This window comes from Pelodiscus sinensis, chromosome 5 (assembly GCF_049634645.1).
Source record: "Pelodiscus sinensis isolate JC-2024 chromosome 5, ASM4963464v1, whole genome shotgun sequence".
NCBI classification, from domain to species: domain Eukaryota; kingdom Metazoa; phylum Chordata; order Testudines; family Trionychidae; genus Pelodiscus; species Pelodiscus sinensis.
In genome coordinates, this window is record NC_134715.1 from 20,938,393 (window position 1) to 21,010,481 (window position 72,089).

The 72,089-nt window shown below is 40.6% G+C and overlaps 1 long non-coding RNA gene across 1 annotated transcript; it reads left to right on the forward strand.

The window, feature by feature from the left end:
• Positions 1–430: 430 nt before the first annotated feature.
• Positions 431–32,598, forward strand: LOC142829539 (uncharacterized). Its single transcript, XR_012904034.1, has 3 exons — positions 431–503; positions 6,618–6,764; positions 29,171–32,598. It is a non-coding gene; the product is annotated as an uncharacterized LOC142829539 (long non-coding RNA).
• Positions 32,599–72,089: the final 39,491 nt, after the last annotated feature.

Consider the following 72,089-nt stretch of genomic DNA (forward strand, 5'->3'; position numbering starts at 1 on the left):
AAAAACTCTATTGTCCACACCAGTGTTCCCAGACAGAAATTGCCTGGCTACTGGAACCCCCCTAGCCATGCCTGTTTCCTCTGATGACACACACTGCACTAGCTTTACATATATGAAGGACCCTCCTTGCCTTCTTCCTGTGTCTGGCTGCACAGTGTATAGGGATGCTTTGTTGTAGTGGTAGGTCACAAACTGTATCCCATGTGGCAGGATCAGGCTGGAGGGCTAACTTACAGAGGGAGAAAGGCAATTCTAAAAAGCAGCAACAGCCCTGGATAATCAGGAGCAGGGGAGTCAGGGCTGCTATAAATCAATCAAGGCCAGCTGATCTCATTTGAGCTGCCACTGAGCCTTTTAAAAAGAAGTCTTCCCCGGAGGGAGGAGGTGAATAGGAGGGGGCTAGAAGAGATAAGGGAAAAAAACAAAACAAAACAAAACAAAAAAACAAAACAAAAAACAAAACCACAGAGAAAAGTAAGGGCAGCGTTGCCAGAGACAGCAAGGTGGGGTGAAGAGCTCCAACGAGGGGTTTTGGGCTCCCTTTTCCCCAGTAGTCTGAGAATCTAGCTGATAGCTGGAGAGGATTGTTTACCTGCCCAGGCTGATTGGGGGGAACTTACCCTGATGCCCTTTGTAGCTGAAGACCAAAAGCTCAAACCCTGCCAAGGGCAAGCAGGGCCTATGGTGCAGTACTGAGGCTGCCAGATTAAGGACTGAGCAGAGGTCTGGGATGGGTTACCCAGACTGGAGCAAGGGTAATTCTGTATCCAATTTCTAATCAGTAGCCTCTCTAACTTGACCAGCAGAGAAAATTGAACAGCAGGTACATGTTCTGTTAATATCCATTATTTCAGCTCTTCTAATGTCAACTTGGAAATACTGTATAAATAATTATTATTAATTGGAGAGGGGGGGAAATAGGAAACTCAATTGGCCATGATAGATTTTGAAGTGTTACTAAAGGGAAGGATTGATGCCATTTATTTCACCTGAGTTTTGAGTAAAAGCCATATTGTTTTAATCATTATTTATGCTCTGACTCAGGATGATACTTAAGTATATACATAACTGAATGGCTGCATCTACACTGGCCCCTTTTCCGGAAGGGACATGTAAATTTCACTAGTCGTCGTAGGGAAATCCGCGGGGGATTTAAATATCCCCCGCGGCATTTAAATAAAAATGTCCGCCGCTTTTTTCCGGCTTTTAAAAAAGCCGGAAAAGAGCGTCTAGACTGGCCCCGATCCTCCGGAAAAAGTGCCCTTTTCCGGAGGCTCTTATTCCTACTTTGAAGTAGGAATAAGAGCCTCCGGAAAAGGGCACTTTTTCCGGAGGATCGGGGCCAGTCTAGACGCTCTTTTCCGGCTTTTTTAAAAGCCGGAAAAAAGCGGCGGACATTTTTATTTAAATGCCGCGGGGGATATTTAAATCCCCCGCGGATTTCCCTACGACGACTAGTGAAATTTACATGCCCCTTCCGGAAAAGGGGCCAGTGTAGACATAGCCTAAGTGTGCTAACAGTCCCATTGATAGCAATGAATAATCCCAATGAGACTACTTAAATGCTTAATATTACACACACTTAAATACTTTTTAAGGCCCTGATTCAGGAAGGTATGTAAAACTGTAATGTAAATAGATCTTGCCATCATATGCTTTTCATTCCCTTAAAAGATGCAGATGATACTACTCTCATAAAGATAATATGCTACTCTGCATTGATTAGGCCTCCCATTTCAATAAAGATGTGGAGGAATTGGAGAAGGTCCAGAGAAAAGCAACAAAAATGAGTAAAGGTCTAGAAAACATGAGCTATGAGAGAAGGCTGAAGGAATTGGGATTGTTTAGTTTAGAATGGAGAAGAGTGAGAGGGGACATGAGTGGTTTTCAGGTATCTAAAACGATGTCACGGGGGGGGGGGGGAATGGTTCTCTTTGGCCCTTGATGAAAGGATAAGAAGCAATGGGCTAAACTGCAGTAAGGGAGGTTTAGATGGGACACTAAGAAAAACTTCCTAACTGCCAGGATGGTTAGACAATTTATTCCACAGTTTAGGAAAGTTGTGGAATCTCCATCACTGGATATATTTAAGAGCAGGTTAGACAGATATCTGTCAGGGATGATTTAGATGGTGCTTGCTCCTGCCATGAAGGCAGGGGACAGGACTTGATGATCTCTCGAGGTTCCTTCCAGTTCTCATATTCTAATAATCTTTGATTCTATAATCCATGTTTAACAACCACCAGGCAGAACCTGGGACCTCTTAAGCAGAGTATAGGAGCCTCTACCCTCTGAGCTAAAAGCTAGCTGACTCCCAGCCCATGCTGAAGAGGTCTCTTGGTCTTAACTATTGCTGTGGTCTAGGTACCACATGCATTGCTAAGTAACCACACTAGGGGTGTGTCTAAACTACATGGCTCCATCAATGTAGATTAGTCAGGATGGCAAAGGGAAATGAATCCGCGATTTAAATAATCGCGGCTTCATTTAAATCAAAATGGCTGCCGCGCAGTGCCGATCAGCTGATTGTTGGCTCAGCGCGGTAGTCTAGATGAGGATCTGCTGATCCCAGAACCTTTCATTGGCATATCCTTTATGCCTAGTGAAACGAGGCTTACAGGATCTGCCGCCGAAGGGTTCTGGGGTTGACAGATCTCCATCTAGACTACCGTGCTGTGCCAACAATCAGCTGATCAGCACAGCGTGGTGGCCATTTTGATTTAAATGAAGCCTTGATTATTTAAATCGCGGCTTCATTTCCCTTTTTCGTGTAAACTCATCTACATGGCTCCATCGACAGAGCCATGTAGTTTAGACGTACCCTAGGTGTGTGGGTTACACATGCTCACTATATCTAATCTGCTACTTAAATATTTTCTATTACAGTTGGCTAATGTTGACTCTGCTCACTGTATCTAATTATATTTGGGCCCAAACAAAAACTCAATATCTGAATTTCATATAAAATTTGGAGCTGGATCTAGTTATAGATCTGAACTTTGGATCTATAAGTACATGATTAATGCCTATGCACTCCTAAAAATGAGGGGGGTAGCTGTGTTAGTTGGGCAAAAACTGTAATTACACAGTGTTATTGTTATAGGTTCAGGGTCAGCTCTAGTATAACTTAACTGACTGCTGCTCTAAGCTGTATGAGAATTCTAGCCCAATACAAAATGCACCCTAGGAGCATTCCCATGAATGTTGGAGAATTGTTTGTGTAAATGGCTAAGCTTGGAGAAGGAGTGTAATGTATCTTTTTGTTAAAGAAATGTGTTCCAGACATAGAGAGCATGGCACACAGAAAATTGTGTGGATATGGGAAATAATATTATTAACATGCAAGGTATCATGCAGGAGGAGGGAGCAACTGATAGGTCTTTGTTAATCACAGAGTAGTCTACCACGTTGTTTCTGTATCAAATGCTCCAGTAAACTCATTTGTGTAATGTTTTTGGTACACTTTTTACAACAACTTTATCTTATTAAAGTGTGTAATGTAATGATAGTCTCACGTGACTTTACTTTTTATTTTTTGTAAGCAAAGCTACAGACTTTACTTATGTGGCAATGTGATATCAGCAGGCAAAGGATGATATGGAAGCTTGCTGATATTAAAGATCCTTTAGCGTTAGAACTTGTAGAATGCAATTCATAGTGAGCGGCAGGATGACCATTGTAAATATAACATTCTGTATGCATCAAAGCTTTTTACCTGTACAGTATATGGATGATTTCTACCTTATGCATCATTTTGTATCTTTTCATGCTATATCTAAGATCAAAACCAAGTCTCTAAAGTATGTGCTGCTCAACTGTCCTTGAAAATTGTCAAAGACTAGTTATTCTGCTAATGTTTTGTGATGATCTCAAAGGCTATATTACTATGAAATTTTCCTCACAAAGAAAATGCATCATTTTCTTGTTAAGTATGGATCCTACATTTTTAAAATAATCCAAGGCATTCTAAGGTGGAAATTCCTGTTTACTCCATAAACGTACTGCTTCCTTCTTTTTCTGTCACGTTTGATTCATGAAAGCAAACTTCTTGCTGGCAAATAATTGCTCTAAAGCAAAGAAAATTAGAACAGTCCCTAAACGTAGGCATTTGTTTAGCTCTGATCAGTGGCAAAGAGTTACAACAGTCTAAAATTATTATTAAAGTTGTAGGTATTAAGGATTCCATCCCATAATACACTAAATTTATGTCCTGACATTTAGCTATCTTCATCTAATTGCATCAAAAGAAGATGGCTTTTCCTTCACTGTGGGTTTTTTTTTTATAATGAGTACTTTTCTCGGAGAATATAATAGTATCTCTCTATGGATGCATAAAATGGTACAGAAAAAAAGATGCCTCTTTGCAGAGAAATTTATTTATCTTCATTAGGAATTTAGAGCTAGAGCTTCAGCTGATATAAACATGGAAGTCAGTAGAGCTATGCTGAATTCCATCCACTGGGGACCTGGTCCTTTCAATGAAAGGGCCTGGCTCTATGGGGTTCTGAGCTCTTTCTGGGTGGTGCTGAGAATTCTCAGCTTTTGTGTTTTAGAATGGGAACTTGGAACGCTGGGGGCTAAGCAAGATCAATGCCTAAACTAGGAATGTTCACACTCTTAGCTGATGGATGCACCATCTGCCATTGGCTTTCATTGGACATTGGCTAATACTGGAGACAAGCAAATTCATAGTGTAAAAAAATTTTTTTGTTTAGTGCTCACGGCTCTACTTTCCATATGGGATTTTCAAATGAGCCTCCCCAATGAAATTCAACAGAATTTGGGCACCAGATTCTATAGGCCCCTTTGAAAGTCCTAGCCTTATATCCAATCACTCTTAGTTCATAGAATTATAGGAGTGAAAGGGATCTAGTCCAGTTCCCTGCCCTCATGGTGGAAATGAGTTTTATCTCAACCAGCAATTCTCAAACTGGGATCCACAAGGGGACTCATGGGTGGGTCCAAGAGTCATGACCTGGGCTGCTGGTCCCACTGATCAATTGCACACGGTGGAGCAGCTGTGGAGTGGAGCAGGGCAGGTCCTGTGGCTAAATGTGGAGTCAACACTAAGCCCCAGGCCCTTTTCCCCCACTTCACAGTTGTTCCATGGCATGCATTTGCGCAGTTGGACTAGAGGCCACGGATAGGACCACCTGGAGATGTGAAAATCAGCACAAGAGGAAAGCACGCGATGATTCAGAGTGAAGCAGAGCCTGCAAATGAGTCTATATGTCCAAAAGCACAATGTGAATTCTGCATGCACCCCCTCTTGGCTCAGGTGGGCCAATCCTGCTCCTCTTGCAGCAGTGCAGATGCTAGCTCCAAGAGAGGCACAAAGTGCAAATCAATGTGCCACAGGCAGTCAGTGCAGGGGTCCAGGCACAAAGCAGGCATGGGTCAGCTGGATGCTTGAAATTAAAAGCTGGTGTCTTTGCCTTGGAACTGGTGTTCTTAAAGCTTCTGGTATTACATTGTGGAATGTTGGTTTAAATGTAAACATGATTATGTTGACCCAAGTGAAGGTGCAATGTAGTGTTAGTAGTAAGAACAGAACTTTTTATGAACACCAGGTGCTTTTGTAATGAGCTACTACTATAATTCCTTCTCACTTCTATAAATATTTTGAAAACTTTTTCATAAGTACAGAATAGAAAGAATCTTTTCATGTGTCAGAAGGGTGGTCTCCTTTCCTGAAAGTGTCATTGATTTGCTTGCAATAATGTAAGTTCCCTTGATTGAGAGTTTGACAAGTTCCCATTGAAGCTGCATAATAAATCAATCCCTTACTGGAAATGCCTGAGGGGGGTGTAAGTGAGGATGCTGTACATTAATACCTAGGGGATAGTCACTAACCTCTGTTCAGTGGTGATCAATCACCCTAGATAGACTATGCCGACAGTGTTTGGAGGTCATCTGGTTAATGAGACAGCACTGGGAAAATCCTTTCTAGCATTTTGTTGTACCTTCTAATCATTAGCATCCATATCAGATTCCCAAATCTTCCCTTTAGGAACATGTCCTAAGAGAGTTCTGCCGAGAACAATATGAGAGTGAAAAATTATAAATGGATGACTTGGAAGATTATGAGGAAAGGAAATGATGGATCACTTTATTGCTCACCACACCTGGTCCTAAGTGAAGCACCAATCTGTGGGGGGTTAACAGATGGCTGGCAAAAGCGCTAACTTCTTTGATTGTAATAGACTATTTTTGAGGAGTTGGGTGGGGTTGAAGGAGACCATGTGTGAAGGAGGATACTTGAGAGATGATTGCATTACACTGGGCATTGGCATATAAAACTGTGGATTTATGGACCTTCAGATAAGAGGCGATATTAAACACCTCACATTCTCAAGATGAGATAAATGCTGCAATTTTTGTGTTATCTGCTTCAGTTAAGTGGTTTTCTGAGAAATGTTATATAAATTGTCACAGGCATCTCTCCTGGATACCTTAAGACTGCCCATTTATTATCATTCAACCATAGAATGCACTCTGCAGATCTAGGGGACATATGAAGCTGTGCACCAGCAGTACATGTTTTTGGGACAAGGTTTTCATTAAGTACCGCAGTCTATGTTTGATATGTGTTCTTTATTGATTTTTTTTCTTTTTAGGGCAGATGACTGGAAAGGATAATCCCTTCCTTAACACACACTCAGTGAATTAAGGCAGCATTGTACATTGGATAGAGCTCTGGACTAGAACTCAGGAAAGCAGAGTTCTATAACCTACACTGCCACTGGCCTGTTGCACGACCTTGGGTAAGTCATTTTACTGCTCTATATCTCCGAGCAGTAAATCAGCATAACAATGCTTACCTTCTTTCTGAAGTGCTTTGAGATCTACTTATGAAAATTGCTATGTAAATCTACACATTAATTAAAGACAAGGTTATAATAAACAATAGGGAGAAAATTAAGGAAAGCAACATGAAATCCTTGCACAGGAGATATAACTCCAAATTACTATGTAGCAATCTCTTCTGTAATGTACATATTCAGTGGTTTTAGCTCCAGGAGAAGACCATTGGTAAATCATGGTGATCCAATGAACAAGAAACAGCCATGTTAGAGACAGAGGGTAGGAAGTAGAAAAAATTCTCTCTATTGGGTAGGTATAGCTCAGTAAATTATTTGGCTGGAGTACTGCAGTCTTAGAGGAAGACATTTCTCATGTTTCATCTTTGTGTTTTTTCTGGTGAATGGTTCCCATTAACTGTTCTTCTGGATCCCTCCAGAATAAAAATAAAAATCCAACCAGCTATCCCCAAAAGAGATTAGATATGTCAGTGTCCACATTTAGTAGTCTAAAATTAGACTTTTAAATATATTTAGTATACACATGGGACATTTAATAGATTCTTAATGCTATTGAAAATACAATATTTTATTGTTGCTTTATTATTTAGTTTACATGGACTGACTACATTTCTTTGAATATTTCTACTTGGAAATGGAAGTTGTGTCTTAATACTATATTTAACTCCTAGACTTTTATATCATACTAAAAAATTTACCTGGCATTGTCCATGTCCTTAACTCAAACAAGTTTTGTTTTTCTTCATTTAAATCATTGTTCTTGGATGGGTCTGGGGATGAGGGGTGCATATGCTGGCTGAAGAAGTCAGAGAGAGGTCAACCCCAGACCTCTCTCACCACAGCACATTGGGGACCAATGAGAAGTGCCTGTCCATGGCCGCTACAGTGGGCACAGCTGGGGGAGGGATGCATGACTCTCAGCTGGGTGGCAGACAGACAAACAGACACACAGGCAAACAGACTAACTTTCTGAAATATAGAGCTGTTCCTTTATACACCCTGCCCTCTGTTGGTCCAATGGAGTTAAAGCTGTCCCAGTCTCCATCTCAGGCCCTTTGCTGTCCTAGGGGTCATTCTACAGAATAACTGTCCCTCCTACCACACCCTTCCCTTTCCGTTTTATGAGAAACAATCAAATTCAAGGCATATCCCATTGTCCTGGCACAACCACACATTTACCTTGCTTTAAGTTATGATAAGAGGAATCCAAATAACCAATTTGATATTCCTTACTCTTACCATTTAGGAGGAGTTCTTGAACAAAAGGACTCACAGCTGGACAGACAGACAGATGCAGACACACATTTCTAAACTATATAGTAATACTATCTTTTTTTTAATTCACCAAAGCCTACTAATAATATCTGATGTGCACATAGACATAAACATGAGCATAAATGACTTGCAAACAATTTGGAGGGGAGAGGGTTGAGATTTCCAAATGGTGATTAAATTCTATTTGAATGCACACAATACCAAGAAGAGCTTTCTTTTCTAAAAAAGAAAGGGAAGGCCACAGGCTGTAACCGGATGAGTCGAGTTCTCTAGTCATCTTTTCTTCCAAAAGCTCTTCCTTTTCCTGATGAATTTGAAGCTGTGTAGAATGTGCAGAGCAGACAGATGATGAAGGATAGTAAAGTAGGCATGCTGCTGGAATAGCAGAGAAGCAAGTAGTTGAGGTTGCACAAAGTAAATTTGTTCAAAGTTTCTTGATGGTCAGCTAACCAATACAGCAGAACATTTCTGTGAAACTTATTCCTAGAAGTAATGGCATGGGAAAGAAAGGATGCTTGATGCTCAGATCCAAACGGGGCTTTGGAGGACTGGAAGTTAATAAAGTTACTTCTAAATTGAGGATTTCTTCTTGATATTGGGAGTCTGTAATTGGTCTGAATACTGATACTTGTCAAGTGCCTGTGTTTCCACTCTTATGTGTAAACTTCATTCCATACTTTGTTTTCATCAGACATTATACTTGCCTTCTAGTTTTCACTTTGTGCAAGGCAAAGTAGTACAGCAGGATGGGCCCACAGGCACAGAATGGGCACTAGCTAGAATCAAAGTAGATGTTAACATTGACTTTAATCTTACATAATTATGGAGAACCCTTTAAACACACAAACTCTGGAAATGTTCTTATTTTTCCCCCCTCTGCGTAACTGATATATCATATAACATATCACGTTGATTTCAATTCTCTGTTGCAAGACTCCCAACTTCTGTTTTTTACTGAAGCAATCTAATGTAAAAGTGTTAATCAAAACAAAAAATGTGCCTTTTTTCTTGTGCTACAAATGTAGATTGTTCAGAAGTTATTCCAACAGAATATATCAATGTATAAAACAAAGGAATAGATTTAAAGGAATTTTGTGAAAAATAACATGGTCACATTATGAAAGAAAAACTAGGGGCTGATCCTGCTTTCCTTGAAATCATTTGGCATTCTGTGATTGACTCAGCAGGAGTATGACTAAGTCCTTTGTGAGAATGTCTTAGAGCCACTTTTGATGGTACAATATTAGTAACTGCTATTAACATCTTGATTTTTACAAGGCACACAGGATCTATAAAAGCAGTTGATTGTTTCTAGGCTATATGTTTCTTTTTAATTTGGCAAGGCATCACATTTCAGTTACTTGTGATAATGTATATTTTGTTTCCCCGCTAATGGACTCTAATATATTTCCAACACAGTATAGCCATATAATACCTCCCAATGGCTGGAGATCATAGACATGTCAAGAGAAGCAGGAACAACTGTGCATTAAGAATTAGAATGACATACATTACCATGACAAATCCAGCGAGAGTTTGTTTTTCTAAAGATACATGAGAGCTTGGAGAAATAAAGGCTTGTCTCGTCTTTCATCCATTAGGCTCTTGTCGCTCTCTCTTCTCATTTATATTGAGTTGAGAGAAGGGATGATTGGAAAAACATGCATTAAAACTGTTTTTCAATGGAAAGCTGGGGGTTTTCACAACCTTTTAAAATAAGAATTGTCTACTTTCCATGAAAAGTTTTTTGATTTTTGGAAAAAACATCAGAGAGCAAGGGGTTTTTTTTTGGGGGGGGGGGGGGGAAGTTGCCTGAAATTTTGATACCGAAATGCTGCTATGTCTCATGCCCCCACTCATCTTTATAGGCTCAGTTCTCTAGCTGGGCCATGTATTTCATGATCCACTGCAAACAGAGAATCCTAGGCATTGTAGAGGCTCAGCAAGGGGGAAAATATGGTGCATCATAGGAAATCTAGTCTAGCCATGGAGCAGAGGCTATAGAGGAGGATAATGGGTATAGATCATCCAAACTACAACTCTCATGAGGTATTTCAACAGCATTTCCAGCTACTACATTTGGTGTTCAGCCAAAACCTTTTTCCCCCGGAAAAGTTAACACTTTTTCATAGGGTTTTTTTATTTCTGACTAGGAGAAGTTTAGAGATTGTCTGTTGGAGCTAGCTGAAGAGACTGCTGTCATCCTTATTATCTAGTTGGTACATTGCCACTCAAGCATCTCAGTGGAATCTATAAACTGCAATGACCAAATACCCCAAACTAACTGCAGTTAATCTTTTGGATTAGAGCATATGCAGACTAGGAGAATCAAGGAGGAAGCCTAGGTGAAGAATAAACCTGAGTCTAGAAGGCTGACAAGTATTCAAGATTGAGATACAGCAGTCACTGAGGGGGAGCCCAGTGGTGGAGCCCTCTTAGAAGAGGACATGTGGGACTTCCAGGGTTAGTAGGAAAAACCAGAGGAAAAGTTAAAGGACAAGTCCAAGTATAGAGGAAGTGGGGTTTTATTTTTTGGTTTGGGAGATTAAGGGATTCCAGTGGAATGTCCTCTGATTTCTGGCCCTAGGAGAGTGATGAACATGAGACTGTAGGGAGAAAGACTGGTAAAAGAGGGAGTTAAGGGAGGCTGGAGAGTTGGCCTGTTTCTTATAATGCTGGAAGCCAGAGGGATGGGAGAGCTTGGATTGTCCTATCTGCCACAGGAGAAGGTGATATGAAGTGGTGCTCTGATATAAGGAGGTAAGGAAAGTGGAAAGTGCTAAGCCAAGAGGATGTGAGTACCCAGGGCAGAGTTCAGTTACTCTCAGAAAGTTAGGCAAAGTCTCTTTCTTACCCAGCTGAATAGCTTTTGGAACAAAATTTCAGAAAGAAGCCTAATATCCAAGTGAAAAAATGAAAATGGATTTGCTGTCTCTATTTGCATGTCCCCATGTTAGGGTGTGTCTAGACTACAGAGTTTTGTTGACAAAAGTCCACTTTTGTCAACAAAACTATACCTGCGTCTACACTACCGCTGAGTTCTGTTGACATAACGTCGACAGAACTCAGCAGTTTTGTCGACGCTGGTAAACCTCATTTTACGAGGCATAACACCTTTTGTCAACAGAGTTCTGTTGACAGAAGGTGTTATTGCATCTAGGGTTGTGTCTAGACTACAGGGTTCTGTCGACAAAGCTTCTGTTGACAAAAGCCTGTAGTCTAGACATACCCTTAGTCTCTATCTGCAAAAACAATGAGGAGTCCTGTGGCACCTTAAAAATTAACGGATTTATTTGGGCATACGTTTTCATGGGTAAACACGGCTTCATCAGATGCATCCCTTTGCATGTGCTATTACTCTTTTTTGTTTTGTTGTTTTGGCAACAGCTATTTTAACCTTTGCAAAGATCATTCTTGCTTTCTAGAATATCCCATAGTTTTCTTCTCTTTGTATCTAAACCAAAAGAAATTTTAGGGTATGTCTACACATCAAAGTTAATTTGAAATAACAGCCGTTATCTGGAATTAACTTTAATAGCGTCTCTACAGGCAAAGGGTTTATTTTGAATTTGGTAAACCTCATTCTACAAGGAATAACACCAAATTCGAAATAGCTAATTCAAAATAAGCGCTGCATAGACACTTATTTCGAAATAGGGGGCCTCCAGCCTTCCCAGGGTGCCCTGGTGGCCACTCTGGGCATAACCAGGAAAACTTCCTCTCCCCCAGCCCTGGCGCCCTTAAAGGGGTAGACTCTGGCCACAGTGCCTGTGCCAGCTCAAAGCCTGCCAGTGCAGAGCCAGCAGTTACTGCCCCTGACCCAGTGGCCCTAAAAGATGAGCCAGCAAGCCACTGCCTGCCAGCCAGCCCTCCACCACTCCCCAGGAGAAGTCTGCCTGCTCCCAGGAGCCTGCCAGGAGAAGGCAGGTACCTTCCTGGTCCAGGGCGGAGAGCATGGACCTTATTCAAATTTGGGGGGGTTGCCCCCAATGTACATGATCTCAGCACTAGATGGAGGAACACGGCCGTCTATGGCAGAATAGCTGCCTGCTTGGCCACCAAAGGCCACATGCAAACCCAGGAGCAGGTTTTCATGACAATCAAGTTGGTCCAGCGAGATCCCCAACCCTGAGCTCTGAACTTCCCTTCCCCCTCCCTTTTTCCCCTTGCTTCCCCCTTCCATTTCCCTCCTCCCAAGTTTCCCCCTCCCCTCTCCCACCATCTCTTCTCCCCTCTCCTGCCTCCTATCCCCAGTCTTAACAGAGTTTCATTCTCCCCCTCCCCCCAGTTTTGTTAAATAAAGAGAATTTGTGTTCATGAAAATTTGATATCAGGTATGGGGGCTAGGGAGTAAATGGATGGATGTGAGGGAGGAATGAGGCACAAGCCCCCAGTGGGGCAGACCAGGGAGGCTCTTAGTGCTCCTCAGGGTGGAAGCTCTCTTGCAGGACCTCCTGGATACTGACAGTCCCCCGATGGACCTCCCAAATGGCAGCCTGCAGAAAGTGCAGCCAGGCTCGCAGCAACACATCCAAGAGAAGCACCAGAGTGCCTGGGGAAGCTCCGGCTCCATGTTGCAGAGTACTGTGGTGTTCCGAGTGAGGGCAACCAGAGCACACAGAGTCAAAATGCTTTGCTGTCCCTCATTGAGGTAGACAAGCAAGCAGGGAAACCTGACAACTGGCTGTCGGGGGAGGGGAGGGTTCCCTTTAAGCACAAGCCTCAGGCAGCAGTCACACAAAGACACTCCTGACCTGAAGCCCTGCCTGAGCTGGTTCCAACCAGCCTTCATTTCAATTCAGAGTCCACTCAGTGTGGACGCGCTATTTCGAAATAGAAAAGTGCTATTTCGAATTGCATTTTATGTGTAGACACGTAATTTTGAAATAGCGTATTCCGAAATAGTTAATTAGAAATAAGCTATTTCAAAATAATGCTGTAGTATAGACATACCCTTAGCTTCTGTTTAACTTGCAAACAAAGATCTGTTTTGCTTTGGAAAGACCAAAAAGATTTACCTAGCATAAGATTCAAGACTTTTCAAATGACAGACTTTTTGGGTTGGCTCACACCTACAAGGAAGGGACAGATCTGTAGAAACTCCGTGGCCCACTGAATCTGAGCCATCAGATTATTTAAAGTTGTTCAGACGTGCTGTACTTCTGTATGCCAGATTACTACAGAATATCTGGATGCCTCAGAAACCTTTGATGTAGCCTTTGAGAACAGACCATTTTAAGCAATGCTCTACTCTTGAGAATGGACAATGTTTTACATGTCTCTTGTCAAGAATAACATGAAGTAAAACTTAATTTATTAAGTATTCGGCTTTCTTCTAGTGCTTTGAATTTTCCCGTACATTTGTCCTTAAGATTCAGACTAGAAATGTTTATTATAATTGCAAAAACATATGTACTTTTCATCTGAGAGCTCAAAAGTAGGAGTAGGTGCTTACATTCCTTTGAGGACCTGGATGTTAGTGAGTTGTTCAAGTCATTTAGTCTGTGGCAGAATTGGGAATAGAATTGTTAAAATAAAATTGTCTGGAAGCAATGCTGTTCTTGATGCTGTACAGGGCATTGGTAAGGACTGTCCTAATTCCAAGGAGCATTTTATATAGATTTGAGAATGAAACACCTTTTACAGTAAGTGAAACTTACAAGTGTTTTCACTGTGACTTTGGTTTGCATTTGTTATGTTATTCTGCATATAGATCTGCTCGTTTTTAATGAAGTACATCAAGTTATTTGGATGGAGAAAAAGTTTTAAATTCTAATTTGGCATAGCTAGAAATACATTTATTTCTCTGGCAGTTAAAGTTTAGAGGTTTTTTGTCTGCAGAGACACAGTATAATGATGTCAAAGTCTTAAAAAAAGAGTGTGGCATTAACAAGATGGAAGGCTAACTTAATGGAAGTTCCATTGATAAAATGCCATCCTCACATAGCAAGTAATTGTTCCCTGGCTATTATATTCATACCAAAGAAGTAATATATCAGGTACTAGCTCATCTAGGCATAACTCTAAGAGATTCTCAAAAGCTGCAAGTTGTATATCACTAAACTATGGAACATTTAAAGCAACTAAATTAATTAATTATTGTAGTTCACTGACTATGGTCAGGAATTATGACAGGCACTTTAATCTGAAAATATTTTCAATATAGATCAACTGAATGTATTGTAGAGTTGTAAAACAAACTGTTTTCTAGAAAGAGTACCACTAAGATAATGCTTGTTTTGATAAACCTAATACACAGGACTGCAAACTAATGAACTTTTGTAAAGTTTTGTGTTTTGCCACATTTATACAAATTCCAAGCTTCACAAAGGGCTCTGAAATAGAGAAAGTTGCTGCCTCAGTGGATGAAGGCTGGCCTTTAGAAATCCAAATACTTTGAGGAGTGTGAGAAATAATGTGGTCTGAGCTGGGATTCTAAAGTACAAAGAATCCAAATACAGCTAGTGATAGAAGAAATTCAGAAAGTTTAGGAGTTGAGGTTTGATTTGAATAAATGTGCAAAAATGGGTGCTTATTTGCTCTGCCTGAACTACTGCTGCCTGAAAAATTGCAACGGTCTTCTTGAATCAAGGAGGCATTCTTTTGAAATTTCCAATGTTCTTGCTCCTAGATTGAAATTTTACAAAAATAGCTTTATGGATTTTTTTCAGTCCTATTTCTAGTTTTAAATATGCTAGTGAGAGCCATTAATGGTGTTCCTGAAGCCTTAATGGCTGAGTGATCAACATAAATTGTAAACAGCCTTGTTTATCTTAAAAGTCCAAAGATGATTAGTCTGCTAAGACATTTGACAATACCACTTGGTTCTGGGGATTCCATTTTGATCCAGATAGTTTTCCATGGAAGGGGGAAAATATAGGGGAGAAAAGTTTCTCCCCAAGGCAGGAAGAATATTTAATCAATGAAGTTGTCATCTCTTAGTCTTCAGCTGACGTGACACTCAAAAGATGACTAGGGACCCGGGTCAAGATAAAAGAGGATGCCTCTGATGTGAAGATTATGCCTACAACAAGAACAGCTCTTTAGAGGAAGAAGCTGCTTGCATTAACTTTTTAGTGAATTAGAACTAGCTATGTGTTTTCTTTTCATTTTAACTTAGAAACTTACTTTGATCTGTCTGTTTTCACTTGCAACCACTTAAATCCTACTGTTTGTACTTAGCAAACAAAACTGTTTTTTTATTATCAAGCCACTGTGCGTATCTTTTTCATTGATAAAGAGAGCAAACATCCTCATGAGCTTTCTTTGTGTAAAACTCTTACTCACAGAAAGATGGATTTATTTGGGGTTTTGATCCTTAGAACTGTATTTTCCCAGAGCTGAAGTGGTTCAGTGTCTGCATTGCTCCTCAAGGGGCTGGGAAATCTGTGCCTAGTCGGTGGGGGGTGGGGAGGCTGGGGAGGGACAGAGAACCTGCCCCAGCAGAACAGGCGGTAGTGACACCCAAAGAGCAAGAAGGTGGGTGTATGTGTCATGATCAGCACACCGGGGAACAATCCCAAGGGGACTTCTGTGACTACACCGCATCACAACAGTATTAAAAAAAATTATCCAAAACTGAAAACTAGAGGATTCAAACTTTATTTGAATGTGTTTACTAGTTAAAACATTGCCCCAACTAGTCCATGATCCAGAAACACCCTTAAATACATGCTGAAATTTAACCATGTGGCTAGTCTCACTGACATCAACGGAATTAAACTGAAGCTTTTAGTTAAACATGTGCTTAACTGCTTTACTGAAACAGGAATTACCATACTAGATCACGCGTGAGGCTCACTCTGACAGGAGCCAGAAGCTGTTTCTTTAGAGGATGGTTTAAGAACCCTATGGTAGGTGGAGGTGTGATAGTCCGTTCCCTATATTCGGTCTCAGCCCGGTTTCTAGAGGTTTTGTTGACATAACAAGCTAGTGATTCTCAAACTTTTGTATTGGTAACCCTTTTCACATAGCAAGTATCTGAGTGCAACCCTCCCTTATAGATTTAAAACATACATATTTTATTTAACACTATTATAAATGCTGGAGGCAAAGATACGTTTGTGGCTGGAGAGTGGCAGCTCACAACCCCCATATAATTTTGCTGCTCCCTGACGGGTCACAACTTCCAGGTTGAGAACCCCTTGTCTACCCCCTTTTTTAATCTTTTTCAAAAACTCTAACCTGAATGATTCTTGTGGCAATGGATTCACAATATAGTTAGAAATTGTGTGAACAAAGTTTTCTTTTTTATCCGTTTTTGATGTTCTTCTATTTTTATTTAATCAGATGTTGTCTTGCACTTGTGTTGATATACAGAGAACAGAAATTCTTGACCTAATTTCTTTAGAGAATTCAATATTTTACTTTCATCCCCCCCCCCCAGTTTTTTAAGTTAAACAATCTCAGTTTTTTCAATCTCTTTGCAGATGATTTTTTTCAAGGCTCTTTGTTATTTATAACTTTTCTTCAAGTTCTGCAGTATCCTTTTGATAGGGAAGACCAACTCTGCAAACCAGATGTAGCTGCTCCAACTGGTATTTATAAAGTTTATTATAATGTTTGTTTTATTCATCATCCTGTTCCTTATGTGTACTAGCATCTTGTTGACTTTTTTTGACCACATCTTCACAATAGGCAGAGGTTAGTCTGCAATATTAAGCAGTCTACAATGATGCCCAGGACATTTTCTTGAATCAACAGGTTATTTAAAACATTGGAATGTGTATCAATAGCTTACATTTCCCCCTCAACGTGAAATACTTTGTATTTGATTTTACCATTGTGATGACTTTGTTAGGGCACTTTGAAGTTCACTTTAGTTATTTCTAATCCCAACTACTTTAAAACAAAAAAAAATTGTTCCATCTACAAATTTTGCTCCATTTTTTCTCTCAACCATTTCAAGATCATTAATAAATCCACTAACAATACAATACACAGTACAAAATTTTGAATAGTCTCCAGTGGATTAGGGTCATGGAGAACAGGGAACAGTTTGGTGCGGTTATAAATTATTTTTGGCATAAATTAATTACCCACATTTGGCAAAGTCATGACTAAGTTATGTAGGTCATCTCAACTGACTAACAGAATCTTTGTACTGCAACAAACTATATTTATTATGTAGCACATATTTTAAAAATACTAAACATATTTAATACATTTATAAAATATTATTTTTCATGTCCTTTCACCTATAATTCCCACAAGAGCTCATACTTCAAATCCAACTCCACAGTTTTCATAGGCAGACACGAATTATAAATTATAAAATTCATCTAATAACATTATTATTAATAGAAAAGTTATGGAGAGTGGGGTAAAGGGTTAAGACCAGTTATCTTAGACCTTTCCAGAGCAAGTAGCAAGTATCCTACTGAGAAGCTGAGGGTATCCCCTTTCTTATAATACAATTTAACTGGCCTAAATGTTCAGAAGTCACCAATAAAACTATCAGAGAGGTAGCCGAGTTAGTATTTTTCAGACCTAACAAATCCCTGCTTTAGCTGCAAAACTCAACTCAGTCTTAACTATGGAGTCATTACCACCTTAATATATTTTACATTCAGATATGAAAGTCTGTTTTCTGAAAAAGTAACATTTTCCCCAGTGAAAAATGACATTTATGTTGTGATACAATCACACATTTTCTAAGATTGCTATACACTGTGCAAAATATACATATTCTCTTTTTATTTCCCTGTAAATTAACATGGATGTGGATAAAAGCTGTTTTCTAGCCCTATATGCAATGTCCATATGGCTAAAAAGCTGTTAAATATCTGGAAAATTATCCAGAGCAGCAGTGTATTTAAACTTTATGCTCACTGAATTGTCATTTTTTCAGAGTAGTGAAATCAAAGTATAATAAGTGGAAACAGATCAAAGTGTTGGAATAATAACCCCTTAATTAGTCAGCTTGATATTAATTTTGATCTCTGTAATTAGCCAATAAACCATCTTTAAATTTATGTTATTGTGCAAGTACATCATGGGGAAATCTGTTGTTTGTAAGGGTTTAAATAAATCCTCAGCCATTTTTGGAAATGTACCCTAAGCCAAGTGGCTAAGTATCCATCTGCCAGGTAGATGATGCTGATTTTGTGCAAAGACAGCAGGTCTCTATTGCAAGACTTTATTTATTTATAAGGCTGTATATGTTGGCTTCCATTCTGATTATATTCAGCAAAACTAAAGCAATGAAGCAGGCACTCAAAATGCTCAGTAATATGCACCCATGCCAAGTCAGCTTGAAGCTTGGTATAATGAGATGGTCTTCACAGAAATATTCATGTAGGGATTGAAAAGGGTTATTTTTGCTTTTCAGTTTTGTAAGGGGTTAAGAGATGCTTATGATGGCATTGGAAGGGTATAGATCAGAGTCTTCCACTGAATGTAGGGCTCACATTTAATGATTAAACTAACTAGAAAGGAGGTATGCTTTCCAGGAGATATTAATTCTTTGGAGAGCAGTCCCTTTCTCCAATAATATATCTCAGATTAATTGCTACTAAGAGAAAAGTTTAGTCATTACAAGAAAATGTTGAATGCCCAGCACCTGCCAAGCTTAATACACTACCAGCGTGAGATACAGCCCTCTGGAAAACACCATTATAGCACATCCTTGCAATGAGTTGTTGTGGTAAGGTTGATAATATACTCAAATTGCAATGCTTGTTCTGTCTCAATGCCAATAAGCTCACCCTTCGTGCTTTTGCTTACGTTGCCTTGGTGTTAGAAGTCTTAATTTTAAAAAATCATGATAAATTAACCATTAATTACAGTAATTATGCAATTTCAAGACCTCAAAAAGATTAATTGTTGTCGAGACAGACAGTGAAATACAATGTGTAAGTAAATATATAACAAATGATTACAAGTATTTGTCCCAAATAGTCTTGCTGTTTTAATTTTTAAAAGTGGCTAAGTGAGAATTGTGCATATTTCCCACTGTGAAAGTCAAAGAGAACAGAGTGCCTACTTCTTAGGCATTCTTGAAAACTCACCCCAAAGGTGGTGATTTTAATACTAATTTTAATTTGACAGTAAGCCTTTAAGTTTAAAATAAAATAAAACATTCACATGAAAATCTTTGCAAACCTAAAAATGTATTGTAGGTAATAACTAAAATGAGACCTCCAACCTAAGTAATGCCATTTGAATTGCTGGTGTTAGGTTTTCAGCAGTAGCCCTAATTTGCACTGAAATAGATTTAAAACCAGTATTTTAGAACTATATTACTCAGTGCATACGAACCTTAGCAAAAGGGTTATGAGGCTTAACATTTCAGTGTATCCCCCACTTGGGGTGTGCCAGCTCTGAATTTTGGACTGAGCCTCTGGGAGGCCCTATCCTATGGATTACAACAACAATGGTTACCAGAGGCCTGACACCATGTCCCAGCATGCTTGGAGTCAGAGCTGGGTAATAGAATGCACTAGAAACTCCAGCTGAGGCCAATAGGAAGTTTCTGCATGGGGTGAAAAAGCAAGTTTCTGGGTCCCTGATGCGCCACACCTACACAGCCTCCTCCGTGGTCCAGGACCAGGACAACCTGACTAACACAGACTAGATTTAGTTTCAGTTTTGAGCATGTGAGTTTGGGAGCTGACAGAGAAGCAAAACAACTCAGAGAGCCTCTGATTAACTCCTACTCCCCACAGAAGGGGGTCTTTGAACTGCTTTGGAATCTAGCATATGTCAAACAATTCCAGTACTGCAGAGACCAGCATCCAGAGTAGTAAATCTGATCCAGTGCTGTCCACCAAAAGCCATCTGAGACCTCCGCAGCAGGCAGCCAGGAGAGGACCCTGTCCCATTCACACTAAATATGCAACACTTGTTTCTAGACTGATCCCCAGCATACCATCTGCCTGTGCAAGTGGCAAGGGATGGAGCTGAGAGTTGGGAAGAGTTGGGAGTGTTGAGTAATCATGTATCCATGATCATTAAACCCTATCTCTCCCAAATCCCAGGATATTCCCTCTCTTTGGTTTTATTGGTGGTGGTTTCATTTCTTTGGTGAGGTTTGTGTTGATGTAATTTGCTATGTCTTGTTTGTTGGCTTTTATACTCCTTGCAGCACTAGAAGGATTACTTATTTTCTCAAGGGACAGTACCCCTTTTGTTCCAGGCATAGTGAGGAGACAGCTAAGGTAAAAGCACCAGATGTCTCAAAAAAAAAAAAAAAAAAAAAAAAAAAAGAAGCAGCCCCAACCTATGCAGGGAGAAGCCACTCACAAGAGGAAGTACAAGGGAGAAGGCTTGGGCCACACCTATGTCTGCTAAAGCTGAAACTGTAACTCCACAAAGCTGTGATACATGATGATGGAGCTTCAGTCTTAAACAAGTAAAAAAAATTAGATTGGTTTAGAATTGCTGCCAAAAATAAATTACAAGGCCTCATGGGGAACACTAAAGTGCAAAGAGGAGAAAAAGAAGTGAGTCTCTCTGCTCAAAGAAGGATCATCTTATTAATTTTTAAGATCATTATGTTAATCTGAATAAAGAATTCCTAGAATTTTCCCTCTTTCTTTGGAAATCTCTTGTTTGTGATAATCATCCCAATCTATTTATCCTTGTTAATTATGCATCTACTTATGTCAGTGTTTGACGGTTTCTTTTCTGAAAGATATGGCATGTTGGAGAACAATAAAAAGGAATTAAACACATGAAGGAAGTTCATAATGTGAAAGATCTAGTGAGGTATGAAAACAACGTGTACTGAGCACTGCATAGCTTTCTCTAAACACATCAACTGTTCATACACAATCACTTTATTTTATAGGGCTATTAGTTTAACAAGTAGCCAGAGTATTGAGGAAGTAAAAGCAGTCTCTTAGGTTTCAGTAGCTTCTCAGAAAAAAATATTTTTCCCTTGAGATTTTTTTTTTACATTACTTAGTTTAATTGTTACCATAAGAAATCAGCAGGCATTTTCAATTTATATGGAGTATCTCCTCTTTCTTCATTCATCTCCTTTGTTTCACATGAGCATCTTTACTTTCTGGAGCAAGTATATCTCCAGTTGTGATAAAAATTCTACTGCAGATTGAAATGAAGCAATTGGATGTTACAGCTGTTATTTAACTGGCTTTCAGGGAAAGAGTGAGAAAATTAATAGATTAAGTTTTGGGGGCTGCTTCAGAGAACACAGAAGGGGAAATATTCTGATTTTTGATACAATCAAGTTATACTTTCTTGGTTGAATAGTAGATTTTAAATGAACAAATGCCAATAAACACTCTTTCTCTTTCTCTGGAAAATTTGACCTTTAATGATTACTAGTCTAAGGGTATGTATACACAGCAAAGTTATTTCAAAATAACACCTGTTATTTCAAAATAACTTTACTAGCGTCTACACAGCCAAACCATTATTTCGAAATTGTTTCAAAATAGCAGAGCGCTTATTTCGAATTTGTTAAATCTTATTCCATGAGGAATCATGCCAAATTCAAAATAGTTATTTCAAAATAAGTGCTGTGTAGATACTTATATTGAAATAGGGGGCCTCCAGCCTTCCCAGGGTGCCCTGGCAACAACTCCAGCCTCAACCAAGAACACTCCTCTCCCTCCACCTCTCTGGAGCCCTTAAAGGGGGGTTGACTCTGGTTACAGTGCCTGTGCCAGCTACAAGCCTGCCAGCCCAGAGCCAGCAGTCATTGCCCCAAGCCAGTGGCCCCAAACCATGAGCCAGCAAGCCACTGCCAGCCAGCCCCACCACTCCCCAGGAGCAGTCTGCCAGCTCCCAGGAGCCTGCCAGGCCCAGAGAAGGTGGGCACCTTCCTGGTCCAGAGTGGAGATCACGGACCTTATTCAGGTTTGGGGGGATGCCCCCAACATCCATGATCTCCGCACTAGACTGAGGAACGCGGCCATCTATGGCAGGATAGCTGCCAGCCTGGCCACCAAAGGCCACATGCGAACCCAGAAGCAGGTTTTCATGACAATCAAGTTGGTCCAGCGAGATCCCCAACCCTGAGCTCTGAACTTCCCCTCCCCATTCTTCCCCTTGCTTCCTCCTTCCAGCTCCCTCCTCCCAGTTTTCCCCCTCCCCTCTCCCATCCTCTCTTCTCCCCTCTCCTGCCTCCTATCCCCAGTCTTAACAGAGTTTCATTCCCTCCCCCAGTTTTGTTAAATAAAGATAATTTGTGTTCATGAAAATATGTGTATTTTATTTGATATCAGATATGGGGGCTAGGGAGTAAGTGAAAGGATGTGAGGGAGGAATGAGGCACAAGCCCCCAGTGGGGCAGACCAGGGAGGCTCTTAGTGCTCTTCAGGGTGGAAGCTCTTCTGCAGGACCTCCTGGATACTGACAGCCCCCTGATGGACCTCCGAGATGGTAGCCTGCAGAAAGTGCAGCCAGGCTCGCAGCAAAGCATCCACGAGAAGCACCAGAGTGCCTGGGGCAGCTCTGGCTCCATGTTGCACAGTGCTGTGGTGTCCCGAGTCAGGGCAACCAGAGCACGCAGAGACAGAATGCTTCGCTATCCCTCATTGAGGTAGGCAAGCAAGCAGGGAAAGCTGAGAAGCAGCTGTCCAGGGCGGGCATCCCTTTAAGCACAGGCCTCAGATAGCCTCAGGCAGCAGCTACATAAAGTAACTCCTGACCTGATGCCCTGCCAGACGAGGTTTACCGGAGCGGTCGACAAAGACTTCCCTTGTCAGCTGTGCCGTGTCTAGACAACCATGCTGTATTGGATCAGCTAATCGTCAGTGCAGTGCGGTGGCCATTTTTATTTTAATGAAGCAGGGATTATTTAAATCCCCGTTTCTTTGACTATGCCGAGTAAACTACCTTACATGGCTCTGTTGACAGAGCCATGTAGTCTAGATGCATCCTTAGATGGCAAACTTTCAAGAATTAAGACATAAGATTCCATCTATTACAATAGGATTAAGGCTACATTGGAGAGATACAAATCAACGGGAGGGGAAATTTAGTATATAAGTGCTGAATATTGTACTTACAGCTCTGAGTAATGCATAAAGTATTTTAGGACTATCATTTAATGAAAATACATTTGAATTCCAAAATATTTGTATATATTTCAATTCTCTTGTTCAATTGTCCTCAACTGGATGTTATTGAGATGTTACTTTTAGACTGATTCTACTAAAGATGTACTTTTTATAAGATTGTGGGAGATTGTCTTACAAGGTAAGAGGTGAGAAGTAATTTTTTCACTAAAAATGAAGTTTCAGGGTGACAAAGTATTTGGAACTTCAAGGTGAATTTGACAATTTTAGCTGAATAAGAATGAGATTATTTTTGCAAAAGTCAAAATGATTCCTTCAGCATTTTCTAAATGAAATGGTTTTACCTCATTTCAAAACATTATATTTTGAAAATGTATCTGCATTTACCATGTGCGTGTATTTTTCACTTTCTAAGGGTACGTCTACACTACAGCGCTAGTTCGAACTAACTTAGTTCGAATTAGTTAATTCGAACTAAGCTAGTTCGAACTAACGCATCTAGAACTAAAAACTAGTTCGAACTAGCGTTTTGCTAGTTCGAACTAGTAAGTCCACATTGAGTGGACTCTGAACAGGGCTTAATGATGGCCGGAAGCAGTGCCGGCAGGGCATAAAAGGAGGACTTAGAGCATGGAGATGCTGTCTCAGGCTAGCCGAGGGCTGCGCTTAAAGGGTCCCGACCCCCACCCCGGACACACAGTTCTAAGGGGTGCCCCGCTTGCAAAGAAGTTCTGGCTTGGAGTGCCCTGAGTGCCCACACTGGGCACATCACACCACTCGGCCATCAGCCCGGCTGCACTTGCCGCAGGCTGCCATCTGGGGAGAGGGAGTAATTGGGGGGCTGCAGGAGAGCTTCCACCCCCAGAAGCCCGCAGAGCCAGCCCAGTCCTCCCCATCGGGGGCTCGTACCCCATTCCTCCCTCACCTCCTTCCACTTGCCCTTCCCTAGCCCCCCTTCTTATTGATGTACAAAATAAAGATAACGTTTCTTCCAACATTGACTCTGTCTTTATTGAACAAAACTGGGGGAGACTGGGAAAAGGAGGTGGGAGAGGGGAAGAGAAAGGCTGGGAGAGGGGAGGGCAACTAACATGATCAGGGGTTGGGAACAGGTCCCAGATGAAGAGAGGCTACAGAGAAAAGAGGAGATGGAGCGGGGACAGGATAGAGGTCTCTAAAAGCAGGATTTGGGTGGAGAGGGTGCATTCAGAAAAGTTCTTCCTGAGTTCCCATAAAGAAGGACTAGAGGACACCAAAGGAAAGGAATGGGTAGCAGGCTTGAAACTAGTAAGAGAAAGTTGTTGTTGTTGACAAAGCAAATAGTTAACCTGTGGAACTCCTTGCTGCAGGAGGCTGTGAAGGCTAGAACTAGAACAGAGTTGAAAGGGAAGTGAGATAAAGTGATGGAGGTTGGGTCCATGGAGTCCTATTAGCCAGAGGGTAGGAGTGGTATCCCTGCCCAAAGTTTGTGGAAGGCTGGAGAGGGATGGCACGAGACAAATGGCTTGGTCATTGTCTTCGGTCCATCCCCTCCAGGGTCCCTAGGGTTGGCCGCTGTTGGCAGACAGGCTACTGGGCTAGATGGACCTTTGGTCTGACCCAGTACGGCCATTGTAAGCTCAGGGCTCAGTGTCGGGGGTCTCAGTGGACCCCCTTGATTTTCATGCACACCTGGTCCTGGGTGGCCAGGCTGGCAGCTCTCCTGCCCTAGACGGCCACTTTCCTGTGCCTAGTGCGGAGATCGTGGACGAGGTCCACGATGTCCGCACTAGCCCAGGAAGGTGCCCGCCTCTTGCGGTCCAGGGCAAGCTCCTGGGAGCCGCCAGCCTGGTCCCGGCAAGAGGGGGTGGGCTGGGGGGCATCGGGTGGGTGGCTCTGTGCCGTGCCAGGTGCAGGGTCTGCTAGCTGGGTGCTGGCAGGCTTGCACCTGGCACGGGCACCGTAGCCAGCCCGTGCCCCTTTAAGGGGTCCGGGGCCGGGAGGGGGGCATAGAGTTTCCCTGGTGTTGGCCAGAGTGGCCACCAGGGAAACCTGGGGAGGGCTAGCCTCCCACTAGTTCGAACTAAAGGGCTACACAGCCCTTAGTTCGAACTAGCTAGTTCGAACTAGGCGTTAGTCCTCGTAAAATGAGGTTTACCTAGTTCGAACTAAGCGCTCCGCTAGTTCGATTCAAATTCGAACTAGCGGAGCGCTAGTGTAGCGCATAGGAAAGTTAGTTCGAACTAACGTCCGTTAGTTCGAACTAACTTTCTAGTGTAGACATACCCTAACCTACTTTATAAAGTACAAGGGAATCTATATGTCTCATTTTATATGTTGTTTCTTGTTGTCCATGATTTTACCTTATGTAGATTATATGCTTAGATAATATTGAACACATAGTTGCTGCTCAATAAATACTAATACATATTTTATAACTGCTAATAAAGTACAAATTCAATTTGTATGAGGCATCTTAAAAATAAACTGGCTTTGTCTATCAAATCCACATCCTTTTTGAGTATCCTATCCTTCCTTCTTTTTATGAATCTTATTGTAAGCCAAATGCATGAAACCTGATTCTTCCATCTAAACTATCAGTGGAATGCAGGCCCAGCTGCCTGAAATGGTGAATACAACTAGAGGAAAACACATATTTGCAAAAGCTGCAAGTCTTTATCTTTACCTTGGTCCCACAAGATTCACTAACAGAAGCTTCAATTTAATGGTACCAGTAATTTTTCTACTGCACTCTCCACAGTGAGGTAATTAAGTCACGAAATCAGCAATTTCTTTTGCACAATAGACCAAGCTTTTCTCCTCTATGTAATTATTTTATATTGCCTCTTAAAAATTGTCTATTAAATAAAAGCTGCTGGCATGGTCAGCTAAAAGTGATAGCTCAGAAGTATTAAGACCAATTATGATTACTTTATGTCTTTTTTTAAGGGTTTTTACATCTTGGCAAAGCACTGATCTCTGCAGATGTCTGTGAAAGGTGAAGTTCAAATAAAGATGTGCTGGTTGGACAGAAGTTCCACTGCACAGAGTAATATTGCTGCCCAATGTATAGATCACTCTAAGAAATTGGTTCCAACAGAGTGATTTTAAGAAGAAAGTTTTTATTAAAGTATCTTCTTTATGAATAGTTACATCCAATATGTCCTTTGTGGGATGATGAAATAAGAGTGACAAACTCCAACTTACAAAGCTCATGTAAAAACTATACCAAAATATTTTTAGTTGACTAATATAAAATGGATTTCTCATTGACAGCTGCTCACTGGTTACAAAAGAAGTGAACCACTAAATTGTATAGATTTAGAACTTGGGTAAAAATTTCATACACACCTCAGTGACACAGGCTTGGGTTTCTAAATGTAGTTGGACAACTAAATATGCAGTTTGGTATTTGGTGAGATTTTAAGGTAATTTTAATAGAAATTAGTTATATAACCTGCCTACCTGCTTTTCAAAATCTCACTGTGTGTCCATCTGCATTTTTTACACTCCTAAAAATCTGTCCATTAGCAGCCAAATCATGTTTTTAAGAGACATAGGGAAAATTTTCAAAATCACAAATACCATTTAGGCAGCTGACTCACATTAATTTTCAATAGAAGTCAAGCATATAATTGCCATTTGTGCTTTTGAAAATCTCCCCCTTAAGTTTTATCATCCTTCAGTAAGCCAGAGGGATGGGGAGGGAGGTTCCTCTCAGGGCACATTTACACTGACCGTGCTGGAAAACAACAATCTGGTGTTCAATTTAGCAGATTCAATTTAGACCCATAAATTGAATGCTGAGAACTGTTCCAGCCAGCGCCTATACTTCTTGCAGTTGTGAGCAGTAAGGGAAGCCGAAGGAAGCGTTTGCTCCTGTCAGCCTTCTGCTGTGTGGACGCTGTCAAACTTGGCTTAAGGTAAGTCAACTCCAGCTACATGTAGAATATGTAGCTGGAGTTGCATACCTTAAGTCGACGTTCCAGGTCTAGTGTAGACCTGGCCTCTGGTTATCACAGAATGTGATTGCAGCTTGAGTAAATATTCTCAGGCTAGCTTGACAAGAAACCAGGATTGCTATTGGTGAAACTAAAGCTTGTGCTGCCACAGCTTAACTGTGTTGGTATCGGAACAATCAAGATTAAAGCTAGTTCAGAGATGTTTACTCAAGTGCAGTGAGTCCCCATGATTGCATTATAAGCAACCCCCTGACCAAAGCACGTAAGTGCCTAAGTCACTTCTAAAAATGTTTCTATGGCTACTAAGTAATTTAAGTGCTTTTGAAAACTTTGTCCCTTAGTAAACCTTGAAGGGGTATATTAATTGCTAGTCATCTTTGGATCATGATGCTGCTAAATTCTTGTGTTCAAAGGAGTTTTATGTACACACATGTGCCTATTCACACACACCTTTTAGGGGGCAGAAATTGGCCAGTATTTTCTACAAAATTGTCTCTAAGTTTGTTGTAACAGACATCTTTTTCTTGTAGAATTTTATTTACATGGGTTTGCCCTCGCTTCTTCCTCTGAATGATCTCAGTGACATCACAGAAAAATGGAATCTTTGAAGCATATTTCCATTGTGTTGTATTTCAGGTTTTATTTTCTGTTTTCTATCTGTAATATCCTGTGCTGGTCATGGCTATCATAGACTGATTATTACAGTACAGTTTTTTTTATTTATAAGATGCTGTGTAGTGTTCACTCATCATTCTCATATCTCATCATCTCACAACCATTCATGATCTTTGCTTCTCTAGACTGCTGTTGGATAGGAAGCATTATTATCCCTGTTTTAAAGAGGTAGACATTGAGGCATAGAAACTTTAAGTGAGTTGCCCAATTTTCAGAGAAAATTAGTGGCAGAGCTAACCACAGGACCATTCATGGGAAATGTCATTTGTTTGGGTTTTTTTAATTCTTGGTATCCTCTAGTATTTGACAACACGTAAGTCATCCCGAATATCAAAGTTTTACATATCTTCTCTGGAAGGCCTAATATCCCCTATTTTGAAAAAGAACTCCCATTCCCCCTCCCCCCACACACAAACTAGTTTTGGTTTCTATCTTCTTGTATAGCTTCCATTACCATAGTTACTGACCATCTCACAATCATATATGCCCACAATAATGTTTGGTATGGACAAAGTACAATTATCCACAATACACTGTTGGAGAGAATAACTGATTTCTTCAAGGTCATAGAGAAAGTCTAAGAATTAATTCTTAGGGGAATTAACCTAAGGAATTAACCTCAATCTCAGGCTAGCCCCCTATCCAACTGAACCATCTTGCCTCCCTTTATTATCATCATCAGGGAAAATAATTTATTTCATTCCATTCCCTGTATCATTTGGATCATATGGGATTACCTTTATTTTCTTCCTCACCTACATCTACAGATGTTTCTACTGTTTCTTCCTTTAAAGCTTAATTTATGCACCTTGACATTCCTGTTTTTGAATGGCTTTCTGATGGCTAACCAAAGATTCAGTCAGAGCCTTCTGTGATGCAGTGCTGCTTGAAGTGTCCAGTCTTTCCTCTGTGTCCCAGAGCACAAGTGCAAATGTTATTTTGGCAAAAGGAATGTTTAGAAAGATCAAGAAACAGAACAGCCTTTTGGATCACATTCTACTTTCTTTTTCTTTATGTTTTTGTTTATTCTCAATCCATTGGAAACAAGAACAAAGTGTCAGATGAAAGATTTACTAACTTGCTCACTTGCATTTCTTTTCAGAAATTTTGTTAATATAATAATACTTTATACTCTCCTAGCACTATACAAACATTCTCATACAAAGAACAGCTGTATCTATGGATTAGGAAATGAGGATGATGGTACAAAACAGCAAATGAAAAAAAATGAGCAGGATTAAGAAGTACAGAGGTGAGGAAGTTGGTTTGGAAAAAGGAAGATTTGATGTGGTAGTATCTGACCCCATTAGCACAATGTGCGAGTTACCCATGTGACAAAGGATGGGACTTTGAATTAAGTAATGTTTGTAAGGCAATTTGTATACAAAATAAAGTACTGTAGAACATAGAGTGATTATAATTTTTGATTACTAATAAAAATAATTAACTGTTTTTGTTTTTATCTTCATAGATAATTCAGTGTTGAGAAAACACACACACAAAAACCATTATATTCAACTACTAGGCTCTTAGAAATCTGAGAAAGATATGCCCTCCTGCTGCTGTTTCTTCTGCAAAATTTCATTAGGTTGTTTCTTCTAGCTGGAAAAGTTTCTTCCTGGCTGATCATTAAGTGTACCTCAGTCACAAAGCTAATAATAGAAAACTCCATTATGGTTTGTGCTAATTCAGCCTACATTTTGGAACCAGCCCTAAAACCACCTGTAGGCATAATACACACTGTATCCTTTGTATACTCATGTAATCCTGAATTCTAACATTTTTTGCTGGTTATATTTATATTTGTAAAATTATGTAAAATTCAGTGTTGTTTAACTATCTACCAAATGGTTTCATTTTGATTCAGACAGGGAAATCATGTAATCTCTATAGATAAGAATTTTTTTTAATTGTGCCCCTTAAGATTTTCCCCCTGTAATTTATTTGAGAGAGGACTGGGTTAAAGTGTAATAACAAGATAAGGAAGTAGTTTTCCCTTCCCCATTCATCTAATCTGTGCCTACAGTGCAAAATGCCAGCTGTTTTAACCCTTCTGTAATAAGACACTTTAGATAACCGTGGTAAATATGCGGCAAATGTTTTCTTTGAATGGGTATACTTGAAAAGCAATGCTGTCTGCACATTTTGAAAATAAATTAACACTCCTTAAGATTTATGTTTGCCATCCCAGTTGGCAAGTCTTAATTGGAAACTCCCGAGTCCTGATTCATTGGAGTCAGTCTAGTGTATGTTATCTGATTTATTTTTAATTGAATGATCCAACTTAATTTCTTTAAACAGATAACATTGCTTATGTTTTATGTTAGTTTTCTTTCCTTTGAAGAAAGATATTTTTAGCTTTTTTCATTAATGGTTACATTTATAAAGGACCATAGAGTATCTGGATTAGAAAGAAAAAAATGTTATCTGCAGGCCAGTCCAGGCAGTTATACTCTGAGACTGTGTCTACTGCCTTGCCAATCACTTCCAACTTGACCTAGAGAAGGAATCACTTTCAGTCCCCCTTGACTCTGTCTCTAGCATTATTGATGTGTTGAAAAAGATGTCTTACTGTGACCTTGAGGAAAATCCTCGTGGACTAACAGTGGTTAGGCATAACTTTTACTGATTATTGATTAGTTTTGGAGTAACAATAGAAGATCTGTAACTCCCATAAACATAGCAGAGACTAAGCAAGAGAGAGAGTGTCTATTCTGAACTGGATATGAAAGAGGGGAAGAAAGGGGAAGAACAAAATTAAATAGGCAGAGCCTTAAGAAAACTTTCACTGAATAAAACCATTGAAATGAGCTCATTTTCCTGAATCTAAAGACTTCAAGTCCTAGGTAAAGAATTAACATAAACATTATAGGAAACTCAGTTGATTCTACAGTAAAGTACTTTCACCTAAAAAATTTTTATACAAGAACAAACAGATCCTTGTTTTCTTCACTCTGATAATTGCTTTGCTTGGACTCTGAAGTTCATTTACAGCATCATTTCCCATACCCACACAAGAATGATTCATTTTCATGAATAGATCTCTACAGACCATGTAATATACTGTTAGCTGAAGGTGCGTTTTTCAGACAATATGAATATGCCACAATAATATTCAGTCAAGCACAAAGATCTGATTCTCTGTATATGAAGTAAGCAAATTGATACGTCTGCTTTCTTTGTATAATTGAAAACCTTCAGGTTGTCATTACCTATATTATCTCTCAGCTTACAAGCTGGCGTTAGCCTAATTATTTTGCATCTGGCATGTGATTATAGAACCCTGACTTGCAGTACAGAATGAAAAGCAAGTGATATCTATTCCCTTTGTTGTTATCGCTTTGCCCCATTGAATTGTTTTAGAGTAATTAGACTCTTAGAAAGTATAAAAGAAGTGAAAATGGACTGTGTGTGAAACAATGTGTCACAATTTTTATTTGTATTTACTTATGTATAGGTTTTTGTATTGATTTAGTTATTTTAAGCATATTGATCAGTAGGAATTGGATAGGTTATAGGGAATGTGTAATTGCATATGAAAGGTTTCATATGCAAGTCACCAGTTTGAATCTAGCCTAGCCTGACAGTGATTGAAAACTTCTTTGGTGGCTGGTCTGTAAGAAATAATTTAGTGTTTTCAGTTCAGTTCCTGTTGAGTCACCAACTAACCAAAAGCTACCATCACAACAAGTACCATTCTTGGCTGGAAACTCCTACAGGACCAGTGAAAAAGCTTATGAAGAATGGGGACTATCTTCTTACCTCTTGATGTAGTCTCTCTGGGCCAAAATGGAGACCTGTTCCTGAGTCAATGTGGGGGAGACTTGTACTGCTGCTTTCTAGGTTTTCTCTGTTCTATGGATAACAGAGGACATATCTCCAGGATATGTCAACCACTCAAGCCACTTGAAATTAAGAAGAAAAAAACCACAAAATTATAACCCAGGTTCCTTCCTGAGAGCAAACATGTTATATTCATTAAGATCACATTGCCTAAGCAGGAACATTTTAACTTTCCTGTATTATTCTGTGGTATATTCCCCAAGCCTGAGAAGTGAAATGAGAAACTCATTTCCTCAGTAATCAAAGCCACAGAAGGTATCTAAAAAGTCGTCCTCACAAAATCAGAGCTAATTGCACTTAAATTGCAACAATTTATTTGGGGTGAGAGTGCACAGTGGAGAAGTACACTTCTTCTGCCATGGGAGTGTACCTGCTCTAACGGCCGGTGCAGAATGTGGATAATCCCTTAGCCTCACATCCTTCAAGTCCTCTTAGGGACAGATAGTATACTCAGAGGAAGAAGCGTGATTGTGCCTGCCAACTGCACAGGAAGTGTAGTAGAGTGGCTGCTTGCCCTGTACCCACCTTGCATGATCATGCAATACGTGGACACAATCTGGCCCTTACTGTGGGATTTATAGGCCCTTAACTCTTTAAAGGCAGGCGTAGCTGCCAACTCCTTGCACATCACTTCTGAATGTGCCAAATACTGAATCTAATAGTCTCTAAACTGGAGTTCTGGAATTCATATGCTGAGAGACTAGAGAGGAATGTTGTAAATTAAAGTTGGCCAGTCTTTTACACCTGATCCTGCTGCACTGCAGGGAATGGGTCCCATTCCTGGTGACTTGTAAGGTAGTATGTTTTACACACTGAGAAATGGATGAGTCTGACATTGTAACTAAGACTAAATTGGTGTGACTTATACCTTCTTCTAGACCCCGGGGGATAAGTAACACCTATTCTGACTTATTAACTCACCTCTGATTTTGCCCTGTTGCCTTGGATCATTGAATTAAAGAATTAGTGTCTGAATTTCAGAGGTGACATGTACCTCCATGTGATCTGCACATGTGAAAATCAAACCTAGAATTTATTCTAGAACTACAGGCAGTCCCCGACTTACGCGGATCCGACTTACGTCGGATCCGCACTTACGAACGGAGCTTTCTCGCCCCGGAAGTCGGGGCGAGAAAGCCCCGTTCGTAAGCTGCTCTGGTGCCCCTGGTCTGCTGGAGACCGTCTCCAGCAGACCAGGGGCACCGGGCGGGTTCCCGCGCTTCTGAGGCTTTGCCAGGGCAAAGCCTCAGAAGCGCGGGAACCGCTGCTGCTGCCACTTGGGTGCCGGTGCCTGTGGTCTGCTGGCATCCAGACTACAGGCATCCAGACTGGAGCCGCAGCCGCGGGGGGTCCCGCGCCTCAGAGGCTTTGCCAGAGCAAAGCCTCAGAGGCGCGGCACCCCGCTGCCGCTGCGGCTCTGCTCCCCGTGTCCCTGGTCTGCTGGGGGGAGGGGGCACAGCTAGTGTGCTCCCCCTCCCCCAGCAGACCAGGCTTTTGTTTTGGACTCTGGGGCAGAGCAGCTGGGGCGCTGCCGATTGGTCCTGCAGCGCCCGTGGGCACTACTGGACCAACCCGGCAGCACCCCAGCTGCTCTGCCCCAGGTCCTGATTCAGCCGCTGCTGGTCAGTTTCAGCAGCGGCTGAATCAGGACGTCTGGGGCAGAGCAGATGGGGTGCTGCTGGGTTGGTCCAGTAGCACCCCAGCTGCTCTGCCCCAGGCGTCCCCAAGTCAGCTTCTGCTGAAACTGACCAGCGCTGACTACAGGAAGCCCCAGGCAGAGTTGCTCTGCCCCGGGCTTCCTGGAATCAGCTGCTGATCAGTTTCAGCAGCAGCTGACTTGGGGACGCCTGGGGTTCTTAAGTTGATTCTGTATGTAAGTCAGAACTGGCCAGTTCCAACTTACATACAGATTCAACTTAAGAACAAACCTACAGTCCCTATCTTGTACGTAACCCGGGGACTGCCTGTATAACAAATAACTGTACAACATGCCTCCATGAATAGAATAGAAAATGTTCTTTTGGAAAATCTTTCAATGTTATTTTTACTTAATTTCACTGGATATTTTGAAATTAGTTCTAGATTCATGTTGTACTTTGTCAATAAAGTTAAATACATTAGCATCTGGGAACATGGGCAGACAGGATAATCTGTGCCAGAGTTAAAACCCTTATTCAAGATTTTGCCTAACAGCTGGCATTTTTCATTTGCTATGTGTAGAGGGATGTACCTTGCATAAGAAACAGGGAACTTGTGTGCATCAGTATTATCCATTAAAGCCTGGAGGTTGAATCTGAAGACCCCATTATCAGTGACTTCAATGAGGTCAGGATTTCACTCCTGCTCTTGCAAGTGCTTGGTAAAATGCAATGTAGATGTGCTCCAGGGTAAATGAAGATGGAAACAAATCTACACCAATTAAATTAAATGGAGGGAGTCTGATTTTACAATCTTTACTCATCTTGGCGAGCACTTATCTAAGTACAGCATGTCTGATGAAGTCAATGGTACAATGCACATAAATAAATGTTCCCCAACTCGATGCAGGGTTTGCATAACTCATGAAGGGGTAGTATCATAGGCTATGTCTACACAGCAGTGTTATTTCAGAATAATTGACATTAGTTACTCTGACTCCTGTACCCTTCATTAAATGCGGAGTAAGGGAAGTCGGAAGAAGAGTGCTCTTTTTAGGACTTCCTGCAGTGTAGACAGCACCAAAACCTGAAATAAGCTATTTTGACTTAATCTATGCAATTGATGTAACTCAAGTTCGGAGTTATTTCAGCATTAACCCCTGCTGCGTAGATGTACCCTTAGTGAGCAGAAATAAGGGTATGTCTACACTACCCCGCTAGTTCGAACTAGCGGTGTAATGTAGGCATACCGCACTTGCAAATGAAGCCCGGGATTTGAATTTCCCGGGCTTCATTTGCATAAGCCGGCCGGTGCCATTTTTAAATGCTGGCTTGTTCGAACCCCGTGCCGCGCGGCTACACGCGGCACGGGCTAGATAGTTCGAACTACCAACCATTCTGAACTATCTGTACGCCTCATTCCACGAGGCGTACAGATAGTTCGGAATGGCTTGCTAGTTCGAACTATCTAGCCCGTGCCGCGCGGCTACACGCGGCACGGGCTAGATAGTTCGAACTACCAACCATTCCGAACTATCTGTACACCTCATTCCACAAGGCGTACAGATAGTTCGGAATGGCTTGCTAGTTCGAACTATCTAGCCCGTGCCATGTGTAGCCGCGCGGCACGGGGTTCAAACAAGCCGGCATTTAAAAATGGCGCCGGCCGGCTTATGCAAATGAAGCCCGGGAAATTCAAATCCCGGGCTTCATTTGCCAGTGCGGTATGCCTACATTACCACCCTAGTTCGAACTAGGGTGGTAGTGTAGACATACCCTTAGTGTCAAGCCTCCTGCATGCCTGTACTCTGTTACAGGAAAGGGCAATGAATGGGCATGTAAATAAACAAAGGGGAAGATGTGGGTTTAATAGTAATCCACAGCATGCAAATGAGAGATTTGCCTTATTCCTGCAATGTTATCAGTCCTGCTGCTTATCTCCTCCACTTTTTTTTTTGCCTTGTGTGCCTATGCACAACACTCTGAACCCACACAGTGTAGTACTGAATTCTAAATAGGTAAGTAGTAATAGAAATGTAGCTGTGTTAGTCTGGTGTAGCTGAAGCAAAATGCAGGACTATGTAGCACTTTAAAGACTAACTAGATAGTTAAATAGGTAAGGTGAGAATCTCCATTTCTTACAATCCAGTTGTACCTTATTTGCCAAACAGTTCCACTGATTTCAGTGTGATTATTCTCTGAGTAAAGAGTTTCCCAGTGTGACTAAAGGTGTCAGGGGTTGGCCCCAAGTGGCATCTTATATTTGTCATTGTCCTTGCTTCTGTTTTAATTTTCATTCATAAAAAGTTAGCATATAATGTTTGGAACAACCCTGAAAAGATAGACCTGGAAAGTATTTTTCCTTCTAACACAGAACACACACATCCAATTGTACAAAAGCATTTAGCCCCAGGGGGCTGGAAAACAACATATTTCTTTTTCATATTCTCAGTGAACTTTAGGGATAGTTTAGCATTGGCATAAGTTGTTGGCATTCAATGGAATAGTTGTCTGTATATTTTCTGAATCCTTGGGGTTTTATCATTCTGTTCATAGTGATATATATCATGTTCAGTTTTTTGATATGGTGAAGGGTTACAGTTACAAAAAGCAAAGGGCATAATATTGGCTAAATGCAGTGAGTCATATGGTTTTCAGGGTTGTTGCTTCTTGGATGTTGTGTTATTTTTTTCAAAGATTAGCTCACCTCAAAGAAACAATTTAAATTTGATTAATGAAAATCATAATTCTATAATCTCCTGATATCCAATTTAAGATAACATTCAGCAGTAGGTGCACAATGGATGCCAAGAGTCAGATGTGGTAGTGGCTATGACTGAAACCAATAAAAAGAGGATGAAAGATTTATTTGCAGATAAGTTACTTGCCTTCAAAATAAAATTATCCAAACCCCTTTATCTGGTCAACAAGGAATGGATTTCACAGATGAGAGATTAAAAAGTGATTTGTCATTCCATTAACAGTTTTGTGTCTCAGTAGTTTCATTGTTAGCTTGTTCAAATCTGTTTGCAGGAGATCACTGCTAAAAATTGAGTATTTGGGAGGAAATTACTATTGTGTTATATATAGTGGGATGCAAAATTAAAGAGGCAGGTGACATAATTTATCAAACATTGTCTTCTATTTCATCCCTTTTTTGATCATTCTTCTCTATGCACAGTCTGCATAAGGCCTATCCATCATTAGTTACGGTCCCACTTATGCCTGTGGGGCCATATTTTAAAAAGAGCTCCCTTCTCACTGAGATACCAAAATAAGTGGCTAGATTATCTATTGCATGTGAATTAATTGAAATACTTGGAAGCATTTTAGAAACTGTGTTTGTTACCTGAAGAAGTCCCCCTCACATAATGAATGACTGAAACCACCAGCCATCTCACATACCTGAGAGGGAAGAAATAAATAAAAAAGCAGTGTGTGGGCAAACATATCTTGGCTTTTCTGAGCAGCGGTAAAATAGGGCATAATAATGACATGACTCACAACTCTTCAGGAATGAGAACATCCTTCATGAGTTGTGTGTGTCTGTACCACACTGAGGTGAAGTAGAGCAGTGATCCTGATATATATTTCTACATTCGGGTTCCAACATACCCTAGAGAGCTTGGGCAGTGGTTTTTGAAACAACTATGCTTAGTTGTTTTTGCCACTATTCTTTACCATCCATACTGTATAGGCACCATGGAATGATAAAATACAGCATTACCTAATACTGCTATTGATTTTCTCTGTGTAATAGACTACCTCTCCCAACCTCAATTTGCCTAAACTTCAATTTATAAGAAATGCTTCCATTGCAATGTGCTATTGCTTATTCTGGAATGTTACAGAGTTATATCACAAGCCTGTGTCACAGCTGCACCAGGAGTGGTATCACAGAAGCACCAGAGCTCCAAGGGGAGCATACCTACTGCTATACCACTTCATGGAGTGTAGTGAGAAGGCAAGGAAGTCATAGTACTGCCCTCTCTCACACCTCTGGGGTGCTGAGCTCCCTTGGCAGAGTTATGATGGATAATCCCCTCCGCAACTGGCCATTAAATGGGTCATAAAAAAGGGAAGGTTCCTTGTCCCCTCCCACTTCACCGGGAAGCTATATAAGGGCTTGTAGCAACTAAGTTTTAGAAGAGGAGTGGAAAGCCTGAGTTCAGCACTGAGCTATATATGAGGGATTGATGTTAATAATAGAATATCAATGTCCAAGCATATGTTGGGCTTCCTCCAACTTCTCCCCAAAACCGAGTATTGTTAGTTAGTTGACAAATACCTTGTGGTGTGAAGCTCATTGAAAGTTGTGTATGAGAGTGTGGGGAAAATCTGGACCTAATTTAAGAAACGGGCATGTAGGACTTACTGCAAGTCAGCACAGATCGTCGCATATGCTTTCAGGTATGCAATCAGGTATGTAGAGGCATACATGAAAAATCTGATTCTTCAGCTGAAACCACCTGTTTAGTTCACAAAGCGTGAAGCTGAGTTCAGGTTAAGGTGAACATGCAGAACTTTATTAAGCCTGTAGACAGTTTTGTCCGTGTGGCTGAGTGACTTCCTGCCCTAACATGCTGCTTCAGTTTGAGGTTGCTAGCACATACAAGGGGGAGCCTTATCATTACCACAGACTCAGATGGTTATATGTGCTGCCACGTAGTTTGGTCTCCTCAGTCAGCACCACACCAGAAGTGATCTATTTCTATCTCCATGTCACCTGTCTCTGAATCTAGTAAACGATCTCTCTGTGGAGTCTTTGCCTTATGCTGCTCTAACTCTGTATTCTGCAGTATTCTCTGTAGATTCTCTCTTGCTGTTGTCTGCTGGTTCATTAGTGCATTTTGTTCCTTTAGCTCGGTGAATCTCAAAGTGGGCCCACTCTGAAAAAGCTGCTAATGGGCTGTTCCAATTTGTTTGTTTACCAGCTCCGCAGCCATGGAGACTTATGACTCCCATTGGCTCTGGTTTGCCATTTACATCCAAGGGGAGCTTATGGTCCCCTCTATGCAACACCTCTGCATCTGAGTGAGTGGCATTGAGATCTGGTGCACAGGGTGACAGCAAGTAGTTGGGCCTCAGCTCTGAAGTCTGCTTTTCACAGCTGATCCCACCTTACCATTACTTTGGGAGAATGCAGGGGAGGAGCTGTGGTAGTCAAACTTACATTTGTGTGTACATGCCTTGAATTCTTTGGAAGTAAATTGGGTCCATTGTCAGTGTATATAGTGCCCGAAAGGCTTTCAATTTTCCACTCACCGACTTACTTCTTGTATATGCAGGGCATCCACTAACCTTCCACAAATTTGAGTTGTACTGAACTGTCATCAAATATTGCTCTTTGTTTAATGTAAGTAAGTTCATTCACTCCTTTTCTCATGGGCAAGTGGGTACCCCATGTGGTTTAAAAAATAAAGACCTGCAGCAGCAAGTCTCAGAGCTCAGCTGACTTGGATTCATGCTCCAATGGTAAAAATATCAGTGTGGACATTCAAGCTTGGGCCCAGATTTTGAGACCTGCCCATTCTCACTGCAATTCAGAGCCCAGGCTACAGCCCAAGCCTGAACACTATGCTGCTATTTTTAGCCCTATGGCTAACCCTGGGTTATGAAGACTTGTTATTGAGGATTTTTTTCTGCAGCATGGATATTCCCAGAATCCTTTTCAGTTGGTGGCTATCACACAACAGGCAGGTGTCTCTCACTTCAATCAAGGCACAGAGGTGTGTATTCATTCCCAGCCAGTAAAAACACACTTGAACCCCTCTCTCTGCCCATGGTTTAGGCATGTATTTCTTGCATGACGTCCTTCTGAAATGAGACCATGACAACAGTTCTCTGTCCTCACAATATGGTTCCATTCTGCACATTAAGCTTATCTTCCATTTGAAAATATGGTTCTGCTCTTCCTGGCACTATAGTTTTATCTTCTGGCCACACAGCTAATATCTCTCTCTTGAAGGCCTGTAGTTCAGGATTCTTTCATGTTGTCTCCTTGATTTCCCACAACTTCCCTGTTGAAACTGGGAAATAGTGCAGCACATTAATGGATGAGAACAGATGAGAGCTGGGCACGGTCCCTCATGCTCTCTCACCAATGTTTCTCAACATCTGCAGAGATGAGAGGGCTAATTTAATTTTCATGAAGACTTTGGCTTCTCTGCTGAGACTGCCAGTATGCTCTCTTCTCAGTGCCAATCACATTGCAGCATCAGTTTTCCCTCTAAGCTGTGGGGCAGCACAGCTTCACAGGTGATTAATCATCTCCACCCAGTCAGAGGCTTAGGGCTCCATGCATGGAGCTGACTGACTAGGTGGGGCTAATTAATCACCTGTGAAGCTGTGCTACCTCACAGTTTAGAGGGAACACTGTGCAGCGTTGTTGACTTTTTTGTCATGTGGACGTTATCACATTTTGCCATTCTTCATGTTTTCCTGAGAAGGTGGCAGTGTTACCTATCTCAAATTGAGAGAGATGAATGAAACTGCCCATTGCCATAATGCAATGAAGTCAAAAGGAGAGTATAAAAATAAATGCAAAGGGGAGATTTTACTTTAAATTAACTTCATCGTGGCCAGTTGGAGTAAATGATCTGGCTACTGCTTGATGCATACCATACGTGATGCTGAGGAGTTAAAATAAATATTCTTTCTGTCCTTGGATGATTCTGCTGAGCACAGCACAGTATTCTAGAGTCTTCTAGTTTCTCATTTCCTTAATTATATTATTTATCTTATGGCTTTCATGGATCGTTATGATTTTCACCATTTACACAGCTAATGTCAAGTATGCTCATAAGTACACGAAACATGAATTGCCTTTTAAATTCATTTTGGCAATATTCCTTATTTTCACAAGTTCTTATGCAGATAAGGTGTCACATACTAGCCTATTTATTGTATGCTGGCATTATGTGTAAGTATAGAACACAGTGCATGACAATTTCAGATGTTAATGGTCAGAGGTGTCTATAAATAAAAAGCCCTTGCAAGTAATATTAATGATCATTGCTTATCCTGCAAAATAAAAGGCCACAAAGTGAGGAACACTGTTTGCTGGGGCATAAGAGCTAGAGGTAGGTCTTTATTAAACTCTCAGCTAAAGTCTTTCTAGGCTTTTAGAAAGCCTTTTGATCTTTCTGCTAAATTTTAATGGAAGCTACAATAGGCTTAATATGAAGGGGATTTTTGACCTTTTCAAGTATTAAATAGTAACCACTAAAGGCTTTATCATTGTTAACTTGGGCTGTTAATGCATGTCTTTTTTTCAAACACTGGAGCTACATGTTAACACTTTTACAGACAGCTTTTTCCCTTGTGACTCAATTATATTAAAACAGTACTTTATTTTCAAAAACAAAACTCAGTTTATCAAGGGTCCTTTATGACAAACATGAAAGAAGCAGGTTTTGAGAAGTACTATTTTATGGACAGTATTTATTAGGCCACTAAGTGAGATTCTGTGTTATGTAGAGGTCTAAAACATCTCTGAACATCACTGCAAAGTATTCCCCTGAAGATTCCTCACTAACTGAGGATAAAAAGTCTGGAGCCCATGTGTCATGGTGAATCTGCACCAGTATTACTTCTACCTCTTGCAGTTAATAATTATTGGTATTGAGACCAAGTGGAAGTCCACTAATTTACTCATTTTTATGAGTCCAGCTGAATGTAAAAACAAAAACATCTATTTAACTACATGTGTAATCACTGACATATTGCTGTTTAACGTAGCTCCAAAATATTCCTTCTAACAAGCATCCTTGGAAGAATTTTACTGAACCAATGCATCAGTGTGCCCGACAGATTAATATATTTTGTGCATAAGCCATTTTTTTAAAGTTGTCATTCTAGGAATGAATGCTGGAACATGGTGCTACCCAAGAAAGTAGATCCCTGTACAACGAATATAATACTAACTCTTGGGATTATGAGTACCAAGTAAAGAGAAAAAATAGCTCAGTTGACAAACTGTTTTTAATCAGCTTTCTATAATTGTTGTAAACAATATATCATTGCACAATTTCTTCATGAATGTTTGTTTAATATTCAAATAGAGTTAGAACAGGCCAAAAAAAACCTTTTTAATGGAAATTACTACCAGGTTTGATGTGGTCTCCTCCACTCTGTCTCATCCTTTTGAAGATCCCCAATGGTTTGTGGTGGGAAAAGAAGAGTGTAGCATCCTTCAAACCAGATGCTAGCCCAGCACAGAATTAAATTTTTGCAGGCATTATAAATCCTGTTGTAACCATGTAGAAGACTATTGAGCTCAAATTAGATTAACCTAGCTCTTGTAAAGGAAGTATTTAATTATACATTCTGATTGCACATGTATTATACCTCTTTGCTTTGACTTAGTGGAGAAGGAAAAGGAGCAGGTGGACGTCAGGTTGGTGAGTTACCCTGAAAATTGGTCATATTCAGGAAGTGTTGTGCTGGACAGCAACAGCAGAGGCAGAAGGAACAATAGCTTACCTTGGATTAGTTTTGATGGGTGTTTTACAGAAAATATAGGTTCTGTGATAGAAGGGTTAATATTAATGGCTCTAGCTGGTAACTATTTTATAGTATGTTATGGTTTGTGTTGTTTACAAGAATTTGCTTCCAGACTAGTCTTTATATATATGGTTGGAAATGAGAAATCAGTAACACATAGGACAGGTCACAGATACGCACTGTGTGACAGCAACAATTGCCAACAGAAAAAGCACTATAATGTGTGTAAACTCTTGGATTTAGCCTGAAAAGGGTTATAGTCACAAAAACATGATAAGAATCACTAATAATTAATGTAAACATTAATGTGGACAAAATAAGAATACATAGCTCAAAGTACTATTCCTGCGTCACATGTAACTATTCATATGAAAAATTCCTATCATGGGAATACATGCAGTGCTATATACCAGGGTCCCATCCTCCTGTCCTGATGCAAGCAAAATATCATTGATAGATACTAAAAGCTAACAAGTATTAATAAATGTAAACCTAGAAAAGAGCTCTCTGGATAATCAGTCAAATTTCTGGACACTTCTCCAAAATATCAGATGTAAACGTATAGACAGGGAAGTAGGCAAGAAGTTATATGGGGATCCCCAGCTGTTTTTCAATCCTCTCCTTCACAGGGAGGAGTCACAGAAGTGGTAATAAGGGAAGACATCCATGGGAACCCTACGTTCAATAACATGAATCAGATTCCATATGCATGGATCCCTCAGCAGTTGTAGGTACAAATCAGGATGTTATTTAGGTACCCTTGCTTCACTGGCCAAATGAGTTTTTTCTGCTACATTCTGCTTGTTTGCTTCTTTGTGTGGCATAGGAGGAACAGTATGATAGGGTTCACTCTGCAAAATTCTTGAATCTGTAATGGGGTAAAAATCTAGTGAACTGGCTTTCTTATAAGAACTCTAGTATTTCCTGCTTCCATTTGGGCCAGAATTACTGACCGAATAGCTTATTTCATGGCATCTCATGTCCATCTTGGGCTGGATAAAGCAAATTGGCAGATAATAATACATGGAAAATAAGTTTACAAAGTGGTAGCTGGGTCTTTCTCTCATAGAAAAACAGATACACGTTTGGTTTGAGCTTTGATAAAGAAGGCTCCCATTTTGTGTAAATTGACTAGCCCATTTTCCACTTTTATAGCAGTTTTACAATGGTGTAATTCTGCTAAATGTAGAACTGGTGCAGTGGAGTGGAGAATCAGATCCAGTGTGTAAATTATTACATACTTGCTCTAATTTTTTTTTTTACCTCTGAAGATGGAATCATTCATATTTTAATATAATTACAAGGCTCATGTGTCAAATCCTCAGTTGGTGGAAAGGTTCTGCTCAAATATATAGTCTCAGGAAGATAAGGCAGGATTCTTTACTGCCTTGCATCCTGTGTAGCCATGCATGCCACTGAGTGGTGATATAAAACCCCATATCCACTTTTCATGGGAGGACATTGCGGGACAATGTACAAGTAGAGCACCAGGCCCATAAACTATAGACAATAATGGATCTGGGCAAGTTGGTCTGATAGGGATTTTTTTCCAACTTTTACTATTCTATAGTTAAAGGACTTTGTAAATGAAATATCTCAACATGTGAGCTTGAAACAGTCTTAAAATAAACTCTTTTGAAAGTTGGCCAAAGCTTTACACCAGTGGTCCCCAACCTGTAGGGGCTGCCGGGTGCCCGGGGGCGGTACCGCACATGCGCCACACACCCAGGGCACAGGAATGGCTCGGGCTGGCCCTGGTCACTAGGCGAGCACACATAAACGCCCCAGCGGGAACCATGGCGCCCGCGGGCATCGCGTTGGGGATCACTGCTTTACACTAACATTTTTGTAAGGACTTTGCTGTCACTTTAAACATTCTGAATTAAAGTTCCACATTTTAGGCAGCTTAGAGAGTAATTCAATTTTACTATGGCATGGTGAGTTCCAAACGTTCTTTCTGTGAGAGTCCCTTTTGTTATGTGTCAAAACATAATCCATTAATCTTTCCAGTGCAAATGCATTCCTTAATAGGGAGGAAAAAATGCATAAGGTATCTAAGGAGCACGGCTACTCTTTCAGCTTAAGTTTGTAGGTGGCATTCATTAATTTTAAAATAGCTGAATTGACTTGTCATTTTCACCACTCTCTCTTGATAAATTATATTGACCATCATTTTTGAACAGGAAGTAAGGGAACATAGGTGTCATTCTTCTTATCCTTTCTCTGTTGTCAGTCATTACATAACAAATAGAGTTACGCTGTCATAATGAAGAATCCATTGGTAGCATACCAAGTGATAAATCTTTGAGAAAAGCAGAATGACGAATTTACCTTATGTGAGTATTTAGGAAAAAGCCAAGGGTAAATCAATGTTAATATAAATACTGACACTGAGTGGTGGCTACCATGACACTCTTCCTACAAATACTTCTTCCTGCAAAACTCATCAAACTGCATCATTCCATCTGGATTAAATGTTCAGCTAAATCTATATGCCTGTATTGCCTCATCTTTATGTCTATTCACATATTCTATTAGGAAAAATGTTGGTTCCATAAGACTTCTGCTTGGTTAGCAACGGTAAACTGGCATAGCTCTATTGTCTTCAACAAAGACAAAGGTTTAACACCAGCTGAGGATTTGGCCTTCAATCACCTGAGAACTCATGCATAGAAAAAGCTGATTGGCATAATTTAAATAAGTATTGTTCCAATAGCATTTATTATATTAATACAGGTTGAACCTTTCCAGACTGGCACTCTCTGATCTGGCAACATACATGGTCCGGCATGATTTTAGTTAGCCAGATGTCCACTTATCATGGGTGTGGCCGAGTTTCCTGAGGTCCCATAAAGATTCTTTACAGCCACCAGTCCTGGCTCTCAGTGTTCTGTGCTGTTATTTAGCTCTAATTTATCCCTAAATGTCTTCTACAAGCTCAAAAAGCAGTGGAAGTGTTGGTAATGCTGCTAGACAATATTGATCTCCTGTGATTCGACAAATCCTCTGGTTCAGCTCTGGTCAGGTCCCAAGGATGCCAGATTAAAGAGCTTCAACCTGTAGTTAACCTAGCTTCAGTATAGTAATAATTCTCAGTAGATCTCACTTTACAAAAGAGGTTGGTATTATGACTCATTATTATTTTAGTTATTAACTTTTTAATCACGAATTTAATTGCTATTTTGCTATTACTTAAGTATTTGATGCCCAAGAGAAATGGTCCCATGGAATCCTGCTAGCATATACGCTTTGGAGTTGCCAGTAAGGATTACATGTGTTAGCCAACTGTGCAAGGAATGCTGCTACAGAGGCATCGATCTGAAAAAAGGAATCTCTGTCAGAAAAACTAGTTTAAAAACATCCTTATAACACTTTAAAAAAAACACCCAACAATAAAAGCAGGTCATCCATGACATGTTTGGTACACCTCTTCACTACATTTCTTGAAATATCATTGATGTTCACAGATACAATATGACATATCAAAGGGCTCTGTAAAGTTTGCGTCATGTCAAGTGTTTCCTCTAGTAGACTGGTTTTGAAATATTACAGCAGATGTTTATGTAGCAGAGTTCTCCAAAAGAAAAGAAATACAGACTGAGAATGGGAACAGATTTTATTTTCAAAAGATTGAAAAACTTCTAAATCAAAATCTGTCTGGTCTGCAAAAGTTACCCGGTGTGGTGGAGTAAAGGGGAGGGGAAGATGCGGCTTCCTGAAAGGAAAAGTATCATCCGGAGTATACACAGACAAATAACACAAAAGGAGCATTAATAAATGTCAGTGGTGAGAAAATAGCCTTAATCTTCCTGATGACCGAAGGTGGGTTAGGGTTATGATCAGTTAACACTCTTGTCACATGATTTGGTAAACATTCATTGACTCCAATGACTGCAACACGGACACAAACACAGCTGGAGGAGATTCATTTAAACATTCAAATGAATATTGACAGAAGAGGTTTGCATTAACCACTTAGGGTATGTCGTGGAATGAGGAGTACAGCTAGTTCGGATTAGGAAGCCTAATCCGAACTAGCTACTCCGTGCCACGTGTAGGCGCGCGGCACGGGGTTCGAACTAGCTGGGATTTAAAAATGGCGGCGCCCGGTTTATGCAAATGAAGCCCGGGACATTCAAATCCCGGGCTTCATTTGCAAGTGCGGTATTTCTACATTACCCCGCTAGTTCGAATTAGCGGGGTAGTGTAGACATACCCTTAGTTCTACTTATTATCCAGTTCCACACAAGAAACAGAACCTTGAATGTTGTTCTTGGCAGGTGTGTAAATTTCTTGGTCTGTCTGCATTTCTTATGCACCCATTACCATAATATCTAGGAGTTAGGGTATGTCTACACTACCCTCCTAGTTTGAACTAGGAGGGTAATGTAGGCATACCACACTTGCAAATGAAGCCCGGGATTTGAATTTCCCGGGCTTCGTTTGCATAAACCGCGCGACTACACGCGGCACGGGGTTCGAACGAGACGGGATTTAAAAATGGCGGCACCCGGTTTATGCAAATGAAGCCCGGGAAATTCAAATCCCGGGCTTCATTTGCAAGAGCGGTATGCCTACATTACCCTCCTAGTTCGAACTAGGAGGGTAGTGTAGACATACCCTTAGTGAATAAGTTAGTAGTTAGGGCTCAAATGTGCCATTTATGTACAGCCAATGTTTGGGGTACAATAGAGCTACCCTGCCAAGGAAACTCAGGGAGCACTCTGTCTTTAGGAGGCAGAATTCCTCTCTCAGCTCCCTGGTATGTAGAGCAAATGCATCTCCTGCTTTACCCCTTAATGAGATGTAACTTCTTCCCCATAACTTCACTCTCTTAGCGCAATAAGAAGAAACAAGTATTTGATCGCAGGAGTTCACCAACTACAGTTATGGTTTTTATAAGCCATATGAAGTTTTGGCTGGCTGGTGTTTTCCCAGCATTATATACTTATTTATATCTAGGCCTTTAATCATTTTTAATCAGCTTGTTTGAAAATATAAATATATTAGTACTATGTTAGAAGAATGGTCCTGTCCACGAAGGGAAAGCAGCTGGAAAACTACTAGATCTGGCCTTGTTTGGATTGCCACAGTGTTTGGGGATCACTGGGTGTTATAGATCTGCCATAGTGGCTATATGGCAACTCATATTGCTGAAACAGGTCTTTGAGTCTGCAGGGCATAATTAGAACATGCCTGAGACTTTGACCCAACTTTCCTGTATCTCTTTCTTTGCCTTCATTGAGCATATCTCAACAACAGGTAAGGATCTTGTCCATAATGTATATTTTACTGATTTGGAATCTATAGACTTGATCCTAAGCCAACTGAAGTCAATGGGAGTTTTGCCATTGACCTCAATCATAGAAAGAGTAGGGCCTTTAAGAGCTATTCTGGTTTCTTAAAGCTGTGCAATTCACTTTTCATATAGCTTACCAGTGGTGCTTTATTTGCTTGTTTGACCAACATTATTGCATTAAATTACATCTTAAATGTGACTACATATAGAAACAAATCGATAGGTATAAATACAACTTAAAAACAAACACAAAATTACTGTTGTGATACATGGAACAGTGAAATAACTTTGGGTGCATCTTACAAAGCACCCTAAACTCGAAATAAGATACATAATTTGCACTATGCATATTGCGTATCTTATCTTGAATCTATTTCAAAATAGATTATTTTGAAATTTGGCGCATCTACATAGTGCCAAATTTCAAAATAGCACACTATTTCAAGCCATTGCTTATCCCTTGTGCAAAGAGGTTTTCCAGGATGTCAATAGAGCCCGTTATTTCAAAAAATGTTTTGAATTAATAGGTGGCTTGTGTAGACACAGGCTAGCTATTTCGGGATACCTCTCATGCAGTGCAGCCATACCCTTTATTCTTTGCCATGCTGAATTTGTGTTTTAATTGAGGATGATTGTAACAAAATATATTCCACTGTGGGTGTGATCTGTGACTCTCAAGACAATTTTTTAAAAATGGTGTGATTAAAAGCCATTTTACACCTTTCTGGTTTTGGGAAAGAGAATATAAATACCTGTCCATCTAAATATGAATGTTTTTTCTCCGTTAGTATAGTCTCTGCAGAATCCTAAGTCTAGCACATATTCTTATACAATGAGCCAAATTCTGGTACCAGTAAAATTATTCTAGGCTATTTGAGAATCAAATTTTTGTAAGACTCCCAAAAGTTTTGGGATCCTTAGTATTTCATAGGTACTATAAATATCATTTTGTCCCTCTCTGAATTTTTGCTTTGCTACATTGACTAGGCCTACAGTATATATTTTGTACAATATTTAGTCATTGGAATGCAGCAGCAATAACAATTATCTTAACTTTATAGCAGAAGTTCTACAATTTGAATAGAATCAGCAATAACCCCCTCCCCCCCAGCATTCCATAGGCTTATTGTGTTGTAATGATGCTTTTCTCTGCCTAAATGATATTGACTGTTGCTCTTATTGAAGAGGAAATAAATATGTGCTTGGAGCCACTCAGACTATCATTCATCATTCTTCCATGCAAAAGATAGAACCCCCATGCAAGAATACAAAATCCAATGGCAGCTATAGTAGCAGAAAATCAATAGTCTGTATTAGAAAATTCAGAGGCTAATCAGAGCCCAATCTGCAGGCATGATGTACTTCTGCAGAAGCATTGCTTTAGGATATAACTCAGTTCTCTGAGCACCACAGACTGCAGCTTAATTCAAGCATTTAGGGGGAAATGAGGATCTTTAAAATATATGTTTTGTTCTTTATTGCTTCCCAGTGAAGCTTCAGTGCAGTACTGTAATGAATAATGATAACATACATTCTAAAAAAACAATGCTGGCTCAGTCATTATGCCAAAATAGGATGAGAAGCCCTGCTGTGTGAGGCAATGAGACACCATTAGTAAACATCATCTTTTATAAAAGAAGGATGAATATTGCTGTTTGTTAAGACTACTATTAATATCTGTAAAGGTAAATGGCTATTGCCTGGTTACTTTAATTTCTTCAAAATTACACTGGCATGTTTCAACTATCTTTACATCTGAATGTCAATATCAACCGCATGTATAAACCTACTTTGCATCACTGCAGATTTTTATTGCCTGAAGTGGAGTCAATTCAAAAATGACAAGTTGCAATAAAAATGTATACAAATTGGCAGATCAAATTCAGACGTGACTCTCAAGGGAGTCTAATCTGGTATAACTTTCATGCTGGGTAGATTGGCAAGTGGTATCCGCCATGCCGGTATAGACTTCTCCAGACTTACTCCCTTACACTCATACCCTCTTACAAGTGTTTAGCTTATACACTCTCTTGCCCCACAGCCTTGCCTTTGCACATTGTCTGTATGCCCCAGAATCTTCAAAAATAGAAATAATCTAAGGCTATGTCTAGACTGCAAGCCTCTTTCGAAAGAGAGCATCTAGACTGCACGCAGAACTTTCGAAAAAGCAAGCCGCTTTTTTGAAAGAAAGCAGCGAGTCTGGATGCTCTCTTTCTAAAAAGCCCTGTTTGCTTTCAAGAATGCCTTTTTTCGAAAGAGCACTTTCAAAAAAAGGCGTTCTTCCTCGTGGAATTAGGTTTACCACCGTTGAAAGAAAAGCCGCGTTCTTTCGATTTAATTTCAAAAGAACGCAGCTGCAGTCTAGACGCAGGTGAAGTTTTTTAGAAAAAAGGCTACTTTTTTCGAAAAAAACCCTGAGTCTGGACAGAGCCTAAGTGATGTGCTTTATTTTTAGTAGCAAAAAAGAAGAGTTCAGCTCTCTGATCAAAAATGTAATTTTGACCTTGTTAAGGAACTCCAGAGCTACTTGGTTTTCTGAAGTGTAAAATGCACTGTTTGAAGCCTCCCACAGTTAACACTTTTACACAGTGCCATCCAATTTTCCTAATTCATTACTCTACAGGGGATCCAAATTCTCCCTTTCATTGTTCACTGAGGTTCCAAACTTCAAATTTTTTGATGAGTGATGCCATGTTTTTACAGGATTTTGCCAAAATGGAAGCAATAAATGAATGCAGCACCATTACATATTTCATTTGTAACCGACTTTGAATTCCCTCTAAGGAACTTGTGATTTCTAGTTTTATATATTATTAAAAACTTTGGACACTTATTATAATGGATACATAAAATACTGAAGCCTCTCTGAATTCCATAAAGCCAGGGAAACTAAAGGTGTACCAAGAAAAATGAAAGCACTACTTGGAAGCAGAAGCTAATTAAGAAATATTTAAAAATTCCCTAAGGAGACACAAATGTACAGATAGAAGTCACAGTCTGTTTAATATTGGCAAGCATTTATAATATGATGGCACATTCAACCCAACCTACACCTACACAATCCAGCATCTGGCATGCTGATAATTATTAGGCTTCATAACATTTCTTGGAAATCTCACAGATATTAGACTACTTACAGAAGCAGGCCTTCTGGAAGTATTACTTTTTCTCTATAGTATGAAATATCATTAATATTTATATGGACCTTTAATTACTGAGATTTGTTGTTTTTCTAATGGATGCAAAGTATATTATAAAGTCTCTCGAATTCACTTGGAAGATTAGTAACTGCTGTGGCATCTGCTTGGTTTACTTCTTTAAGGAAACATAAACAAACCTCTTGGGTCTTACACCTTCTTGAAGGCTCAGTTTAGAAATGGTAACTGTTTTCATGTTGAGATAAACACTGCCAACCAGAATAGAGAGATAACTGTTCACTCCAATTACTAAGTATTTTTCTAACATGTTTGGCTCCTGATACTTCCTCAGTCACTGCTCATCATTTCAAAACCTAAATTAAACAACATAATTCTACTCTGAAACCGCTACTTTGTGGGGACATGCTAAAACGGCGTATGGGGAAATGCCAATTACAATAATAACACATTTCCTTAGGGGCTGCCAGATCTACTATCTTCTTCTGGGAGGATGGATTAGATGAACTGATATACTTTTCCATGTGTAACTTCCATGATTTATTGAGTAACTGTGCAAACCTGGCCCATCACAAGACTTTGTAATGGAACTTCTCTTATTCATGTTACCATTGTAAGTTACCAACCCCCTCCCCCCCACACACACACTCACATTTCCCTTTGCCAAAGGGGGGGGGGGGGTCTAGTTTCAGGGGTAAAGAATAGATAGGCATGGTTATTGCCACTGTCTCCTTCTGCAGGTGCAGAAGCAGAACCATCCTTACTATTTATGGGGCCCTATGCAAGATACCCGAGGCTTCTCACGCTCCCCGCAATTCCAAGGTGGCTTGTGCCAGGACTCAGAGCTTCCTGCCTGGCTCTTGCCAGGGTTTGGGGCTTCCCTTGTGCCCTCCCCCCCCCCCCTCTGGCCCCTATCTTGGGACTTCCCTCATGCTGTGTCCCCCTCAGCACAACTCCTGCCAGGGCATTTCAGGTTTGTATACCTATAAGCATCTGCTTCCACATGGCTCCTGCCAGGATTTCCTATGGGCTAGAGTGGAGCCACGGAGGCTAACGGCTCCTCTCCATCCACAGTGTGGCAGGACAGAGCCTCAGCTCAGTGGCCAGTTAGCTGATAGGAGCATGTGGGCAGGATGGGGGAGGGGAGCAGGGAGAAGGCAGCTCTGTTGCCAGCTGAGAAAGCAGACAGGAAGAGATGCTGGGCCAGAAGGGGACCAGCAGACGGTGGTCAAGGCTGTTCATAGGCTCTCCAGTGCATTCATCTTGGTGCCTCAAATGTTCAGGTGCCCTATACAGCCATGTATGTCTAAGGATGGCCCAGCAATGCAGGCTCCAAAACAGCCAAGGAATTGACATAAGGTTGTAGTTCAAAAGGGACCGAGGGGATCTCGGATCCTGTTCTTGGGGATTTGTAGCTCTTGCTCTCTGTGGAACATTTCTCTGTGGGGACTTCCTGAAAGAATGTGGGTTTGGCCATAGGTGTTGTGGGCAGCAGGGGGAGCAATCTTAGGAAGGATGGAGGGATAGGGGATGCATTCATAGAAATGAAAAATTACAATTCTCTTCCTCAGGTCTAGAGCTGAGGTGGGCAGTGGGAGCATTTGATGCTACAATAGTGTCATGCTGGTCCTGTGATGCCAATCCATCTCTCTGACCACTGTGCATCTTCCCAGTGTGTAGTTCCATTTATTCAGGCTTTTGTGGTACTATCGGATCCCACAGGCAATAGTCTCTCCAATCTGCACAGTGGAGTTCAAGTTCATTATTCTCCATTGTGTTTCTGAGAGCACAATTTTACATTTTATGTAGCAAGCTTTAAGTAAAGGATACTGAGAGCTCTCTCTCTCTCTCTCTCTTTTTCAAAATATATTTTGTTTTGTTTTTAACTTTCTTTTTGGATAGACAATGTGGGTAACACAATATCCTTTTTGTGTACCAACTTCTGTTGGTGAGAGAGAAACGCTTTCAAGGTAATTTCTTCAGGTCTGTCTCTTTATTTCTTTTCTTCATATAAAGTGATGATATATTTGAAAGTGGTGAAAAAACATTTTTCTGAAGAATTATGCCTCACTCCGATGTTATGGTCCTCTCTCACTTCAATGATCCTGGTGTGTATTCCTCTAACTATACCATTGTTTGGGATTTGATTGATTTTTTTCTAAGGATCAATGTCAAAACCTGATAAGCTCATTCATGTATCTTGTATGACTGATTCATTCTTTTTCACTTTGGAACAATATGGAAAATGTGTTTCTTTCCATCACATGGTTAGATTTGCAGAAGGTTCACAAAAAACTACTTCAGTCACTTGAAAATGACTTTGCTAACTTGTAACTGAAGCTGGATAAAAAATTTTGACCAAATTGTTTTTGCTGAAAAATACATTGTGAATCCATGTCAGGTTCAACAAATGTTTAATTCAATCTGACAAAAAATATTTTTTTCCTTTTCATGGATTCAAAGCGTAGAAGGAAGAATAATTCCTACAGCTATACCTATATATTAGACAAAAAATATCCAATCTTCATTTAAAAATTGTTAGGGATGGAGTAACTACCAGTAACCTTATAAATTGTTCTAATGGTTATCATGAGAACATAAGAATGGCTGTACTGGGTCAGACCAAAGGTCCATCTAGCCCAGTAGCTTGTCTGCCAACAGTGTCCAGCGCCAAGTGCCCCTGAGGTGGTGGACTGAAGACAATGATCAAGTGATTTGTCTCGTGCCATCCATCTCCAGCCTCTGACAAACAGAGGCCAGGGGCACCATTCCTACTCCCTGGCTAATAGCCTTTTATGGACCTAACCTCCATGAATTTATGTAGCTTCTCTTTAAACTCTATTATAGTTCTAGCCTTCACAGCCTCCTCTAGCAATACCTAATGTTAAAAATATATGCTCTCATTTCATTCTAAATTAGTCTAGATTCAACTTTAAGTTCTTGGATTCTGATATAACTTTTTCTGTAAGAAGAAAGAACCCATTATTTGTTTCCCATTTACGTATTTATGGATTCCAGTCAAGTCACCATTAACCTTCATTTTCCTAAGCAAAATAGATTGCGCTTCTTGAGTATATCATTATAAGGCATTTATCTAATCCTTTGATAGTCTCAGACTCTTCTCTGAACCCTGTCCGGTATGTCAATATCCTTCTTGTATTGTGGACATCGGAAGTGGATGCTGTATTCTAGCAGCAGATGCACCAGTGCCCAAAACAGTAATCAAATAAATTATCTATTCCCACCAGATTTCCCTTGCTTATGAATCCAAGATTCCATTATCCCTTTTAGCTATGGTATCACATTCGCAGCCTGTGATCATCTGATTTTCAGATAATCACCTCCAAATCTTTTTCAGAGACCTGCTTCCCAGGACAAAATTCCCCATTCTTTCAGTATTCCTAGTATTCTTTCTTCTTAGATTCACAGTTAACTGCATTAAAGCACATTGCTTGTGTCTATTTTATCAAACAATCAGGATCACTCTGTATCAGTAACCTGTCCACTTCCTTTTTCACAATTCGCCCAGCTTTTTGGTCATCTGTTTGGTCACTTTTGGAAAGTATTTTCCAAACTTTTTCAGTGATGACTTTCTGTTTTAATCTGTATCAATAGTATAAAGATTTTTTTAAAAAACCTCTTTGTGGACTCCCTAGAAACACACCCTGTCAGTCCTGTTTCCCCATTTACAATTGCATTTTGAGACATATCACTAAGACAGTTTTTAATCCATTTAAATGTGTGGCATATTAATTTTATATCATTATAGTTTTTAAATCAAAATATTGAATGATAGAAAGTCAAAGACCAATCAGGAGTATAAGAATATTATGTCACTACAATTACCATTGTCAACAAAACTGCAGTCTCATAAAAAAGATACCAAATCAGTTTGACAGAATTTATTTCCCATTAACCTATATTGAATGCCATTATATATATTACCCCTTTAATTAGTCATCAAGTCCCATCTCAGCCAGCCCATATGTATCAAAGTCAGACTAACTGACCAATAGTTATCTGACTCATCCCTTTAACTCTTTTAAAATATTAGTTTTCTTCCAGTCTTCTGAAAATTCCATGATGTCCAAAAATTTATTAAATATCAACATTAGCAGTCTAGTGAGCTCTTCTGTCCGCTCTTTTAAAACTTTTGGATGCACATTATCTGGACCTTCTAGGTTAAAAAATGCCTAACTATAGTACCTGTTATTTTACGTCCTCTCAAGGTTTTATGGATAGAAAGAGCATTATCTTCATCTAACTATGTTATTTGTTTTTCTCCAAATACAGAGCAGAAATATTTATTAATGTTTTTGCCTTTTCTGCCATACTTTTGATAATTCTTCCATTTCTATCTAGTAAGGAAACAATACAATTTTTCCTAGTATATTTTTTAAAAATTCCTTCTTATTGGACTTAACTCTGCTGGCCATAGATTTCTGCTTCCCTCACAAATTTTCAACAATTCCTGGTGTCTGGTTTATATGCATTATTGCCAACCTCCCCTTTCATTCATTTGTTACATATATTTATAACTGTCATCACTTCCCCTCTAAATTAGCTTGGGCTTGTGTTTTGGGGATTTCTTTAAATTGTTACTGCCTGGTGTCTTGATTGTGACTTTGATGATGTCTAGTAGAGTGCTATTAAACAATTTCCAATTATCGTTCTTATTTTTGATTAAATTCTTCTCCTCAACTGCCTTGACTCATAATTATTTTCAGCTTTGTAAAACTGACCTTTGGTATATATTCCTGGTCTAGGAATTGCACATTATAAATGTGATCAAGTCATGATTACTTGTATCTAAGCTACCATTAATTTTTAATTCTGTAATCAGTTCCCCTTTATTTGTTCAAGGCAAGGTCTAAGATAGAATTCTTCAAGTAGTGTCTTGTGCCACATCAGTACTGTGCTCCACATCAGGTTGTGCACTATTCCATGCATTCTTGATTGGAAATTTTTATCAGCAATTTCTGCAGGCCTTATACTCATGAGGGTCTGTAGTGAGAGTGTGGATTCAACACAACACTAGTTACTTGTCTCAAACCACAAGCAGTTGACATTTGCTGTTTTCTCTTTTAATCTTTTCTTTTCCTTTCCCTTTTACAGTCCTCTTTTGCTTTTTTTCAAATAACCTGAATTTTAAATGAAAAGTTTTGAGTTGGATTGAAATGCATTTCATTTTGATATTTCCAAAAATTTTAATTTTCCAGTTCCATTGGAACTCTTAGTGTACTTAATGCAAATTTGCGAGGTGTTTTGGGCTGACTGAAACAGCTCTTTTACCCCAAAAATATATCTGCAGAAATATATTTGTCCACCTCCTCCTATAATAGATATTCTCAATTTTATTGGCACACTTTCTTTTTGGTCGCCTTCTGCAGCATGGTGCATGGATCACTTCATGGTTTAAACTGAAGTAAATGGTGGAGTCTCTGTAATTTGAGATCTTCAAATAATGATTGGAGGACTTCAATAACTCAGCCTGATATTATGGATCCGTTACAGGACTGGGTTAGTGAGTTTGTGTGGGTGATGTGCAAGTGGTTCTTTCTGGACTTAAAGTTTATTTGTCTATAAAAATAAATAACACGTTATACTCTTCATATGTTCCTCTGCCTGCATCGTGTTCAAGGTCTTGTTACTGTCCCTGTGCGAGGTGGAGTACAGGGACTGTTCCCTCAGCATGCCCCAATGTGAGGGAGAATGTTGCCCCTTTCTCAAGATGTAGCAAATTTCAGAGTCTTGAATGTCAGTCTCCCACTGGAGGAGAAATCAGTGAAGAGGCATCAGATTGTTTCCTGGTGCTATTTTTCTTTATGGAATGTACATGGGTCCTCTTTCATTGAACAAAGGTGGCAACAAACTGAACAGGCAACTTCAAAAATCTCAGCTGTGGTATCACTGTCCTGTTACCAAAAACCACAACGTTCTTCAGACTTCTGTCTCTCTCAGACGCTCACTCAAACCTAACTGATAATACACACTGTTCCTGCCCTTCAGCATTCTGCTTAAAAAAACCCAAGTCTAAACTACTTACCTGTGACTGTATACTCTGGAAAGGTGTTATTAACCTTCCTTTCTGGTAACACCAAACAATTTCAGAGAAGATTTTCAAAGTACGTACAGTGGGTGCTTATACAGCCAAGAACCAAACCTTTTGGGACCACACTAGTAAAAAAGATGGAGACCACAATACCTGATTTGAGAAACTAGGCCTGGTGTTGGGTAAGGAGTCCCCCTACAGTCTGTGCAGTGGCTAATGAATCATCCCAATCTAGTCCCCTTACTAAAGGTGCCTCTGCTTATTTCCTGGAAAGACCCTGTGTGCTGCAATCCAGCCTCACAGACTACAAATCCCATAAGCCCTTGGGAAAAACAGGAAGGAAGTGACTTTTGTGTGGGAGATCGGGAGTCTCTCCACGAGCATGAAGAGAGAGGCCTAACAGTCTGGGACTCTGCTCTTGGATTTTGGAACAGACGGGGAGTCAGGCTGCTGTGGAGGAGTTTGATCCAGTTCAGGGGCTGTTGGAGTGCAGCTACAGACTGGGACTAGATGCCTTTGGAACTGGGATCTAGCAAGCTGCTTCTGATAGGCACAGCATGAGACTGTAAGTAATTGGGCATTTTTGGGAAAGTGCTGCCTGGGATAGAGCTGCTTCCTAGCTTGGACCTTCGTACACACTGCCTTCAGAGAATCTCCATTACAGCTGCAGTTCTTCAAGAGTGCCCACGCAGGCAAGAGTCTGGGACTCTGAGTCCAGGGGTGTACAAACCACTTGGAGATGGGATCAATATTGGCAGTGCAAATGCTAGCTAGATAAGTTCCAATTATTGTTGTGCACTTTGTTAATGTTATTCATTGTTAATCTGTTAAACCCTGTTTATTTAAGTTAAGTAGAGATTGTTTATTTTAATGTAATCTATTAGATGTATATGATTTGTAATTGTTGTTCTGGAATTAGATCCAGATTATTGCTGGAATGAGTTTATTCCTGGAGGCTCTCAAGGCACACCAGTGAGTGTGTACAAGGCCAGCCAGGTGGAGGCACCACCATTGTATGTTCTTTATGAGCAAGGGACAGCAGCAAGGGGGTGGATAGGGCTTGCTCCAACTAAACAACATCACCACTGGGATACTCAGGATTTCCTTTTACGTTAAAGCCATCAGGCGCCCAGGCACACCTGTGAGTGTGACCTGCTCCCGAGTAACCTGGGGGGGGGGGCGGAGGGGATTACACCGTGATGCTATTTCAGCTGCATGGCACATGTTACTTTTCAAGTTCTCTTGATGGAGCCAAAGTGTGCAAATTTGGAGTGAGGAACAGTGGTTTAATCCTGTGGATTTGAGTGGAATTAAACTCACTAGGGCGGACTGGTACAATGTGACTGAGAAAAAACATAGTAATAACAGGTAAGCAATAGCTATTTATTTGCTTTTGTTTTCTTTTATTTGTCACTTAGAAGGGAGACCAAAGTCTTTTGTGAGGTAACATAACTTCCTTTTTTCATGAGTTTTATTATGTCTTTTTATATCTTAGGTTCATCAAAAAAAGTGAACAATTTCACTTGAGTCAAACATAATGAAAAGGGAGATCACAAAAAGAAGAGTTAATGCCACAACCATTACAAAGAGTTTATTCATTTTCCCATGTTCTAAAATACCTGTACCATCAAGAAAGCAGACACTCGGGAGCTGAGAGGCACACTCTACATACACCTTTTACACAGGAAATCTGGCTTCAAATCTCATATTAAGTCTCTGATCCTGTAAAGCAGCTAAGGACTGAAGGTATGTCTACACTACAGAGATTTTTTGGAAAAATGGCTGTTTTTCTGAAAAAACTTCAATTATGTCCACACTGCAGTCATATTCTTCTAAAAGAAAATTGAAAGAACAGAGGGGTTTTTCCGACAATAGTAATCCTCGTTCTATGAGGAAGAGGCCTTTTTCTGAAAAAGCTCTTTTGGAAAAAGGCATGTGTGGATGGGGAAGAGGGAGTTTTTTTGAAAGAAGAGGAAAGAGGAAAAAGCACAGGTGGCCTGGTGGCCACTCCATCCATAGTAATCACAGCTGAAATGTGAGATACTCCATTCACTCTAGCTTTCAAAAAAGCAGATCGCTTTTTTGATGCACTTTTGCAGTGTGGATGCTCTCTTTCAGAAGAAGATTTTCTGGAAAATCTCTTCCAGAAAAGGTTCTTTTGAATGAAGCCTGTCATCTAGACACATGAATGAAGCCTGTCGTCTGAGAGCTCTGGTGTGATTCAACAGTGTTGTCAAGTTCTTGGGGCTGGATGACCCTTGTGTCGCACAACAGTAGTATCAACAGACTGTTGTAACAGCAAGCATGAACACTTCTCAGTTGGGTCAGACCCACCTTGCCTTGCGGAGATAAAGGCAAGAGGAATGCTGGGTGTGTTAGTCGCTGCCCCCATTGCCACACATCCACTACCTCTTACTGCTTAGTGTAGAATCAGGTCACCATTCTGTTCCGCTCCTGCAAAGTTCCAGTAGGGGAGAAGATTTTTGTACCTTCCCCCATCCCCTTTAAACTTCAGTAAAACATGTCAGAATTTAGTGCCTCATTTACAAACTGAAAATTACACATGAAAATTAACTTTGAATACTAAAGGACTTCAGAATTTCCATTGAGCAACATGGCTATAGTCACTGCAATGATTCAAGTGGACATCTGTGACTAGGATAACTCTAGTATCAGACTTTGTCATTCTGAGCTACACGCAAATGGAGCTTTCTGTTCTCAAGCTGTAACCTTTCATGTTTGTTCACAGCACTGAGATAGGAGTTAAAATGTTTAAACAATAATAGAACAACACATCCAAAACAACTGACAATGAGCTGTGTTCTTTATTCTCAATACAATATGTTTTTAAAAAAAAGAATGAATAATGTTCTTGAATCCTTTGAGTTTCTTGATAAGTATTTCATCTTTCTTTTATCAAATGTGACAATAGATTCCCTTGTACCTTTAAAAAAGACATTCAGAATCATAGATGTCATGTTTTAGTTGTGCTCTAAGTACGCCATCACATTCTTATATACGCAACAAGAAAGCAGTCTCTTCCTCTTCCTGTGTTGGAATATTTTGAAATAGCTCCTGTAGTAATATGGTCACAGGTTTCTGCATATAGATAAAACTCTATGAGGCTTGATTTTTTTCAGAGCTGCTGAGCATCTGCATCCAATCCTTCAAGGTGCATGTTTGAAGGGCATGTGTATTATCGGGAGAATGAATTTTAAACAGATGCCTCTGCCTGGTAACCTGCTCGTAGTTGCAGTGAAGATTAACATGATTTTTGCAATGGTTGGACACTACAGACATCAGTTTCCAAAACATTTAGCATCATCTGTGAAATGTGTAGATAAGTTCTCTAGGTGGGAATGGGAGCTCAGTAGCCGTAGTTTCAATTCCTGGCTTTGCCGCTGACCAACAAGGTCACTTTGAGCAAGTCACTACACCTTTCTGTGCTTCTACTTCCTCTTCCACCCTTTGTAACTTAGTCTGGAAGGTCTTTGGGGAGGGATTGTCTTTTACTATGGAGTGTATGGCATAATGTGGGCTCCATCTGAGTTGTGGTTACTACTAATAAATAAGTATCCCTTTGGCTAATGAAGGTATCAACTTTAAGAATATAGTACAACCTTTTGCCTCCCTTCAAATCATTATTGTCAGGGTCCTGCTATTAAACCCAGCATCCTTGTCTCCTACACCACAATACTGCATTGAACAGCTATCCTGACCAACAGCCTTACTGCTGAGGGCATTCAGACCCACAGCAACCAGACCCCTGATTGGATGGGCAGAAAGCAATCTCATAGGGTACCTGGCCTATATAAAGCTCCAACAGAAAGAGGAAGCTGTCTGAGTAACAGATTATATATTTCCAGCTACTTGGGTCACTTTGCCAGATCATGCTTTGTTGTTCCTCTGCCTCACCCAATCTTTGCCTCCCCAAACCATTCACCCAGCCCTTGTATTGGATCTTTCAACTACTGGCCCCTGTAAGAATTCCAGTCATTATCCTGCATTACCTCTGATAGGGTATGTCTACACTACCACCCTAGTTCGAACTAGGGTGGTAATGTAGGCAACCGGAGTTGCAAATGAAACCCGGGATTTGAATTTCCCAGGCTTCATTTGCATAAAGCCGGGTGCCGCCATTTTTAAATGTCCGCTAGTGCGGACTCCGTGCCGCGCGGCTCCTCGTGAATGGTAGTTTGGACTAGGAAGCCTAGTCCGAACTACCTAGTCCGTGCCGCGTGTAGCCGCACAGCACGGAGTCCGCACTAGCGGACATTTAAAAATGGCGGCGCCCGGCTTTATGCAAATGAAGCCCGGGAAATTCAAATCCCGGGCTTCATTTGCAACTCCGGTTGCCTACATTACCACCCTAGTTCGAACTAGGGTGGTAGTGTAGACATACCCATATGGATTAGAGAGACAGTGAGGTAATATCTTTTAATGAACCAACATCTGTTGATGAGAGAGAGAAGCTTTCGAGCTTCACAGAACCTTTCAGAAGAAAAATAATAGAGGAAACAGAGTTAAGATTTTCAGTCATATCTTTGGGAACTGTGGTTATCAGGCAAAATGTCAGCATTTTCCAGCAGTCAACACTCCGAAGAACCTCTGGGCTGGTAGAAGACAAGCTGTTATCTTCTGGCCCTAGTCATGTTATCCCCCTATCACATTGGATTCAGTCTTTATCCATTTCTTTTCCTTCTTATGAATCAAGTTGAGTGAGGAAAGCTAGATCACAGAACCAGCGAGAGAGAGAGAGAGAGTGAGTGAAAGAGAGAGAGAGGGAGGGAGCCTGCACAAATCTAATCAGAAGCCTGCAAGTATAGTGTGACCCTGAAAGAAGCTATAGAAAATGCTTTTGGAACTGGGTCTGGCTAAAGTCATTTGAGGGCAGGAAGATCTACTAAGAAGTAAGAAACTACTTTTTTTTTTTGCCTTTTGTTTTTTCCTGCATTATGTAAATCAGGCCATTGTTTACTTACAAGGAACGTACAAGTTTGTATCACTGATAGGGTTGCCAGGATTCTATGTGCAGAAAACCAAACACCCTTGCCCTGCACTGCCCTGCAATGCCCCTTCCCTGAAGTCCCGCTCCTGCTCATTCCATCTTCTTTTCCTCCGCTGCTCACTCTCCCTCAGACGCCCTCACTCACACACTTTCACAGGGCTGGGACAGGGGATTGAGGTGTGAGTGGGGGTGTTGGCACTGGCTGGGGCATGAGACTGAGGGATTTGGAGAGCAACAGGGGGCTCCAGGCTGGGAAGTGGGCTTGAGGGGTTTGGATTGGGGTAGAGGGCTCCAGACTGTGGCAGAGGGTTGGGGTGCAGGAGGTGGTATGGGCTCTTGGCTGTGCAGTGCGGACTCTGGAGTGGGGCCAGGAAGGGGCTCATAGCTGGGGCAAAGGGGTTCAGAGTGTAGGAGGGGGCTCTGAGTTGGGCTGGGCTTGGGTTTGCTGTAGGGAGTGAGGGCTCTGGCTGGGGTTGCAGGCTATGGGCTGGGACCAGGGATGAGGAGGTTAGGGTATAGGAGGGGGCTCCAGGGAAGTGAGTGAAGCCAAGGGATCCAGAATACAGAATGGGACTCAGGATGGGGTAGAGGACTGGGGGCACAGCAGAGTGTGAGGGGTGTAGGCTCCAGGAGGCACTCACCTCAGGCACGTCCTGGAAGCAGCAACATCACCCTCTGGCTTCTAGGCAAGGGGAGGCACAGCCAAGTGGCTCTGTGTGCTGTCCCTGCTTGCAGGTGTGTCACCCCTGCAGCTCCCACTGGCAATGGGAGCAGCGGAGCCCATGCTCACAATGGGGTAAAATGTGGAGTTGTCCCTATGCCTAGGAGCCAGTGGGAGATGCCAGCTTCTTCCCAGGAGTTGGGCAGGCACCGTGCTGCTTTGCTGCAGGCTGCCAACTGCACATTGAATGTCCCAGTCAACAGTTTTGACTGGATCCACTAGAGTGCCTTTTTGACCAGGCATTCCCTGGAAAACCAGATGCCTCACAACCCTAATCATAGAAAATACCACACCGCAGCATCAATTTCAACTCTCCACTCAAACATCCCCAGGGCCCTGAACTTTGACTGGCTGGTTGGGTTAAAAACTGGCAACATCATGTATAAATTTAGCACATAAGTAGAATGTCAATGCCACATTCACATGCTTAAAGGTTATGCCTGTGGTTAAGTACCTTATTGAGTTCAGCCTGAAGCTCTAGGAATATTAAACCAGTGCCCTTCACAAATGCTACAAATGCATTTATAATATGTTAGTGGTGTTTTAATTTGTAAAGATTTTTTTAAATGTGCAGATAAGTCCTAATATAGAAAAGTGCTCCTTTGTAGAAAGAAAATAATTTTTTTAATGAAGATGACTGAACAGAAATACTTTAGATTTTAGAACAAAAGCACAAGGAGAGAGAAAAGCAGAGATTTGTTCCACAGGTAGACATTTAAAATATAAGCCTATATAAATTGAATGTAACCCAAAGAATGAACACAGAAGAATTTATGCAGTTTCTTAATGACAGTAGCTGTTAATGAATCAGGGAACCAAATACTATACTATGCGGTAGCCTTGTTATAATTGAAAGATTCACAGTATGAATGTTTGATTATATTTGTGAAATCATTTACACATCAAATAATGCTATTACATTTAAGATGCTTCAACAGCATTATTTCTGTTGTTGTTTTCATCATTTATTTCACTTGCAATAAATCAACTTGAAGCAATTCATTTTCTACACATTCAGAGCTAGACAACAGATCTTAAACCCAGCAGGTGACACATTAAATTCAGAGACATGTCAGTCACGTTTAAAACATATGGCAAACACCTACAGCAGATCACTCCAGCAAGGGGGAATGAGGAGGGAAGAGGGAAACAGTTTCTACATAGTTCTGTTTATATATCACAATGAAATAGATTTTTTCCCCTTTATTTAGATGAGGGCCATTTGTGCATTTTCCATGCTCTGTCAGGTAACGCAAATAACATAGCATCCAGTACCTTATTAAAGTCACAGAGCTTAGATATGGAAAAGAACTAGTTAGAATTGTTGGTATATTCCCCAGCTAAATGACATGCTAGACACTGAACATTATTTTTAATCATAATCAAAAGGCCATTAAGCATTTTGGGCCTTCCCAGTATCTTTTCAGTGGCTATGAAGTGGAATGAAGAGACTACATTTTCTTAAAGAGTTTGAGCTCACATCTGAGAAAATGCAGCCAGACTGGGGCCACCTTAGAGTCTTCTTCTCTTGTGGCTTGTAACCCTTCTCACTAACTAGGAGTGACACCTCCAGCACAGTTCCTCAAGGCCAAATTTATTCTTGTTTGTTTGCCGGGATAATTTGTTTTGGTTCTTGACTCTAATTAGGTTTTGTTTATCTTTGGAGAGAGAACATTTTAAATTGTAGAAACAGGAAAGAATACAGTAGAATTTAGTACTGGGCTGATGAGTGAAATAATATTTGAACACTACTAAATAATATAAAGCATGCAATAAATTGCATGTACATACTCTGCTTCTACATAGCAGGTGAGAATCCTGTACCTACAGATAGATATTGTATCATTCTCTATCCTTGACAAAATGTCCTGCAGCCCTTCATGTCAAATCAAAGTATGATGTAAGGTGGCAATTTTACATTGTTTCATAAGGGTTTAAAATGCTTTTTATTAGTTAAATCGTTTAGAAAGAAGATATGTGCTTGATGCAGAAATTACTGTGTGGCTACGTCTAGATTGCATCCCTTTTTTGTAAAAGGGATGCAAATTAGACGTATCGCAATTGCTAATGAAGCGGGGATTTAAATCTTCCCCGCTTTATTAGCATAAAAATAGCTGCCGCTTTTTTTTGGCACGGAGCTTTGCTGGAAAAAAGCACCAGTCTAGACGCGGATCTTTCGGAAAATAAAGCCTTTTCCGAAAGATCCCTTATCCCTCTTAAAATAAGGGATAAGGGATCTTTCGGAAAAGGCTTTATTTTCCGAAAGATCCGCGTCTAGACTGGCGCTTTTTTCCAGTAAAGCTCTGTGCCGAAAAAAGCGGCAGCCATTTTTATGCTAATAAAGCGGGGGAGATTTAAATCCCCGCTTCATTAGCAATTGCGATAAGTCTAATATGCATCCCTTTTACAAAAAAGGGATGCAATCTAGACATAGCCTGTGAGTTTATATGGCTTATATGATGCAGGAAGTCAGACTGTCTGATCATAATATTCCATTCAGGCCTTAAAAGCTATGAATCTATTGCGGTCTTCAGGGTGAGGGGTATACTTGGACCACCCCTTTATTTATGAATTAACACTACTTTTGTCTGTAAGGGTATGTCTACACTTGCACCCCAGTTCGAACTATGGATGCAAACGTAGGCATTCAAAATAGTCAATGAAGTGGAGATTTAAATATCCTGCGCTTCATTAGCATGATCTCACTGGCGCGTTACTCCGATCAACAGCTGTTTTGAAAGTGAATTGCGTGCCGGGACACGTTAGTTAGAACCAAACCCCTTGGTTCGAATTAACGTTACTCCTCATTTCTGGAGGAGTAAAGTTAGTTCGAACCAAGGGGTTTGGTTCAAACTAACGTGTCCTGGCATGCACTTTCACTTTCGAAACAGCTGTTGATCGTAGTAACACGAAGCGTGGGAAATTTAAATCCCCACTTCATTGACTATTTTGAATGACTACATTTTCATCCCTAGTTCAAACTAGGGTGCAAGTGTAGACATACCCTAAGACTATGTCTACACTGGCACGATCTTGCGCAAAAGAGGCCGCTCTTGCGCAAAAACTTGCTGCCTGTCTCCACTGGCCGCGTGTTCTTGCACAAGTAAACTGACGTTCTAATGTATGAAATCAGTGCGTCTAGCGCCAGAACTCTGATGCTCCCACTCAGGAATAAGGCGTTTGTGCAACTGTTCTTGCCTAGGGTAGACAGGCAACATGAATTTCTTGTGCAAGAAAGCCCTATGGTTAAAATGTCCATCAGAGCTTTCTCGCGCAAGACAGCGTCTACTCTGGCAATTATGCTCTTATGCAAAAGCACATACCAGTGTAGATGCTCTCTTGCGCAACTACTTTAATGCAAGAACTCTTGTGCTAAAGAGTTTTTGTGCAAGATCACGCCAGTGTAGACGTAGCCTAAGTGTGTTTTTTTTTTTTTGAGGATTCAGTGTTTTTGTTTTATTTCATTCATTTTCCTGTGCAGATTGTAATATTTTTTATTTAACTTTGGTCATTTTGTAAATGAAGAAACACTTTTTAAAGTCATTTTTAGAGGAATTCTTTACACGGGAAGAGAATTTTCACTGTTAAATATAGTTGAAAGCATTTTCAGTGTTTAGATAGATTATTGTCTGGTGTTTTAATTGTGCTGTCCTCCATATTTCACAGTCTTAATTCTTACATTAAGTATCATCTAGGAGAAACAGCTGAATAATTAGAATACAATATTAACACATCAAAGATGTATAAGACAGCAGGTTTGCTATTAATTTCAGAAGCAATAAGGAGGCAGTTAATTATATTTACATATACATTTTTTAAAAAGAAAAGTAAATATTGGTATATTGTGATATGCATATCTGACTTGTTCAAATGTCTTCATATAGCCATTGTTACTTTGTGGTACACAGTTGCATCATTTAGACTTTATATTTGAATTGTCCAAAGTGGTTAGTGTTAAAAGATAACATTGTACCTTAGCCTACAAGGAATGTTCCAAAATCTATCTGCATCAATTACATGTTTATGCTAAGGGCATGTCTAGATTACATCCCTTTATTGAAAAGGGATGTAAATTAGACATATCAAAATTGTAAATGAAAGCGGGATATGAATTTCCTGCACTTCATTTACATAATGGCACCCGCAGCTTTTTTTCGAAAAGCCACTTTTAGGGAAAAAACACGGTTAAGATGGGGCTGTTTCGAAATAAATGCCCCTTTTCAAAAGATCCTGTAAACTTAATTTTTTGAGGATTACAGGATTTTTCAAAAAGGGGCATTTATTTTGAAAGATCCCCGCCTTAGCCGCGTTTCTTTTTTCAAAAAGCGGCTTTTGGGAGAAAAAATAACCCCGTGGCTGCCATTATGTAAATGAAGTGCAGGAAATTCAAATCCTACTTTCTTTTACAATTTCAAGATGTCTAATTTACATCCCTTTTTCGATACAAGGGATGTAATCTAGACATAGCCTAAGTTTCAGTTGTCTAGGTCTACACTAAGAAATTATTTCAAAGTAACTAAAATCAACATGACAACTCCTAGTTAACAAAATTGAAATAGCATGTCTCCACTACAAGGAAGGATTGAAATTAATGAGAATTAATCAAAAAAAAACATGTCCATGCTGATTAGAGCCTGCCTTGTACTAAGAGCCCCTGGAAGCACTCTGGGGAAGGCACAAAGAGGAGGGATACTTCAGGCAAGCTGTGATGCATGCTTTCAGGGGCTCCTCTCTATGGCTGCATCTCACACACCATTCCTCCACTGCCTCCACCCTCACAGACACAAAAGAGATGCAGTGTGCTCTGGTTGACTTGTGGATACCACAGTACTCAAAGCATGGAGCCAGAGCTGCTGCAAAACAGTGCTAGGCTCCCAGGCCTCATGCTGTGCCTCATGACTCAGTTCATCCAGACTGACTTCATGTTGTTCCAGCAGGACAGGGACCGGGACCGGCAGGACAAACCCCAGCATCGACTGCAGGCCCTGCTCACCCAGGTCCTGGCACTCCTGCTGCTACTGCACACGCCCCTCAATCCCCTGGACACCACAGAACTCCACTTCTGGCAGCAGAAGATGAGCTAGGACTGGTGGGATTGCATTGTCATGCAGGGATGGGACAACCAGCAGTGGCTGCAGAACTTCTGCATGCAGAAGGCCACCTTCCTGGAGCTCTGCAAGTGGCTCTGCCCCCTCAGGCGACAGGACACCTGCATGCAACTGACCATTCCCATGCAGAAGCGCATTGCCATCACACTCTGGAAACTCGCCACACCGGACAGCTACCGTTCCGTTGGGAACCAGTTCAGCGTAGGGAAATCCAGTGGGAGCCATGCTCCTGCAGGTAGCCAAGGCCATCAACCAGGCACTGTTCCAGAGGGTCACCTCTCTGGGGAATGTGGACAGCATCACCAACAGATTTGCTGCCATGGGCTTCCCCAACTGTGGAGGGAGCTATAGATGGCACACACATCCCCATCCTGGCCCCCCAACCACCATGCCTCAGACTACATACACAGAAAGGGGTTCTTCTTCATGGTGCAGCAGGCCTTTGTGGACCACAAGGGATGCTTCACCAACATCAATATGGGCTGGTTGGGAAAGGAGCTTGATGCCCACATCTTCAGGAACTCTTGCCTGTTCCAAAAGATGCACTCCAGCACTTTTTCCCCTGTTTGCACCATTAGAATCAGGGAGAAGGACATGCCAATCTGCATCCTGGGCAATGCAGCCTACCCCTTGCTCCCCTGGCTCATGAAGCTCTACACGGGCAGCCTGGACCCCAGCAAAGAGCATTTCATTGCCAGGCTGAGCAGGTGCCACATGATGGTAGAATGTGCATTCGGCTGTTTAAAGTAGCACTGTTGTCCACATTTTAACTACATGATATAATGTGCTTTCTAAAAGTAGAATTATAGTGTTTGTAGTTATTTACTCTTTATCGTAGTGTTTTGACATGCACAACAAACAAGGACACATGACAGATGTGATTTTGTAATTACCATTAACGATGACATTTCTTGGTGCACTTTCCTACCAAAAGGACTTCAATATTTCAATTAAAATACAACTAAGGCCATCCATTCTCTGAGTTATTTCTTTGCACTTCACCTCCAGCATATGATAGAGCTTAAGAGAGCCTCCCTCCAGCATAGGGAGATCCTCCAATGTCATAGAGCTGGTGTACTATCTCTTCTGCTTCCTGGCTTCTTGGCTTCTGGTGTTGGGGAGATAGCCAAAGTACAGTATAAATAGCATAAATCGCCAAATAATATAGCTGCATCCTAGTAATTTACACTAGCTGTGTTAGCACCAAGAGATTACTGACAGCTGGTGAAGCTTTCAGGCTGCCAAATTTATGAAGGAGATTAGCTTGGTGGACAGAATCCATCTTTCCACACAGCTCTCCCCTCCCTCAAAATTGCATGTGTGTTTTTTGGCCAAGTCAGATTATCTGAACCTTTATAATTGTTTTGTGATAGCATGTCTTTCCAATGGGGTTTTGCCACTAAAGCATAGGTAACTGAAATGGAACAACTGGATGGATGTGAGTAAGTTGTATCACATTAGCAAATAATGAGAGAGACTGCAGGACTATCTAATTACAGGACTAGATTTGTTTTGTTTTTCCTGTTAGTAATGTCTGCTTCAAAAATGTTGTTTGTTAAATGGAATTAGTACACAGTTACTCTTCAAGACAATGAGTTATGTACCTAGATCTTACTCCACTGTCATCCTCTACAGTATTACTATCTGATTTTTCTTCACCTACATTAAAATCTATAACAAGCTGTCATTTTAAAGTTTTACTCATCAGAAGTATGACCTATGTCAAGTCTCATATACATAATGATTTTCTCACACTGACAATCAGATAGACAGATTGGCACGTACCAAGATAATAGGTTCAGAGGGGAAAGGAAACTCAAGTTCCTTTCACAGAGACCATGCTATCGTACGTAGGGTGGGGGCAAAATTCCACTACCTATGGAACAGACTTCAAGGTCCACGCACATGCATAATGAAAAGTTCCTATTAGTACATGGCATCCATATAAAAGATAATACAGCTCAGGCTTTATACTTTACTGCTTAATTTTTAAACTTACAGACTAACATGGCTACCACTCTGAGACATGAAAGCTGTAGTTTACCCAAGTCCCATGTATTGCAGCATAGACATACCCACAGTGGTTTGTGCCAGTTTGATAACCAACAGTTTTTCACGTGCCACGTCCTTTGTGGGGAAATGTTTTTCATGTCTAAACTCCAAAACACACTGAGCAAACTTTGATCAGAAGAAATATGTAACCAGGCTGGGTCCAACCCCCACATAGTCTGTACGCCGGCCCGTTTAACTGTCCCAAATGTCCCACCACCTCACCTGTAGTTCGTTTGCAGAAAGGCTTCTCCAGCCAGTCTGTCTCGGTCGTTGGTCATGCAGTGCTCTCCCTTGCAGCCGGGTGGGGGTTAGAGCACTGTTTCTTTTCCCCGAATCACTGGGTATTCCCTCCTCCGAGGGCAAAGGGGAAGAGGAGGGCCTGGGCCTGCCCTCACTCATGGGCCCCAGCCCAGGGCCCTAAGGATGTGGACCTTCTATGGTCCTGTGCGGCTGACGGGGGTCTCTGCCAAAACCCGTCAGCCTGCAGGCCTTGCCTTGCCCTGCCCTGGGCTACTTCTTCTCCCCTACCTGGCTTCCAGTGGTTCAACCGCTTGCCTCCTCCAGAGGACATGGTCCCCGTTACTCAACGGGAGGGGGGCCCGCTGGCATCCGCCCACTCCCACGCCTGCACACACCCATCCCCCCTGCTCCCGGCACTGAGCAGTGTTTAAATCTCTCGCCACTCCCGGCACCTTGGTGTGACATCGACCTGACGTCATGTGCGTGGCCCCTCCCACCCCGTCTCATCTGGGCCACATCCTGGCCCCCGCGCTTGGGGCTGCCAGGCTTTCCACAGCCCGTGAGCACTCAGCACAATGCCGGTACACTGCCCCCAGCGTGGCCAACTGAGCACTCACAGCGGGGGCTACAGTGCGGGGCTGCGGAGCCCCATCACACATGGTTTGGAGAGTGAAAGTGGAGAGACTTTTCAAGTTTAAACAACAAATGATTTGGTAGCACTTTATAGAATAAAAAACCATGTAGATGGTATCATGAGCTTTTGTGGGCACAGCCCACTTGATGAAAATTATCATTGTCCACTAAAACTAATGGATTTACATGTGCTATGGGTATTATCTCAAATTTGCTTTCTAGATTAGCAAAGACGGCTTTCCAATAGTTAGTATTCGTCTCTTAAGATACTTGGAAGGTCGTAGACACATTTCATTATTAGACTCTTCAGTGGTGTCTAATTGTAGGTCATTGGCATCAGTCAGCTGCTACTATTTATTTTGGAAATCCAAATCTACATCTTCAATAATATTTATCTTTCATTTTTATACTTCCGGGGCAGTGCATGTTGCAATTACATTTTTAAAAGGGGTCTACATATTTGAAAGGGTTGGACTGTTTACATTTTTTGAGAAAGTACCATATGATGATATGGGCCCAGAACTGGAAATGGATTCTTTTTCCTGACAATTGCCTATTTTCAGGACATGGTTCATTATGCACTGAAGTCAATGTAAGTATTTCCGTTGACTACGCTATGCACTAGAAGAGACCATTTTTACATAAATGCTTTTTGTAATAGATTTCAAGCCCTTTTATGAAATTCAAATCTAATCATTCTTTTGGAAGTTTAGTTGTTTTTCTATTTGGCATTTGTTTCATTAGAATGACAAAATATAAAAATTGCATTTTGTAAATGTTTGTTTTCAAGACATGATGCTGCTAATCTGGTCCAAATGTCACTCATTTCAGATGCCATAAATATGTTTTGGTTAGTGGCACTGAAACAATTTCATTATTTATCTCAGGAAAGATAGACATGATCAAAATTTTGTACTTTGGCTTCCTAAGATTTAATTAGTTTTGTGACATGTTTGTCTATCGTGGAATTTTCATTTCTGTTTACATTCATGGAAATAATGATATCTTGACAATACAAAGTGCCTTCCCTCTAGTTTTTTAAGGGTTTCCACTTAATATATTTTAATAATATCATTAGATAATGTTCATCAAAACAATTCATTTTAATATATTTTATTTATTAATGTATTTTAGCATTATTCTCTCCCTTTCATAGTTGTGTGTGTGTAGGGAAGGTTTTCCCTGAATAACTTTTAATTTAATATAGGTTTTTTGTGTCATTAATTCCAGTAGATATGTAAGTTTGTACCATACACTTATGCTCATCTTGTGTAAAACAGCATATTTCCATTAAAGTTTGCATTGGTTTATGCCAGCAAAGGAAATGACATGTTCTTCAGCAACTACCTTGTCAAAGTGTTGTAATTCTAATGCTTTATAAATATTTTAGTGTGTTCATGAGAAACTCAACATTTGGGATGGAAAATGCTTTTATGGTTTATAGAAAAGCTAATGTGTGTCCTGATAGTGTACAAAATCTTACTGGAGAATCAGTAAAGTTTGAAATAATTTTATTTTATTCCTAATACGTTTGTGATACAGTAAATATGTGGCTTCCTCCCAGGTGTCCTCTCCTGGCTTCAGAGCAGCCCAATAAGTGGCCCATTGCCACTGTATCCCTCTCAGTTCCTCAAATAAACCTAGTATGGCCTTCAAAGTATAGAACTAGTTTTAGTGGGATTAATTTATTACAAAAGCCTCACTACCAAACACCAGACTCCCTCCCCAGTATAGTCATCCTAACAGTCCAACACTGAGTATGTCTCAGATGTGTATTCCCCAGCCCCTATTTCTCAGGTATGTCTCCAAAGTCTCTCAACATGCATCACCCCAACCTCCAACTGCCATCTTTCCTTCCCAGGTACCGTTCTTGCATGGATTCCCCAGCCTTCAGCCCTTTCTTGCCCAAGGATTTTACACGGTCATTTTAATATGTGCCTATAGATTATCTGTCTGTGTGGTAATTTCTTAACTGATAGTATTTTTGCTACAATACCGTATGAATAGAATACACACACACACACACACACACACACACACACACACACACATTTCCCTCTGCTGTTTTTATATTTCTGAAAAATCTATTTTCTATTCTTATGAGACTGGGCTGTAAAACTACTTGTTTCTTTAATCT